The sequence below is a fragment of the Dipteris shenzhenensis genome, chromosome 20 (genome assembly GCF_047967505.1).
Source record: "Dipteris shenzhenensis isolate YYH24624 ecotype China chromosome 20, Dip_SZ_1.0, whole genome shotgun sequence".
NCBI lineage: Eukaryota > Viridiplantae > Streptophyta > Polypodiopsida > Gleicheniales > Dipteridaceae > Dipteris > Dipteris shenzhenensis.
In genome coordinates, this window is record NC_141615.1 from 29,906,616 (window position 1) to 29,978,704 (window position 72,089).

The following is a 72,089-nucleotide window of genomic DNA, read 5'->3' on the forward strand; positions in this document are numbered from 1 at the left end:
AGAAGAAGAAGAGAAGGGGGGGCACGGGATCTATTATAGTTTTGCAGAAGCTCAGAAAAACTGTCCGCGACCAAAACACGCAAGAGTCCAAAAAATCGTCGCCATCTGTTTACAATGCATGCGGGTATACACAGTAGACATGCGAATGTGCATGCAGGAACTCAAAGGGAGCACGAATGTTACAGTTCTACAGGGCAGAAGATTCGCTAGCTAAAATACACGTAGGAATCATGAGCAGAAAGCAGACAGACTAGAAGCGCAGAAGCAGGGAGGTTTTGCAACTGTACAGACACGGAAGACACACAATTTGGAGGTGCAAAAGTAGAGAACTACGTACGAAAGAGGCCGCAAGGCCACACCCAGTCATAGGAGTAACACATTTTATACCACTAGCCATTTAGATTTCGAATCCTAGTAGCCATACTATTTGTATTAGCTGGAAAAGAAATCAAGACAAGAGGCTAGAGGATAGGTATGGTGACGCTGGAGGGCCATACAGGAATAGGGAACGTGAGGAGAGGAGCGTTAACATGGGTGGGAAAAAGAGATTAAGAGGGGAGGGAAAGAAGAGGGAGACCATGGAACAAGGGGAGAGGGAGAGGAGAAAGAGGAGTATGTACATGGGTGGAGGAGGAATATAGAGATGGAGACATTCAGGACCATGCTTTATTTGAAAGGAAGGAAAGGGGAAAATCAAAGTACTAGCTAGGTGGCTTTAAAAGAATGAGCATGTCTCATCAAGGAATAAACCCCTCCTTTTATAGCCAAGAGAGAGGGTCTCTCCAATAAATGCATCCTCCCACATGCATGGTGTATGTGAAAGAGTCTCCCATGTGGGCTAGGTGGTTACGCACTCTCAATCGTGTGCGATAACGCTTGGGCACTTTATTTTACATATATCAACTCCCATATCCCAAGTCTATGATACTCCCTTAGTCTCTTCCCAATTCTATAATACATTCAAACATCTAGGAGAACAAGTGGAGGGTTGGCACAAGGAATCTTGCCACCTCATCCTACTTTTCCCATTATTTAACTTGCACTCTTGGACCTTCTATACCTCCCTCACATGGGCCTATCCAATATGGAGGAAATAACCCAATATAATATCCATCTGCACCTATTTAATATTACTTCTCCCATGGACTTTGGGCCATATCTCACTAAATGCAGGCATGGGACTGCCTAGGTGGAGGGGTGGCACATGGAGGAGCCATGCCACATTAACATTTTATAATATTACTACCATGGCTTATGTACAACACACCTTATGGGTCCTCTTACATGGAAGGGTGGCACATGGTCAGGCCCTGCCACCTCAACCCTGGGCCCTATGCACTCCATATTTTATTATACTATTGCCACATATACAAGCACACACTCATATTTATGCCTTTTTAGTTTGGTCAAATTTATCCATTACAGTGTGTGTGTGTGTGTGTGTTTAAGCATAGAAATTTAAAATTCAAGAGGCTAAGATCGGTTTAAAAACCGATCCTAGCCTTTCATTCTTTGTGGAGAGTGAAAGGCTAAGAATGACTTAAAAACCGATCTTAGCTTTGCATTCTTCACCGAGCATGAAATGCTAAGATCACCGGTCTTAGCATGTAAAGACGCTCTTAGCTTTTCATGCTCAATGGAGAGCATGAGAGACTAATATCGACTTTAAAACAATGCTGAGTCTCTTACCCAAGCAGTGAAGAGAAGCTATGATCAGTTTCAAAACCAACCTTTATCTCTCATACTCCATTAGGCTTGAACACCAGGATAAGATCGATTTCAAAACTGATAATCCTTTAGCAAGCTTGAAAAGCTAAGATCGGTTTTAAAACCGATACTACCCTCTTCTCTTGGGTGAAGGATGAGAGACTAAGATCGGTATAAACACCGATCTTAGCCTCTTCATCCTCCTCCAAGCATGAAATGCTAGCACTTAAGAAAGGAGCACTCTTGTCTCATCATAGGACTTCTAAGAGTCTTAAGCTTCTTGTCTACATAAAGGTTTGGTTGAAAGATATACACGATCTTAGCCTCTTGTCCTCCATGAAGCATTAAAAGTTTAAGAGACTAAGATCGGTTTTAAAACCATCTTAGCCTTTTGTACTCCATCAAACATAAGAGGCTCATATTCGTTTTAAAAGCAATCAACATTAGAGCCTTATGCTCAGTGGAGGACGAGACGCTAAGATCAGTTTTAAAGCCTATCTTAGCCTCTCATCTTCCACCTAGCATAAAATACTGAGATTGATTTTAAAACCAATCTTGGCATTCATGCTAGGAGGAAAAAAATCCTAAGATTAATATTAAAACCAATCTTAGCCTCTCATCCTCCATTTAGCATGACTGAAATCGGTTTAAAAAGAAATCTTAGCATGTCATGCTAAATGGAGGATGAGAGGCTAAGATCGGTTTTAAAACCCATCTTAAGATTTCATACTCCATCGAGCATTAGAGACGAAGATTGGTTTTACAACAAATGTTAGCTTTTCATGCTCGATGGGGCATGAGATGCTAAGATTTGATTTTGTAACCCTGCTTAGCCTGTCATGCTCCATCAAGTATGAGAAGAATAAGAGCCGTTATAAAATCAATCTTCCTCTCTTGTGCACTATCAAGCTTAAAAGTAAGATTAAGATCTCTTTTAAAACTGTATCTTAGTCTCTGATCCTTCATAGAAGAGATGAGTCGGTTAGATCGGAGAGACTAAGATCTATTTTAAAAATGATCTTAGCATCTCATCCTTCTACGACCATGCAATGCTAAGTTAGATCCTAGGTTCTCATCCTTTACGGAGCATGAAAGTCTAAGAGGCTAAGATCGGTTTTAAAACGGCTGTTATGGATAAATTTATCTAAGAAAAAAGGCATAAATATGTGTGTGTTGTATGTGTGGCAATAGTATAATAAAATATGGTTGCATAGGGCCCAGGGTTGAGGTGGCAGGGCATGACCATGTGACACCCTTCCGCGTAAGAGGACCCATAAACTGTGTTGTATATAATCCATGGTAGTAATATTATAAAATGTAAGGTGGCATGGTTCCTCTATGTGCCACCCCTCCATGCCTGCATTTAGTGAGATATGGCCTAAAGTCCATGAGAGAAGTAATATAAAATAGGTGGAGATAGATATTATATTGGATTATTCCCTCCATGTAGGATAGGCCCATGTAGGGGGGGTATAGATAGTCCAAGGATGCAAGTTAAATAATGGAAAAATAAGATGAGGTGGCAAGATTCCTTGTGCCAACCCTCCACTTATCCTCGTAGAGATTAGAACATGCTGTAAAATTGAAAAGAGACCAAGGAAGTATCATAGACTTGAGATATGGGGCTTGATTTATGTGGAAAAATAAGGCAAAGGGTTGTCGCACACAATTGAGAGTGCGTAACTGCCTAGCTCACATGGGAGACTTTTCCACACACACCATGCATGTGGAAGCACACAATTGAGAGTGCGTAACCGCCTAGCCCACATGGGAGACTTTTTCACACACACCATGCATGTGGGAGGATGCATTTATTGGGAGAAACCCCCTCTCTTGGCTATAAAAGGAGAGTGCTATTCCTTAATGGGACACTCATTCTTATAAAGCCACCTAGCTAGTACTTTGTTTTCCCTTCTCTTCCTTTCAAATAAAGCATGGCCCTCTTCCCTTGATGTCTCCATCTTTACATTCCTCCTCCCATCATATACATGCTTCTCTTTACCCTCTCTCTTTCCTCTTGTGCCATAGTCTCCCTCTTTATTCCCTCCCCTTCTAATCCCTTTTCCCCACCTATGACAACGTTTCGCCCTCACGTTCTCCTTTTCTCTATGGCCCTCGAGCGTCGCCATGCTTAGTGTCTAGCCTCCTGTCTTGATTTCTTTTCTAGATAACAGAAATGATGTGGCTGCTAGGATCGAAATCTCCATGGCTAGTGGTGTAAAATCGGTTACTCCTACGACTAGGTGCGGCTCTACAGTCTCTTCCGTGTGTAGTTCTCTACTTTTACACCTCTAAACTACGTGTCTTCCCTGTCTCTACAGCTGCAAAACCTACCTTCTTTTGTGCTTCCAGTTTGTCTGCTTACTGCTCACAATTCCTACATGTATTCTGACTGGTAAATCTTCTGCTCGTACCGATCACATCTACAAAACTGTAACATTCGTGCTCCCTATGAGTTTTTGCACCATGTCTACTATGTACACCCACATGCATCGCGAACAGATCACGATAATTTTCTAGGCTATTGCGTCTTCTAGTTGCGGACAGCTTTTCTAGACTTCTGCAAAAGTATAACAAATCCCACGTTCTCTCCTTCTGTTCTCTTCTTCTTCTCTTTCTCTTTCTCTTTCTCTTCTCCTCCTCTCCTCTCCTCTCCTCTCCTCTCCTCTCCTTTTATTAAAGAGTGGCATTTGAACCCAAGATACTTCCCCTTCACAAAAGGAAGACTTATCATTGGACCAACAGATAAAAAGTGATAAAAATATACTAATATCGCTTATATATTGAAATCCCATGAACTGTAACTCTCTAACCGTGGGGAGTTTTCACATGCTGTAAAAAGCAAAAGTACTCACTTCATGTGCTCTACTCATATCTCCTACTAGATTGCAGATTCTGAACTTTTTCAAGTTCACTTCACGGACACACGCTACATGAGGAGGGTGGATATTTATGTCACTTCTCAACGAGTTTAAGGATTTGGTGCTTGGTCCTCTGCATCTTACACTACCAATAAGCAAGATCTCTTTCTTGATCTTCATGTCGATCTTCAACAAGTGCTTGTACAGTGCATTGCTCAAGGAGACGACGGGTGGAATGATATACCGTGGATGGTTCAAGATGAAGAACTAGTGCTACGCTGGGAGGACTTTGATTCAATTCTACTCATTGTGCAATGATCGAGCTACTTGCTGCTTTGGAGGTAATTGAAAGGGTATTTTTCTTTGAAGGATGTGATGCTCCCAAAGCCTGGGGGGAGATTTGGTGCATCTGCTTATTAATTCTCGTGGATAAGCTCGTCTTGAATGATTTATTCTCAATCTCACTACAAAGGTTTCTAGGGCTCGGCTATGGTTGATAATGTTTCGACTAAGGAATCCCTTTGTACCTAATCAACCCTTTGTGCCTCATTTCGAGCTTCAAGTTGTAATTCTTTTTTGTCTAGAGATAAACTATCAACAAAGGATTGCAAGTTTATTTGGTGCTGAACGTAAAGTATTGAATTCTCCCCACCCTCTCCTTCTACCTATCTTAGACTAGCGAGAAACTTAGATGTCCGGATTTTAATCTTAGAGTGATGACATCTTGGCTCCTCCAATTTGACGACGCATACAAACCTTCGACCAAGGCTGCTGGTATGGATGTAAAGCTTACTTCACCAGAGGGTGAGGTGTATTATTATAGTAAGTCTGCACCAGCAAGTACTTGCAACCAAGCTGAGTACTTCGTACTCATTTTTGGGCTACAAAAGGCATAAGAACATCGCATCAAGCAACTTGAGGTGCAAGGAGATTCTCAACTCGTGTGTGAACAAGTTAGTGAAAGATGGAAGGTGCAGAGCGAAGGCTTGGTTCCACGACATCAACAAGCTTTGGAACTGTGCCAACAATTTGAAGAGGTAAAAATTTAGCATATCCCTCGACCTCAAAATATAGTTGTTGATTTCTTGGCACATGAAGCTTGTACTTCAATCATGCATGACGCGAGAGGAAGCACCACCCCAACAAAGCCGCAATCCACGAAGGAGGGTGACCATTTATAAGGAATGCAAAGATTGTGGTCATCATGAAACTAAGTACTGGGCATATTTAATACGAGTTTACCGACGGAAGATCATCAGAAAGGTCCTCAAGGACATTGCTCAAAAGAAGGATGCACACCCCTTGAAGAAATAGCAATGGCGATTACAAGAGCTGGAAGAAGCTGAAGGTGAGGTGTAAGGTCTCCAACTGTTGACATTTGTCATGGCATTCTTATTTGTCTTAATGAGCAACCTCATGCAGCACCGTGTCTCTAATCCTCGCTTGTAAAGATGGATGCGATATCATGAGGGTTGGTCCTTTTAAGATTATCTATGAGCTATTCTATGCTGAAGATTCTTCCCGTGTAGTATTTCACAATACACGAATCACACCCTACCCTACCTATGTGTACTTTGTGGATGTATCTTCACCTGATTTTCACTTCAAGCTATGTCTTTCCATTGTTTGCCCATAGATAAGCCTCATTTCATCTCTCTCTTTTTCATTTTCCGAGCATGACTAACATTTATGTGTTCTGTGGACGGGTTGAAGAAAATCCAAATGAGTATCTTGTGGCCTTCAAGCGCTGTTGTGTTTCTCTCAACTTTCTTACTAAGGATAGATGGCTGTTGCTTCTTCCTACATTTCTAGAGGCTTTGGCTCAAGTGTGGTATGAGAAGCAGGCCGACAACGTTCGCCAAAGCTGGCCAAGGTTAACAACAGCGATGATCGAGTATTTCAACAAAGAAGAGGAGCCGGAGAATATATTTCGACAAAAGGTAAGACGACGCGTCGATATGTGGATCAAGCGACCATGCTCCTGGTCCATTTAATTGCCACATAGGAAGATAATGCCGAAGTTCTATCTTATAGCAGGAGCAAGTCACGAATTCTGCCTTAAGCTTAAATGGGAGAATCCAGAAACTATGGTGCTAGCACATGAGATTGCTCAAAAGTTTGATAAAGTTTAGTCTGACCCCGCTTCAAAGAAGACGATTATCCATCCCCAACCCCTAACCCCCAACCCCCTGAATTCTTGCAACAACCTGGGGGGTCTAACTCAAGGGGATACTCCCACCCCTCATCAGGGATATATCCATCGCCTCCACCTCAAATATATGGCCCTCGCTTAGATGCTTACCCTCACCAAGGAGTATATCCTCAACCTCCGCTGGAAGATTTCCCCAGCCTCAGCCACGAGCCCTCCTCCTTCCTACTCCCCCAGCCCCTCTTGCTAAAGAACCCGGAGTCAATGACCTAGCCAAGGCCCTGAATGATCTTCGGCTTGAGATGGTGGGCATCAAAAATCAATCCAATCGCCCTCCAAGAGAACGTGCTAATGTTGTGTGCTACGAGTGCCATCAAAAGGGTCATTATCACACGGAATGTCCCAATATTCGAAGGGTGAATCTTCTAAGTGAATCAAGCACTGAGGATTCTGACGTAGAGATCCTTGACCTCGGGAAAAGAAGTCGTACTACCTCGGATCCCTCTCCAAACCGTGGATCGGGCCGCCCTAGGAAGAAGATGTTCTTCTCAAACCCCTCAGATGCTGAGATGGCAGACCCACCAACAGAGAAGACTAAAAGATTCCGCAGGAGTAAGTGATCGCCGTCGAATTTTTCCATCGGCTTTGAGGCAAGAGGACTATTCGATCGTTCAGGACCTTGCTCATTGGTCTTTGAGCATCACACTCCCTCAACTAATAGCATTAAGCCCTAGGGTGAGACGTGAGCTGCAGCAAGGGCTCTCAATAAGGAGAAGCAAGAAAAAAGGAAAGGTACAAGAGGTCTCTTCTATCTCTGAAGAAATTGATCGGCACCCACACATAGTAGATGTCATCATAGATAATTGCCGTGTCAAAAGTGCGTGTGTTGATGGGGGAGCTGCATGTAATATCATGGTGCCCCAAATCATGAAGAAATTGAATTTGAAATGCATAAGGCATTCCTCCACTCGAATCAAGGTAGCACATGGTCGACGACTTGCCACCCTAGAAGTCATTGAGGATTTACCCATCACTGTCAATGGATTGACCACAACTGTCAATTTCTATGTAGTGGACATCGAAGATACACGCAGGAGTTACCCAGCCATACTCGGGAGACCATGGTTGAGAAAGAGTGATGTAGTCAGCTATTAGAAGACAGGACACATTCTTTTGGTGCTTCTAAGGAGAAGATCCCAGTGCAGCGAGGTACCACGGAACCAGAAGAAGAAGAGGAGCAAGACAATGATTCTCTCTCATCCTCGGTGTCTGAATCAATGGAAGAATCGGACGGGAGGAGAAGTTCTCAGAGGAGGACGTTTACATGATGGGGGTGTCTCCGATCCCGCCATCTGCAGAAAAGATAACAACTAGTCCTCAATAGCTTGAATCTATGCTTTCCCCAGATCTCACTCCAAGTGAGAAAGACGAGTTCCTAGAAATGTTCAAAGATTTCCCCGACCTCTTCGCAACTAGCTACCGCCACCTTCGCCATGTGACTGCCATAGAGCACAAGATAGAGCTGAAGCCTGATGTGAAGCCTATGGCTCAGAAGTATCGGAGATTAGGACCCCTACAGACCGATGCTTTGCGCTCACACGTGCAGAAACTTGTAGAAGCTGGGTTTATTATTCCGGGTCACAATATTGAATGGGTTTCACCAGTGGTAGTCACCTCAAAGAAAAACAAGTGGCGGATCTGCATCGACTATAAGAAACTCAATGCAGACACCAATAGGGACCGTCATACCCTTTCAAGATCTCATTCTTGAGAAGGTAAGTGGTCATGAGATGTATACTTTCTGTGATGGTTACTCCAGGTTTTATCAACTCAAAATTGTCAAAGATGTGCTTAAAACCACATTTGCCACACCTTGGGGAACATTTGCATTCAAAGTCATGCCATTTAACCTCACCAATGCTCCTGCTACCTTTCAAAGATTTATGCAAATGGTGTTTACTCCTTATTTGAGAGATTTCTTGGAGGTGTTTTTTGATGATTTCTGTATATTCTCGTCACGTAAGGAGCATGTCATGAAGGTTAAGTTGCCCTTCCAAAGAGTCAATGATGCGAATGGCAGTCTCAACCCTGAGAAATGCACCATTGGAGCCACTCAAGGGAGGTTACCAGGACATATTGTCTCATCCGAAGATGTCAAGCCTGACCCCGTGAAGCTAAAAGCTATCCTCAAGCTCTCCCTTCCAACAACCACACGTCAGGTACGCTCATTGTCAATCTAGCAGGATATTATCGTCGCTTCATTGATCAATCCAGATTGGTCAAAGACTTTCTATATCAATCCTGGGTTTGGTGAGCACTCTTGTAGGTATTCTTCTCCAACAAGGGGACGATCGGTTCATGTATCCCGTTCGATTTGCTTCTCGACAATTGCTTGACACCGAACGACGCTACTCAGAGGCTAACAAGCATGCCTTGTCTTTGGTGTTCTGCATTGAGAAATTTAAGCATTATGTGGCTGCAAAGTCCTTCATTATACTCACTAGCATTGGTTTTGCAAAGCAAATTCTTCAATTACCAAATCCCATGGGCCGATTGGCCAAATGCTTGTCAGTTTTATAAGAATATGAATTTTCTTTCAAAATTGTAAAAGGGGGTTGTTCCAACTTGAAGAATGCTTTGATTGATTTAGAGGAATGCCTTGATGTAACCCTTGTAGCGGTCATAGAAGTTGGGGATCCATGGTATGGCGGTATCTACAGGTTTCTGACTGCTTTCTCCTTTCCTCCAAAAAGTACTAGCTATGAGACAAAGAAGATCCGCAAAGATAGTAGGCGCTACACCCTCTTTGATGGGGTGTTGTGCCGTCAAGGCATGAATGGGATACTAAGACAGGCCATTGATGCAGATGAAGTACCTAAGGTATTGAAGCATTATCATGATGGATTTTCTGGAGGCCACTATGCCAGTGACTATACAGCTAAGAAGACTTTACATGCTGGGTACTATTGCCGACATTGTTCAAGAATGTCACTATGCATTGCAAAACTTGTGAACCATGCCAATTCTTTGGTAGGAAGGATTTGTGTCCTAGGCAACATCACCCACTGATATCCATCCATCCGTTTCAGAAGTGGGGAATAGATTTTGTCGGACCCCTGCCCATGACAGCCTGTAAAAAGAAGTATCTTTTGGTAGCCACTTAGTATGTCACTAAGTGTGCTGAAGCTATCGCCCTCCCCGCAGCAAATGGTAAGGCAATTTCAAATTTCATATTTAAACGTATCTGCACAAGGTTTGGGACACCCATGGAAATAGTAGCTGACAATGGGAGTCCATTCTTAAATGAAGCAGTGGAGTTACTAATGGATCGCATGGGTATTGATCATCGCACTTCTAGCATCTATTATCCAGCATCCATGGATCAAACAGAGCAGACCAATGGCCTTCTTTATAAAACCATGGGAAAAATGGCTATAGGGAACAGAAGCCAGTGGGATCAGAAGGTCGCAGAAGCCGCATGGGCTTACAACATCACTCATAAAACGTCTAGGTCACACTCCTTTTGAGTTGGTGTACAGTATTGAGGCCGTTTTACCACTAGAGATAGAGATTCCGGCTTTAAGATTGACACAAGAACAGAGGATGACAGAAGATGAACATGTAGAGGCACGATTGGTGCAACTTGAGAAGCTAGATGAAACCTGACGCCTTGCCCTACATCAAACAGAGATTCAAAAGAATCGACAAAAGGCTCGCTTGAATAAGATTCACAAGGGATGGGAAAGACACTTTGCTGAGGAAGATGTTGTGCTATGCTTTGATAACAGATTGGACCACCAAATGGATAAGAAGTTCCTTCCATTGTGGGCCGGTCCATACAAAGTCATCAAGGAACGTAGCAATGGGTCTGTACAAGTTCATGAGCTGCATGAGCCATATGGCAAGAAGGTGATCAACAAGCGTTACCTCAAGCCTTTCTTTGTGCGTGATGGACCCAAGCATGGAAATATTGTGCATTCCTCGCATGGGGGGAAGAACTATTATGGATAAATTTATCTAAGGAAAAAGGCATAAATATGTGTACGTGGTGTTTATATGTATGGCAATAGTATAATAAAATATGGTGTCCATAGGGCCCAGGGTTGAGGTGGCAGGGCATGACAATGTGCCCCCCTTCCACGTAAGAGGACCCATGAACTGTGTTGTACATAATCCATGGTAGTAATATTAAAAAGTTTTAAGTCACAACTTACAAGTTGCAATCATGATTTTTTGCATGCTTTGGATTCCATTAGGCCAAATTTATATGTTGCCTGGTGTATAAAGGACATATGTAGAACTCGAACGGCTTTTTTGAAATGTTTAGAACCCCGAAAATCAAAGGTTTCAAGACAGTCCTGAACAACTCCCTCTCTAACACTTGGAACTCCCACTTTCACTACCCTCTTACCTTATTCTCAAATTTACCCAATCTCCCTCTCATCTTGACTTCTAGACTCTTAACTTGAAACCCCTCCCCTACACTTCTAAGCCTCTCCTCTTAGTGAGGACAATTTAGTGTACCTGACAATATATACTTGAACATCCCTCACCGATCCTTCCAAGGACTACCACCCCTGGGTACCCGTTCAAATGCACTCAAAATCTAGTAGAAAAAAGTGGACACTAGAAAAAGGTACCCATCAATATATACATAGTGCACTTTTAGAGGGTGGGAAATGATTTGACCTAGTTAAATCCTCCAAATATTACTTGGCACTGCTTAGGCCTTCACACAGACATTCATCTAGTTTTCTCTACAAGAGAGGGCAAAGAACAAAATTTGAAGATAAGGTTCAACAACTTCTCCAATATAGCCTGTTATACAAAGTTAACCCATCCCCTACTTTCTTTTTGCTCCACCTACACTCATGTCCCATGTGTTGCTTGCAACCTGTATATGGCTGAGGCTATTGTGCACAGAGTTTGTATTTCCCATTGCCCTTTGAAGAGCGTCCTTGCTGTTTGGTATATACCATGGGATGAAGGTGAGGCTCCCACATGCACTTGATCATTTGCATTCTCCCCCTCATCTCCAAGCAAAAGCTCACCACAGTTAAGTTAAAGATTTGGCACCCCGCCCCCCCTTCTACACGCACACAATCAAACTGCAAAAATATTAAGAGCAAACACCATTTTGGGGATGTATGACATCAAAAGTGTGCACCACTTTTGTAACTGAGAAAATGCTCTTCACAAAATACGATTGATCATGTCCTTATACAAAAACCAAAAAACATGGGTAGCCCCTTAACTTGACTCTTGAAGACAGTATCCATGCACGAAGAAAAAGCCAATGATAGACAAAAGAAAGTACGTCTAGAAACCCAAGACATACTCTCAAGAATTCCAATATAGAAACCAAAAAATCTGGGTACCCTTAATTCGACTCATGAAGATAGTAGACATGTACAACAAAAAAGCCAATGATAGACAAAATAAAGTACCTCTAGAAACCCAAGACATACTCTCAAGAGTTCCAATATTTCGGAACTATGCTCACAAGCCATCCAGAAAACTACTCTATTCTAGACACTCATTTTTAATGACACCCATCCATTAAAATTAGATACATGTAGCTGTAGATTGTGAGACAAGACATTCTACAACCATCCAGGAATTTAACAATGATCTAGACAAAAGGGTGCAGGCCATAGAACTAAAAGGTGAATATAAAGAAATGCACTGGAAGTTGAAGGTCGCTAGCAATAAAGCCAGACAAATCTGACTGTACAAAATGTGAACCTAAAACATTGGCGGACAAGAAAAACACCTTGACAAAGACTTCCACTAGACTCGAGAAAGTGAAATTAAGAATAAGGAAACACATTGTCCGGAATTAGGAGGTGGGGTATGATAAGCCTCTTCAATGCACCATTCTTAACTGCATCATGGCGCATACCAAACAAACAGAAAGAAATATATTTAATGTACTTAGGTGTTTATTTGGCATTTCATGTATATCAATGGTCATACCTGCTCATTCAACCTACCTGAAAGGGAAAATATCAGCCATCCTTTGGAGAGTTTCCCCAACACACAGCCACAACAATTCTAGAAGACGTTTCCATTTGCAGCAGTGAATAACTAGTGTGATAAGCCTCTTCAATGCACCATTCTTGACTGCATCATGCAGCATATCGAACACACAACAGGAAATATATTTAATGTACGTGAAGTGTTTCTTTGACATTTCATGTATATCAAGGGCACCAATACACTCGTACCTGCTCATTCAACTTGCCTGAAATGGAAAATATCGGCCAAGTTCCCCCAACACACATCCACAACAATCCATCAATTGCTCTATTCCAGAAGACGTTTCCATTTGCACCAGCCAATAACTAGAGTGTATATGAGAAAACAAGCCGCCGCAGATCCACCTATTGTCCACAAAAATTGACTGAAGTTCCCTGTGGGGGTAAACATGTCGATTTGAATATTCATGCCAAAAATTCCTGTGACCACAATAAATCCACTAAGAACAAGTGTAGCTGTGGTAAGCATGACTCCCATCTGGAGAAGATGATTTTGCTTGTCATCCAGCATGATGTTGATGTAATCCTCAGTATCATCAACATACTCGCGGAGCTGCATGTTTCACAAGAAACTCAGTTCTCTCTCTCTCTATATATGTGTGTGTGTGTGTGTGTGTGTGTGTGTGTGTGGTCTGCAATCTGGTGAGGCATCTGTCTTGAACGCATCAATTCTAGGATCCTCCACAAATTGGTTTGCTTTTGTGACAGAAAAAGTTAAGTCAAGTCAAAGTAAGCTTTGGAACTTCAAGTACCACCATGTACATTTATATATTTGAAACACACACTTTTTTTTAATAGTGAAACCCATGTAGCTTTATATTACAAAGAGCAGTCCCCAGATAGGGAACATGCAATTATAGCATCAGAAAATACCATTGCAAGACAAGTATGCAGGAGAATCTACCTGAGAAGCACACAGACCATCATAGATTGATTGCATCAATGACATCTAGATTCTAGAGAAAGTTGGGCCACCAAAGACACTATAATTTCTGTCTTGAATTTTTTTTTCAAGTGCAAGGGCTCCTGAGCTGCTGCTCCTCCCCGCCCCGCTGCCCTCCTCCTCAGCTGTACGGCTGTACGGCCCTCCTCTCACCTCTCCACCTATCCCCTCCTCTCTGCCCGCACTCCCTAGCCCCTCCGCCTACCCCTAGCCTCTCCACCCTCTCTACCTAGCCCCTCCGCCTCCCCCCTAGCCTCTCCGGCCTCTCTCCCTAGCCCTACCTCCCTCTCCGCCTACCCTCAACACCCTCTCTTCTCCCCGCCCTCACTCCCTAGCCCCTCCGCCTACCCCCTCCCCTCTCCGCCTACCCCCTCCCCTCTCCGCCTTCTCTCCCTAGCCCTACCCTCCTTCCCGCCTAGCCTCTACTCCCCCTTCCCCTCTCCCTCTCCCTCCCTGCTGCCCCCTTTCTCCCCTTAGCCCTCACCCTCCCCTCCCTCAGCCCCCCCCAATCTTCCTTCTTCCTCTTTCTATCCTCCTTCCTCCTCTTCCTAGCCCTTCCTAGCAGCATTTTTTGGTCAGACGGAGCCTTTTGTGTTCAACTCGTCCTTCACACCTTGATCGACAATGGCCCAACCTTCTCGCCTGCTTCCACCAGCCGTGAAAACCATCACTTTCTCAAAAGACGAGTTGCAACAGCTCAAAAAAGATATAGAGCAGGAGAGCTCGACATTGCTCTTTGCTCGCATCCATGGGTCCCACCCTTCCAGGTTATAGGCCAGGGACTGGATGCTCGCCACTCTACCTGGAGACCTCGAAGGGCACTTCACAGATGTTCGTCAGCTTGGGCGAGGCTTCTTCCAGATTGTTTTTGACTCCTCGAAGGTAGCACGTACAATGCTTCAGGCTAGCCTGTTAGCACTGAGCTCCAAGAAAATTGTTTTCACCCCTTTTTCATTGGGGTTTGATCTTGTCGAGGAGGACGACCAGATGACGTCACTCTTCATTAGATCCTCAGGTGTACCATCGACTTCTACATTCCATTGGAGCCGCCTTTGGAGTGGTTACTGAGATCCCCTCTCTCCCTGACATGCTGAGATCCCCCCTCTCCCTGAGATGCCTTCTTCAGTAGCAGAGGCAGTGAGGTCCGATGGGGTACCACGGGTTAGGGTCATTGTCTCTAACCCTAACATCTCGGATGACCACATTATGCTTTAGCATCCAGATGGCTCCTTCAACAAAGAGTCGAGATTGCAAGGAGACAAGATCAGTGTAGGATTTGCAAGACCCTTACGCACTTTGCCAGAGATTACCCAAGGAAAAATAAAAGCCTAAAAGATCCACGGGTGCGCCTCATAGCTTCACCCGACTTGGACCTTGCTCACGACCAGCTCCTACCGCTTCACGCACTGCTAGACCTTCGATTTCATAGCTAGGACCGTCAGCCTCTCGTCCTAGTACTTCTACAGCGCGGACAGGACAGTCAGCATGTCCTGTTTTCGTCGTCCCCCATTGGGTGCCTATCAGAGTTGGGGAGCTAGTTCCACCTCAGGCTACCACTGATGGGACTGTGGACGCGTTTCTTCAGGCAGGAGACATTCCTGTCCTAGTTTCATGTGCAGATGAGACTGCTCCTGCCCCTTCACGTGTTCATGTGCAGGAGCGCTCACCCAGGGAGATCCTTTCGGCAGAGACCCATGCCTTACTTGAGAATAATGCCAGAGTCTTGGCCGAGGTCATGCAGATTCACGCCGAGGTCATGCAGCTGCCAAGTTCTTGCAGCAACCACCCTCCCTCTCCTGCACGTCTGTCTACATCTGACAGATGTAAGGGGGTCATTGGTTCCACTCCTCCTTCCGCAGGGCTCCTTTGCACTCTTGCGCTAGAGGTACTTCGCAGAAATTCATTTTCAGTTCTGGCAGATTTGGTTGAGTTTGAGGTAGAGGAGGAGTTTGTACCATCTACGCTCGGGGAGCACATTTTTCAGGCATCCATAAATAGAGTTTCCCCCTAAGCAGGTGTGGGTGTGCTATCCCCAGTTGACTTTCCTCCTCTTCGAAAGATCATAGTGGTAGGGAGAGAAGCAAGCTAACACTAGGAATGGAAAGGAAAGATAAAATTTCTTTCCAATTTGAAAACATTCAAGGGGGAAAGGGCATCCCTTGACTTTGCCATCTATACATCCGAGAAGAAAATCCCATTGAGCGGGCTGCCAGTGGCCAAAAGCATGAGTAGTCAAATGTGAAAGCAAATTACGAATCATAGCAGCCCAAGGGTGGTCACCTTACATAAATTCCAGCATCATTTTTACTTTATATACTTTTATATACACATATACATACATGTATATATATATATATATGTATATATATATCTCAAAGAAAGGAACCTTCTATTAATGCTTGAAAGATTTCATACAAGACAGCCCTGAAGGTGCTGAGTATGGAAAAAACTGGAAAAGGCTGAAAGAAAAAACCAGCATGGGGCAAATCTTACAGACTAAAAAAATCGATCTTGGAGAGCTCCCGTCTGCTGCTGCCCGCCACCGCCCGTTGCCATCACCCAGCCCTTGGCAGCGCCCTGCCCCCTTGCCGCGCCCTGCTCCCTTGGCAGCGCCCTGCTCTGGTCGCCCCCCTTCAGACCTCTCGCGTCGTGCCCCCCTTCAGCCCACTCGGTCGCGCCTCCCCTTCAGCCCGTCTGGCTGCTGCAGGCCGTGCCCTGTTGGTCGGGCACCCCCTTCAGCCTGCTCGCCTTCAGCCCGACTGGCTGCTGCTGGTCGCGCCCTGCTGGTTGAGCTCCCCTTGCCCTTCAAGTCGCCCCTTCAGGCTGCCATCTAGGCCGCCCTTCAGGCCGCCAGTAGCTGTTGTCTGCCCCTCCCTTGCGCTTCAGGCTGGGCTGCTTCAGGGCCCTCTCCGGGGCTGTTCTGCTCGTGTTCCGGGGAGCTGAGTTCCTAGGCTGCATCCAGGCATTGGCGGAGCTTTCTGCTTCAGCTTTGAGAGGCCTGTTTTCATTCCACGCAGGCTGAAGTTTGGGGCATTCTTTAACCAGGGGTTTTTTGGGATTCTAGAGGTTGGTTGCGAGTTCTTGGTGGGTATTTTCAGCAAAGGTAGCTCCTCCCCTCAGGACAGCACAAGCTGAGACAATGGAGGACACTAATGCCACTCCCGTCGCCGAACTTGAGGAGATTGAAATCACAGTTTCTTGTCCTCCTTACATTGTGCGGATGATTGAGGTAGCAGAGGAGGGTTTTTGTTTGACGCACATCATTGGCTTTCTACCCGGTAGATGCCAACAGTTACGTGATTGGGTGTATGCCAGCATGGCCTCATTGGGTGTCTCAGTTACGGTTTTCCGATTGCTTGGCAGAGGGTACTTTTCTTTTGGCCTTCACTCTCCAGAGCAGGCTCAAAGAGTACTTATGAGCTCACCGATTCAGTTTCAGAACAGAGTCATCCATTTGTGGCCTTGGTGGAAGCACTTCAGTACTACTACCCCGGGACCGCGTCAGGTCTCTTTTTGGATGCTTTTCCTTGGACTTCCTGATGAGGTCAGCTCTTATCGCAGAGCTGTGGAGCATATGGCTAGTGTGGCAGGTACAGTCATCCCATCAGGTGCTAGACTTTCCTATGCTCAGTCACTTGCTCGTACAGGTGTTACGGGGGTCAGACTCACTTCAGAGTTCCCACCTCCTCGACCTTTGCCTACTTTGATTTCGTACTCCACGGGAGATGGGGTCCAGATGTAGCAGAGGGTTTTGTATGAGGGGCTTCCTGATCAGTGTATTTTCTATCGGAAGAGAGGTCACTTTATTAGGGATTGTCCCAGTCGTCGGCCTCGATCAGAGACTCCGGATCCTTCTCACCCTACGAGTGACCCAAAGCCTATAGTTCAGCCTCCAGGGGTCTCTGAGCCTGCTTCGACTCATTTAACAACACGAGAGAAGACTCCTCTGGGGGAGCCTCTAGTGGACTCAGAGGACCTGGAGGTGTCTCCAGTGGAACAGCTTTCACGGAGAGCTCAGAGGAGACGGAGACGGAGACAGAGGGAGAGCCAACAGTACGAGCAGCCCCATGTACGAGCTCACAGATGGCAAAGAGTTGAGACACATGTGCAGGAGACCCCGGAAAGGGGAGATGCAGAGGACCATCCGCAGGCAGGTCTTGACACTGTGTGGGAGACGGTAGCTTAGGGAGTCGAGTCACATGTGCAGGAGACCCCGGAAAGGGGAGATGCAGAGGACCATCCGCAGGCAGGTCTTACACTGTGCAGGAGACGGTAGCTCAGGGAGTCGAGACACATGTGCAGGAGACCCCGGAAAGGGGAGATGCGGAGGACCATCCACAGGCAGGTCTTCACACTGTGCAGGAGATAGTAGCTCAGGATTTAATGACTCTAGACACAACTACCCCGGAGATTCAAATATTGGTTACGGAGACAGTTATTCAGCAGGAGATTGCTCAAGCTGCAGTTACTGTGATGGATGCCTCTCCCCAGCAGTCCATTGAGAGAGTGGTATTTTACGACACAGGTCAGAGTCAGAGCCATCCCAGGATCTCATGCGCCTGTACGAGGTTCCCTCGAGACCCCTTTCACAGCCCCGTCGCAAGTACCTTCCTTTGTTGCTACACGGAGTGTCCTTTTAGACACCCCTCCCAATACAGCCTCGTCTTTGTAGCTTTTCACTCCTGGTTTATCTAGATCTTTTGCGAGTGCGGTCACAGATTTTGCTCAATACCTAGACAGGCGTGAGGATTGGGAGATCCTAGCAGACGAGATCGAGCGAGATTATCAATCACCCACGCCGACAGACACCTCGTCGCAGATTCTTCCTCTCCCCCTCACCTATTCCAGGAGCAAAGTCAGGACGGCTCAGCCCTTTTCAGCTCTTCTGACTCCTAGACCTGACCCCAGGATGGTTGACAGAGATCTACCCGTTGAGTTTTGGCCCTTTTTGGCTCGAGGGGTTATCACAGACTCCCTCACTCGATTGGAACTTCTACCGGTGTTTTGCCGACGGTCAGAGGAGGTAGAGGAGTACTTGGGATCTGTTACTCTCTCCAGAAAGGGGCACGTTCTTCGTTTCTCCGCAGGTAGCTTTTGATCTCGGGGGAGCGAAAGCTGGTCAGCTGAGTTACTTGACAGCGAGATTGCTAGACAACTCATGAGCATGACTCAGTTTTCATCGGTTCACAGTATTGTTGGCTCGCATATTCATTCTTGCCCTAGGACTCTTCGACCTGGCTAAGGTGCAAGGCCTTTCTGTTTCTATTCTTTGAGATTCAGAGAGACTTTGATTTGCCCAAGAGTGCTGGTTGGTTTGACTTTCAGCTTCTCAGTTCGCGCCAAAGTACTATTCCCTTGGATGGAGCCATTTTACATGAGTTGGGGCAGATTTGGAGTTTGATAAGAGATCAACTTTGGATTGCGCCGTCAAAGAGAGAGTTTTGTGCCGTTGCCACTGGCACCCCCTCCCTTCCATCCGATGTCTAGGTTGTCCATCATTTCTTAGAATGTGAGAGGATTGAACGGCCGTAGATTTACCTCAGACGCAGATGGTCGTAGATTGGGAGTTCCTAGATTGCAGTTGCTTAGGGACTCCCTTCGGTTTATTTCCTCAGGGTCCCCTCCAGACATTGTGCTTATCCAGGAGCATAAGCTCTCCCAGGATAGGATTGACAAATGCAGATCCTTACTCAGAGGACAGAGCTGGACATATTGGAGCCCAGCGGATGGCACGAGGGGAGGAGTTTGCATTTAGTTTCAGCTAGGTGGGCCTCAGAGATCACCCAAGAGGGTACACTAGTGGAGAGCAGAGCATGCTATGTTATTCTTCAGATTGAGAGCACAGCAATTGGTGTTCTCAATGTGTATGCTCCCACGGATCCAGCCCACAGACGTGCTTTTTGGAGATAGCTCAGAGAGTCCCTTCCTCAGGCAGACACCTGGATTGTTGGAGGAGATTTCAACATGGTTGAATTCTCTGAAGACAAGTCGGGTTAGACAGAGGGTGGCCTTTCTAATAGGGAGAGAGAGTGGAGTGGGATAGTTTTGTTTTGCATGCTGGACTTCATGATGCAGCCCGATTGGACGACTTTTGTCACTTGGCTGACAGTCTTCAGTTCTCTTGGTCCGGGGTTTTCCATGGCTCTCTTTCTTTGGTCAGACTTCACAGGTTTTATATTGGCCCAGGCCAAAGGATGACAGATTGGGATCCGCCCGGGTTATGTTTTATCTAACCATGCTCTAGTCCTAGTACAGATTCTTCCTACCTCTCGATTGGAGAGCACAGGCTCTGTGAGAGTTCCGGAGTTTGTTTTTCAGGACACAGAGTTCGTGGAACGGTTGAGAGAGGCTTGGTTGTCAGAGGACACTCCTGTGGATCAAGGCTGGTTGATGTGGGTAGAGGGGGCTTTGGCTAGAGTCAGCATGGCCTGCCAGTTGAGGGCAAAAGAGGAGAAGGAAAAGCTCAAAATCAGAGATCGGAACGCAAGAGCCGAGGTATCCAGACTTCAGAGATTGATTCAAAGTTTTCCTCATTCTCTTTTCATCAGAGGGCAACTTTCGGAGGCTCAGGAGAGACTAGAGGAGATTCAGGGCAGGAGGGCCCAGTTCAGGTTTTACTCCCAGCAGACTTTCTGGATTTAGAAGGGGGATAGATGCTCTAGAGAGTTCTTCAGGGCAGTGGGTCAGAGATACTCTTCAGACAATCTTCGTGGATCGACAGGAGCTCCTTTGGCAGAGAGTCAGGGCCATTGGTTGCCTGGGTAAGGAATTGGCCATAGATCCTTCCAGGTTGACCATTGCAAAGGATCCTAGATGGAGACTTTGGATTTTTCAGGGTTGACCTCTTGCGGAGCTCGACTGGGACCCAAGTGAGTGGGCGTGGCCTGCTCCGGTTGCAGACGTTCGTCCTCTTTCCTTTTTCTAGTACTCGACGAGGGCAGGTTAAAGGCTTCAGCAGAGAGACTCTCATCACCTACCATCTGCCTCACAGCATTGGCACACACAGGGACTTAATGCAGAGCTCTCGCTGAGCTACTGGACTCACTTTTGGGGCATCAGTAGAGCCAGGAAAGTCTCCTACTTTCTTTGGCTCACTATACATAGGGGTATACCTGTGGGTACTTGGCTTCAGCAAATGGGTAGACCCTCCTTGTGTATGCGTTGTCAGCTTGCAGAGGAATCTAGTAAGCATTGTTTATGGAGCTGCCCCAGCTCTAGAGTGGTATGGGCAGGTATCTTCAGGTTGTTCTCATATGTTACATCTGAGTCCTTTCTGATGACATGGGGCGCTGCCCTTTGGGGGAGAGGATATGGAGCCTTTGCTCTCTTTGAGTTAGAGCCAGGAGACCACGGTTTCTTCATGCAGCATCGCCAGAGATGGGGTCCCACAGAGGTCAGCATCATGGAGCCGCAGGATTTACTTTTGGTACCTGTACCAGCTCAGGATTCCATGCCTACTTCACCTGCAGGGTCAGCCTCGGAGGTGATTTCCAGCATTACCCTATGGCGGATATGTGTTCGTGATGTTCTTTTGTCCTTGGGGACCATTTATGCACGGAGGCTGACACTCTCGCTTCCATTTGGGCAGAGATTATCTTCACTCTCAGGAGTCAGTGGGAGCGGTGTACAGGCACCTCTTTGGCAGCTTATGGGAGACTTTTATCCTTCATGAGGACATGGGACTGCTCATTATTTTTTCATTTGACCCCTTTTGGGATGTCGTGGCATTTTAGACCACCACCATGGCTTTTTTGCCACATTGTTGAGGCTAGGGATAGAGTACTTTCTCTCCCACCTGTTGTATGATTCGTTTTGAATGGAATATATCACTTTTTCTTTCAAAAACCGGCATGTTCCAGAGAAACCCGGCTCACTGCCTAGGGGATCTCTGGTACTGGGGCTAACAACCAAGTGGGGGGACTATACAACCAGCGAATCCCTCACGGGGTGAAGATGTAGAAAACTCCTGCAAGCCAAGCCTTGCACAAATGAGCACGCCTCTCGATAGTCGCCTTGGAGCCTAGAGTCCCACTCCCAGGTGGATCGTAGTGTGTATATGATGTCCTACCAGATGGCGACTAGGATAGTTGAAGGTGGAACCAGGTGCTCACCCATCACAAGACTGCAACGAGCCACCCAAATGTTCCAAGCCGTGATGCTAACTACCACCTCCCAAACGCTGTCCTCCCTAGGAGGAGGAGGAGCTAGGCTGTCAGGAGGGACTGCCTCATGGAGTGCTATCCTTTGGATGCTCTGACCTTGTATCCGGTAGGCTAGGGAGATCTCATCAATCTGAAATGCATGTCCTCCCTTTTTCAACCAGGCCACCATCCCCCAGGTGTAGTCTCTCTGAAGACTTTGCATACATGTCATAATCCTGAGGGCTCCCATCCAAATCCTCGCTGCGCTACGACAACTCCACAGGCAGTGCGGGATAGTCTCCAGGAGACCATTAGGACTGTTGGAAAATGGAGTCAATTTGAGTGACTTTTAGTGCGTTCTAGAGTAGTACTATACTACTTTATATCCTAGAGTACCACGTGTCACTATGGGACTCATCCCATATACATTTGACACTTAAGAGTGTGTGTGCCTATCCCATAAAGGCATTGTACTTTCTCATGTCAAATGATCAAGCCTCAAGCCTTTCTTGATCATGTAAGTACTTTGCTTGGTTAGCATTCTTTCATTTCCATTATGTTTTCCTAGTCTTGCTTTTCTACTTTCCTTTCCATTCCATGTCTTGCATCATCATATGGTATCAGAGCTAGGCTATCTTGCAAGAGGTTGAGGTAAGAGATTGAGGACATTGAAGCCTCTCTCCCTCATTTCCCTTGAAGGAATGCCTTCTCCAATTCCATCCTGAGCTCCCTCTCTCTCTTCCACCTTCAGCCTCACCATTGGAGAGCTTCATCAACAAAAGATCGTGCTTCAGCTCATGCCTCAACTCGCCATTCAGCCCACGCTGCTGCTGTGCCATACAACAAAGCTGTACAAACAGCCCGTACCAGCCGTACAACTGTACGGACTGTTGTGCCGTACAACATGCCTGCAAACAGCCCGTACACCTGCTCCTGATCGGCCCACTCCTTTTCTCTGCCCGCTGCTATTCTGTCCGCCACCTACAGCTCTATTGTGCCCGCCATCTCTTCCTCTGCTCGCTTGTGCCCGCCACCTACTCATTCTATCTGCTCTTCCTCTTCTACATTCACTCTTCTCTTTCCTAGCTGCCAGCTTTATGGGTTCGATTTCCACCAACTCTCTTCTTGTGGAAAAATTCAAGGGGGACGGATTCCCCACATGGCAAACAAAAATGCAACTCCTTCTCATGAAGGAGAATGTTTGGGATGCCATCAAAGATGATAAAGTACTTGAGGCATCAACAGAGCCTCAAATACGCAAGATTTGGAAGCAACACAATTCGAGGGCCATTGCAATCATCGGGCTTTGTCTAGATGATTCATTGATTCATCACATCGACTTCAAGTCCAAGAAGGCAAAGGAGATTTGGGCAGCCTCGAGAATATATTTGGTAACAAGATCACCAACTCCAAGGTATTTCTGAAAATGCAATTTTATAAGTTGAAAATGGAAGAGTCCGATACATTGAGTGCACGTATAGCAAAAATTCAGTCTTGAGTTCAACAACTCTCCAACTTGAAGTGCTGCCCGGATGATGAGGACATAATGGCTGTCCTCATAACAAGTATGGAAGGGATTTCTCGCTTTGAGAATGCCCTTGAAGTACTTCGCATTGCATCAACTACCTTCGAAGATATGGTATCTCTTCTTCTTGAAAAGAATCGTCACAACAAAGAATCTCCATCCTACTCAGCGGAGACTACACAAGCTCTTGCCTCCACCAACAAATGGAGACCTAGGCCATCGACTCCACCAGCACGAGAAAAGGCATTCAAGCCATTCAAGTGCACATATTGTAACAAGCTCAGTCATACGGAGGACAGGTGCTACCAGAAGCTTGCTCAACAACAATTGAAGGATCATGCCAGTTGGGTGGCATCCGCCACTAGTGATGATGCAGACGAAGATGACCAGCCGACATAGGATCATGCTTTTACTGTCTGTCTCCAGCATTTAGAGGATGACGGAGATCATGATTTTGCTTTCTAAGCATGATATATTTAGGTACTCTGCCTTGGGGGTGTTTCCCAAAAATGAATGCAATAAATCATGTGTGTTGAGTCAATAAAGATACCCTGCCTTGGATAGTCCTCCTAAAATGATGTATTTCTTTTCTATTTTTGGTATGTGGCTCCATGTTCCTCATTAGTCTTTGGAGCCAGGAGGGGATGTACTGTGGGAGCCATATGTTTTGGCTTTAATAGGTCTATTTGTTGGTGCATTGGTCTCCTAGACCTCTGAGTTGATCATACATCCATGTGTGATAAGCCTCTAAGCCATGCTAGATGAGATTTCTATGTTATGCTCACTAGCCTCTGAGCCATGCTCACTTGCCTAAGAGATTGTGTGGGAACCATGTCTAGTTCTAGACCGGCATGCACAGTTTTTGATGACCGTCATGTTTTGTTCATGGTTCCATTCCAGTAGTCCCTCACCTTTCCTCCATGGGGGGGTGTTAGGAAATGGAGTCAATTTGAGTGACTTTTGGTGTGTTCTAGAGTAGTACTATACTACTTTATATCCTAGAGTGCCACATGTCACTATGGGACTTTACCCATATACATTTGACACTTAGAGTGTGTGTGCCTATCCTATAAAGGCATTGTACTTTCTCATGTCAAATTATCAAGCCTCAAGCCTTTCTTGATCATGTAAGTACTTTGCTTGGCTGTACATTTTTTTCTAGCATTCTTTCATTTCCATTATGTTTGCCTAGTCTTGCTTTTCTACTTTCCTTTCCATTCCATGTCTTGCATCTTCAAGGGCAACAATGGCATTGCCCCTCCACTCACATCTGCTCCCCAACCACGATCCGATGGGCAAGCCTCCGTGGACGGAAGAAGTATCTTCCTCAGCTGCAAACTAGACCATAGCCGTGTCCAAGACCTGGAACAAACATCCCAGGACACTCTCTAGTCACCCAACGCCTCTCCCTCAAGGCGGTCCACCTCGACGAGTCCATCTGAAGCCTCCTGCCAATCCATGTGGTGTAGGAAAAGAAGGGCACCTCATCCACCTGCTCGGCTAGGCCGCACTTGGAAGACCAAAACCACTCTCCCGGATCCCACTCGACCTCCCTCAAGGGTCTACCCTTCCACAACCAAAGGCGCCATCTAGGGGCATTCTGCTCTGAGATAATGGGAGGGCCAATGTGCCACTCCTTCCCCAAACATCCCACCACTCTGATCATCTGCTAGTGAATCCCATCAAGACTCCCATCCACCTCAGGGTCTCCCTCAGTGAGTGGCTGAAGCAGGCCTCCAGGTCCTACACGGAAGAAGCCCGAGTGCGTGCTACCTCACTGCATCAACATCTTCAAGGGGACACCAGTACCTACCCCAACCACCTGCTATCTCTCCATACGCGAAGCTCCTCCCACCAGGACTCGAGAATGGCTAAGTCAATCTCGCTCATCCACTGCCCTGTCCCTCGCATATGCGCTAGGGCATCAAGCCTCGACTCTGCCTCCATGGGTAATCTACTCCAACGGCCAAAGGACCCAACCGGACCATTGTCCCACTTTGCCCAATCAATGTGAGTCTGCTGTCCGAGCATACGCCCCTCCTGATCTCTGATCTTTGGGTGCCACATAAGGGGCTGACGCTCAAACTTCTCTCTGCATTTGAGCGGAGCATGAATGAGACTCCCTGCTAGTCTCTGCCAGACCCTGTGGAGGATCCTCATCAACGGAAGCCCTTCCCCGTAAGGGGGGCCTTTGAGAAGATTCATCTATGTGAAGGCTGCCACTCTGCCCCAGTGCGTGGAGTGTTCCTTAGAAGCCCTCGCATTAAAAGGAGCTTCCAAGGCTCTGCACCTGGGGTGAGGCCGCGAACAACCAACTTGACCAGTAGGGCTCGCCTCTGCATCTCCGAATCTATGATACCCAAGCCTCCCAGTGCCTACGGCATGAAAACCGTCTACCAAGCGACCCGGGCTCTAGTATTTCACGTGCCATCCGATCCTGCCCAAAGGAAGTTCCGAACCAACCGTCGGAGCTGCCCAATGCATCCTTTGTGAAAGCACCAGCAGGAGGCAATATACCAAGCTGTGGCAAGAAGGACTTGGTTTGCCACTAAGGCACGACCTCCGAGGGAGAGATTGGCCGAGCTCCAGTAGAGAAGCTTGCATCGAACACTCTCAAGGACCGAGGCAATCTGCTACTCTGCTGTAATGTCAATACCAGTCTAACATTCGAGGTATCTCGCTGTCTGGCCCCGTGGTATCCATCTGAAGCCAAAGTCACTCCCCCACTCACGAATCTGTTGCGTTTCCTCATAGCCCGTGAAGAAATCTATAGACTTTGTCCAATTGATCCACGCACCCAAGGCCACGTAGTAGATAGCCGGGGCTCCCCTGGCTCTCCAAACTCGTTGTGGTGCCATCAACATACAAGGCCGTGTCATCTGCAAACTTGGAGTCAAGCAGTTCCTCCTCTGTCTGATTAGGAGCCTCAACCCTATGAGACCCACCACCCGTGATCTCAAGTAGTAGCCCAAAGCCTCCGCCACGAACAAGAAGAGGAAGGGAGCGAGTGGGCCGCCCTGGGGGACCAAGCGAGAGAGAGGAAAGGCCTCGCCCGTGTGTCCTCCGATAAGCATCTGACTAGAGCTCCCTGCATAGAGCGCAGAAACTCCTCTAACCCATCTCCTGAGAAACCCAATCTCCGCATAGTACCCTCCAAGAAGGACCACTCCACCCTGTCGTAGGCCTTCTCAAAATCCAAGATAATGACGGCCAGTGACTGTGACTCCTCCCTGAACCAATCCACTGCCTCCCAGAACGTGAAGATGTTGTCCACGATGCTACGATCCTAAACAAACCCCGTCTGTGTGTCGTCGTGGATGATGTCAATAAGATGGGGCTATAACTACAAGCTCAAGACCTTGGCGAGGAGCTTGTATGCAGTATCAAGCAAAGTGATCAGTCTCCACTGACGGATGTCCAAGCTCTCTCTCCCTTTCGGGATCAAACAAATCCACCCCCTACTCAAGGACTGAGAGAGGGAGCCCGTGTCAAAAATCTCCTGGCATGCTAGTCGGAAAGGGGTGGAGATAATCTCCCAGAAGTTTCGGAAGAAGGACGAAGTCAAGCCATCCTCGCCAGGACACTTCTGGGTTAGGAGAGCCTTGAGGACTTCCTAGAGCTCCTCATCCATGAAAGGCTCCTCCAACCTGCTGCGTAAATCTTGTGAGACTACTGTCGGAACGTGATCCCAAACTACCTCTCGGGCCACAATACCAACTGGAGTCATCCTCTGTGTCTGAAAGAGCTAGCTGTAAGAACCTATGGTCAGGTCTAAGATCTCTTGCGAGTCAGTGTACATGATGCCCTACGGATCCCGGAGACGCTACAGCTGTGTGCCTATCGATTAGTCTGGAAAAACTGCTTCGTCATCCTGTCCCCCTACTATACCCACCGGGCCCGAGAAGAGTGATAAGAGAACTCAGTCCGCCGGATCTTTGTGTCTTGAAGCTCAAGGCGAGCGCTCTCGAGCCTGTTGCTAAGCCACTGAGAACCTGGGTCTTGCTCCCTGAGCCGCTCTATGGAGGCGAGGTCTCTCCTCAAAGCCCGCTCACGCTCCTGAAGAGTCCCCCCTAAGGGCGTGAGCCTGTAACTCCCCACTGCTCCTCTAGGTCGCATCGGCCACCCACAAAGCCTAGCCCTCGCATGATGTCATCTCTGACTGCTCCCAAATCCTTGCCATGACCTACTGGATCTCCTCGTCCTACAGGAGGTCCTTTGGAATGCGGACCCCTTCTGGGAAAGACCTCGGCAGGGCTGAGATCTAAGTGAAGTACTACCGGAGAGTGGTTTGACATCGTGGTACTTGCCAAAATCCCGATAGAGCTGCCTCTGTGCAGTGCCCAATCCCTAACGTAGAAACGGTCTAGTCTCTCAAGCAGTCCATCGTGTCTCCTCTATCCGAAAGAGGAGGAGGCTGCCAGATATCCTGCTGAAATCTGGCTCTCACCATGAGTCTCTGTCATTGATCATGAAAATGAATTGCTCCCAGGTGCTATGCTCTGCTGCTGGCATCTCAGAGAAGAAGGCGCCGCCCTGCTTGTTTTCCCCAAACTCCAGGTTGTTGAAGTCCCCTCCAACAATCCAGGAGTCTACATCCGGAAGACACTCTAATAGCCTCCTCCAAAAGGTCGCGCGGTGCTGTCTGCACGCTAGGGCATACACCTTCAAGATCCCAATCTTGGACTCTCCCATCCGAACTCCCATCCAAACTGCCTGTCCTGGGATGAGCTCAGCCTAATCGTAGACCTCTGGAGCCAACGTCTATGAGACGGAGATGCAAACCCCTCCGCTCCGTCCTACTGCGGGGGACCACTCCTCTGGACCTCTCCCTGGCAGAAGGTGGTGTCGTCGTCTAATGTCTAATGCTGAAAACATGTGCTTTTGAATCAAAAGGATGTCCACTGTCCGCCCTACCACTTCCCTCTGCAGCTACTGCCGGAATATTTGGTACTGCCAATGGCTACGAGCACGGTCGTGGAGTCCATGCACGTTCCAACTCACTATGGTCCAACTCATGAGAACGGGGGTGCCGAGAACAAGGCTCTCCTGTGGGTGGGTGCCTATTCCATAAAGACTTCCTTGAGTGATTTTACCGGGGGTTTGGAGGGCGAATAGTCTGTGTCTGTGTGGTGACGTACTAGGATGGATACCAGCTCAATACCAATCTTTCGTGCCTAGTTCATCATGAAGGAGACTTCCACCATGAACAACTCCACACACTTCTGCAGGGGCCAGTAGTATGCCTACTCCACCTTTGCCTCCAGCGGTAATCTAATAACTCCTACCGCCAAACCACACATCGGCTCCTCGCGCCTAAAGCTCAGCTGAAAGTTCACCTCCGCACCATAGGCGTGCCAAAGGTCCAGTCCTTGTGGCCCCATCCACTCGTCCATCATACGTGAAATCTGATCTCCCATAATGGCATCAAACACCTTTGGAGACCACTTCTCCAACCCTGTGGAGGCAAACTCGAATCTCGAAATGGGGCGTGTCTGAGAGCCCACTGCACTGATCAAACCCCTCTTTTGGGGCTGTAGGACCATGAGCCTTACCTCCAGTGGTAGAGGATACAAGTCCAGAATCTCCAAATAATTCCAAGGTCCTAACCTCCAGAAGTCCCGCGGTAAGGGTCGCCCAGCCTGGAGGTTAGGAGCCACTGGCCGGAAGAACGAGCCCCGTCCCTCTGGATCCCTCCTCAGATGGACCAGCTACTACGATGAGGAGACAAAAGGGAGTGTCGTCTTACCCTTACCTTTTACATCCATCTGATGTAAAGACCATCCCTTTGATGTAGCCATAGCAATGACTGCTCTTATGATTGCCATCCTTGCAACCAGACTGAATGTTTCTTCATAATCAATGCCATATGTCTGTGCATACACCTTGACAACTAATCTTGCCTTGTATCTGTTCACAGAACCATTTGCATTGTGCTTCACCTTATAAACCCACTTGCAACCAATTGCATTCTTGTCTTGAGGCAAAGGCACCAATTCCCATGTAGCATTTGCTTCCAAGGTATCAGGGGGAAGGGGAGGGGGAGGGGGAGGGGGAGGGATAGGGACGACCACAGGCTCCCCTTGTTGATCAGGCTCACCAGGGCTCTAAATCCCGTCCTCCGAAGTTGTTGTCGGGCTAGCGTCCGTGGCTTCCGCCATCGCTGCATCTTGAGCTCTTCGGGCTCACTGCTGATGCAAGGGTGAGTGCGGAGGCTGAACCTCCAAAACGGGAGGATCCTTTGGCTGGGCGGTGGCCCCTTCCACTAGGGAAGGTGGCTTCTACTGTTCCTCCTTAGGAGCCTCTCGATCAACCCTATCCCTCTCTCTGCGTTTGGCCCTCTGCTTGCGGTAGTTGCAGGCCTATTTGCTTGGTTTCTTTTTCTTTTTAACCTGGTTCCAGTCCCCTTCGAGGGGAGTAACCCAGGGGGTCTCAAACTCCTGCTGCTCGTGCCTGAGAGGGTGCTGGACTCGGGCCTACTGACTATGCTTGCTCTGCGGGAGTGGAGGGTGGGGACACTCGACCATGGCCATAGGGGCAATCTCTGGCTAAGTGACCCATCAGTATGCAACGGAGACACTGGCCTGGTAACGTGACGAAGTGTACCCCCTTCAAGGGTCTCTAGAAGAATCAACTCTGGGAGGGACTCTGGGCTCTCAACCACTAGTCTGATCCTGGGGACCCCATCATCTGCTACCATTGCTGTGGTCGAATTTGGCAGAGACTCGAGCACGGTGCCAAATGCCCGACCAATGGAGGGGAGGATGGGTCTGTACTCCTTTGGGAGCCTTGGGAAGCAAACCGTAACCGGGAAGTGGGGAACGTGGTGTGTCGTCTCCATGTCCTCCACTGTAAAGCCATGGTACCAAGGAAAGAGATACACCAAATGGGGGCCAAGGAGGATGGGGCTCTGCTCCACAAGTGTCAAGGGTGTATCGGGGGAGCTCAGCTGAATGAGGAAGATGCCTCTTCCATAGATGGTGACCTGCTGAATGTGGTCACCCTCTAATGCCAAGCTTGCTTGAATCCACTCTCGCACTTGTCTCCTTATAGGTGTGAGGCTCACAATTCTGCCCACGAGCGCCTTGTCTTGGAGGGATTAAATTGCTTGCTGTACCTGTTGCTTGTCAGATGGGAAAAGAAGAATCTTAACGGCTGTGGGATTCAAGGGTGCTGCCATAGAGTCCTCTGGCCAGACCAAGGGTCGCCACCAAGGTTTTTCTTTCGCCTTAATAAGCACAAATGCTCCCGCTACAGGGAGGAAAAAGAAATAAGGAGAAGGGTGAGGAAGGGCTTCCAACGGGGAGGCGGAGATGAGGCGGGGTGAACAAGGGAGCAAGGACGGAAGTGGAAGAAGGATGAGGGCAAGGAGGGCAAGGGGGGACGAGGGAAGGCGTAAGAGGAGGGGGGACGAGAATGCGAGGAGGGAGAGGAGGAGGAAGATAGAAGGAGAAAAGAAGGGAAAGAGAGGACAAGAGAGTGGAGAGGAGGCGAGGAAGGGGACTCGGTGGGGGAGAGGGGGAGGAAGACGGACGAGGCGGGGGAAGAGGGGGGCGGAGGTGGAGGCGACGGGAGGCAGAGCTAACAGAGGCAGTGGGAGACGGGGTGACGGGAGGCGCAGAGGCAGATCAAACTGGGCAGGCGGGGACGCAACAAGCGGAGGGTGAAGGCAACAGAGATGGAGAGTGGCGGAGAGGGTGAGGGGCTGCAGAGAGGGCAAAAGGAGTGGACAGGGCGAGGCAGCGGGACAACCAGGCGGGGACGCGACGGCGGCTTAGCAGATCACCAACCAATCGAAAGAGTATTGAGATACTACACACACACACACACACATACATATACATACATACATATACATATAGTTGTTTATGCTTGGACACTAATGACGAGATAAGTGTTGCTTTGCTTGAGTATGTCTTCCTTTTGTTTTTTAAAAAAGATAAGTGTTGCTTTGCTTGAGTATGTCTTCCTTTTGTTTTTTAAAAAAGTTTTTGTTACCTCTTTTTTCTTGTCTTTTGTTCTCTTTTATTTTGTGTAGATTTTCCGACTTAAGAACAATAAAAAATATGATTGGATATATTCTAGTCTTACAAAGGTATATATATACATATACATATATGTATATCTACACACACACACTTTTTTTTAGTGAAATCTTTATATTTCTGTGTGGGAAACCTCAAAAGAGGTGAAAACCCACCAATAAGTACAAGAAAAAAGTTTTTACGAGTAAAACCTCAGAGCAAAAGTCATGAGGTAGCCAAGTAAAAAGTGACATATCAAGCTGGAGGAGGATCAATTTTGAGGATTTTTTTTACACACAAGACACACACACACTTACTTTTTTTGTGAAACTAGTAACTATAAAATTAGCATGAAATCAATGTACATGACATTAGACTCCAAAGGAGAGCCTAATGAAAGAACTCAAAAACAATGAGAAAACACTTCAAGGCTAGTAGCATCTAAGTCCCTCGCAGCATAACTATCATATAAAGATTGCTTGAGGGACATTCTGAAGAAAGCATATGCCTGAGGAAACTGTTGTCCCATCCTAAAATGCAATCTCTGTGTCCAAATAGTCCATAGTACCCAAAAGCGAGCCCAGTGAAAGAAAAGGAGGAATGGAGACATCTGAGGTGAGAAGCATCCAAACATCCAGAAGAGTTTCCCAACTCTGATAGAGGGAAACCGGAGCCGTAGCAAATGAGAGACATGACTGATCAGTATTCGAGAGTGCAGGCAAGACCATAACAAATGGGGAACTGTCTCATGGTGATGAGAGCAACGGGGGCAGGAAGAGGAAGCAATACGACGTGCTTCCAATTTCACCCCAATGGAAAAAGCTCCCGCTATACATCTCCAAAGGAAGAGCCTCTGTTTCAATGGCAATTTAGCTTTCCAAATTTTCATGAGTTTTGATTCCCACCAAGATAAAGGCCTATCCAAATTCCAAAGAGTGTTGGCATGCTTATCAATCCATGGCGATGGAAGAAGAAATCTGTAGACCATCGAAGATGTCAAATTATGCAGTGAAAGTGAACAAGTAGCAGGAGACAAGGAAATCAGATTCCAGTCCAGTAATCTGTCCTGAACAAACAACGGAGGAACAGAATGGCTGCAACATAGTTGTAAGTATTCTCCAAATGGGCCTATGATGCAGACCCAAGGGGAATGTCCTGCAAGCTTGTGGAAATGACAGCACATAACCATGTTGATCCACCACATCTCCGACAAATCTTATGCCCAATTTCATAAGATTATATGCTTTAATTGGTGCCTGTAAAGCAAGAAGCGATTCAAACACCTTGCTCCAATGGATGCTTTCCAAACGAAGAGAGTTACCATGATGGGAGGAAGCACATGACCATTTAGCATAAAAGAGAATTCTCTTCCAGTCATGAATAAAAGCAGTAGAAATAGGACAGCCAGGAATTTTTCCCTGAAATGTGGTCATGACTGCTTCCCAATGATCTGTAATCCAATGCCCATATGCATGAGACTTCATGTTTCCACACATAGCTGCTAGCATAATAGCCCATGGCTGTTTTTGCTGAAAGAAATCGGCAATCATAGTGCTCTTTCTTGCGAACATATGAAACTGAAGATTGAGAATATTCAGTCCGCCATGAGTCTTAGGAGAACATACAGACTGCATGGGAAGTAGTAGCAAAGCCTTTTTGTGAGATTTGCTTTTCCAAAATATCTCCATAGCCTGGGACATATAGGAAGCCAAATGCTTAAAAGACCAGTGAAGAAGAGGCAAGTAAAATTGCACATATGCCATAATGATAGACTGGACTATCCGAAGTCGAACATGTAGAGGCCAAGTTGACAAGTGCCAATATTCCAGCTTCTTGTTAATCTTTTGAAGCACCCATTTAAGATGTTGTTGAGGGGTAATATTCCAGCCAATGGGATACCCTAAATGCCTCACAATGGTATGGGAAGAAATAATGTGGCCTGGCCAGAGAAGTGCATGCCATTCAGCTTCTTTCAATGCTAGAAGATTCGATTTCTAAAAGTTGATATGCAGTCCAGCAGCTATGCCAAAATCATTCAAAGTATGCATCAAATGAGAGAGGTCACTTTGAGAATTCCTGGGCATGAAATATGAATCATCAGCATATGCCTGTGCAAGAAGCGGCTGTGCCCTTGGAATATGCAAGCCATGAAGCTGTCCTGTATCTGCAAGATGGTCCATATGCAACAATAACGGATGAGTAGCAATGGCATACAGTAGGGAGCTAAGAGGGCATCCCTGTCTCACTGAACGGGTCATAGTCCATGTCCTTGACAACCCACTACCAAGCAGACACTGTGCAGTGGCATGAGAATACAACCAGTAAATAACATGAACGAGCCGAGGGCCAAATCCCAATTTATGCATTGTCTGAGAAATAAAATCCCAATGGACAGTATCAAATGCTTTCGCAATGTCCACTTGCAGAATGAGAACATCTTGTTTAGAATATTTGGCATACTCAATTGCAATCAAAGCATTGGAGATATTGTCAGTAATCTGCCTTCCCTAGGATGAAGTCCGGCTTGCAAGATAAATCGAACCCTAAGGACAATCATCTTGGCAATGAGTTTGTAGATAACTGGCATAAGAGATATGGGCCGCCAATCAGCCATTGTCTCACACAATCTTTTTTTGGGGATCAATTTGACAAGCCCATGTTTCCAAGAAGGGGGAAGAGATTGTTCTACCCAAGCATGATTGATCATAAGAAGAAGAGTGTGCTTGAGATCACCCCAAACACACACACACACACATACATATATCTAGGTATATGCTTATGTTGTATTAGCGACATGCAAATTTCACCTTCTGAAGTTTTCATCCATGTTGCGGCCTGCTGGTTTTCCAATAATATCTTAAGTGGTGCGTTGCCCTATCAGCTAGATTCAGATGCTTGTCTGGGAGAGAATAAAATAAAATCATTTAGTCCTCACAAGCAGTTGTAGCTTGAATGAAGAGATTTTGGACTACCTTTGATTAGCCTTCTCCTTTAGTGCTAGCCTTCGTCATGGCTGAGTCTACCCTTCACCTCCGGAGTGTCAACAGAAACTCTGTACGAAGACTTTGTATAAATGGATGCTCAAGTATGTGTGGATTTATATGTGTGAGAGCATATCTTTATACTATGGTCTACACCCACGGTTGGGCGCTGATGACGTCAGTGGGGATGTCATAGTAGCCAGTCCCTGCTATGCGTGATGGAGTTTATGGTTTTCAACCTTAACTGCACTATGTTGTGTTTTTAGAGGATGAGTTTGGGCATGTGCATGGACTCCTAGATTATGTCCTAGAAAAAAAAATCATATAGTCAGCCTTACATCATTTTAAGACTGTGAGTCTTTTGGTTTTGACAGGTGTACAGAGGCGATCGGGGGTATCGAGGTTCACCCTTCCCAGACTATGGCCAGTATTTGGACTGACACAGTACACACTCTGATGGCCATTTGGGCGAGCATGCAGGGATCCTCCAGAGCAGCCATTGCGAGGAGAGTTACTTTCTTCAGAGTTTGGAGGGGATCTCCTTTCTTCTATGAGTTTCCTTTAGGGTTGAGATGGCATTTTCAGCCTCCGCCTTGGTTCTTTACCAGCTCACTTTGAGCTGTTTTTTCCTCATGCATTGCATGATGTACTCTCGCATTTGAGCTTGCTCTCGCGGTTTTCATTCATACTTAATGAAGTGATTTTCTTGGGGGAAAAAAAAAAAGAACAGTCTTTATCGACCATAGTAAAGGTTATGCTATCCTTAAGTTTAATTCACGAGATTTACGTCTCAAGATTTTATGACAATCCTATAAGCTGAAAGGTACTAAGTTATGGATAGCCGAGGTACCCACAAAGGCTCAGCTGAAAGATAACCCAACGGAATTAGCCAAAGTTAGGTTTGCCAGGAAGGATGGTAAATGGGCAGTGTATCATGTAGGAATAGCAATCATTAAGGAGTTTAAGAGATACGCTTCTACACAGAGAGGTACAAGCAGCAAGCCTTGGGACATGCTGGTTTTCGAAGACAACATTTCACTCTTGATCATATCTTCACTCTGCAAGAAGTCATTGAGCGGCAAAATCGAGACCTAGAAAGTCTATGCCTGCTTTGTAGACTTTCAGAAGGCCTTCGACATAGTCCCACGATCATGCATGATTAGACGATTAGACGGCTTTAGAAGATGCAGATTCCAAGAGTCATGATTTGTGGGGTGAAGAGTCTGTATGAGTCAATCACAGGGAGAGTGCATGCGCTTGCGTGTCAGATTGGCGAGAGCACGATAGGAGTTTAGTAGGGATGCCCCCTCTCACCGACACTATTTCGGCTAGATATTGATGAGATTAGAACTTTCATTGGCTTCCTGAGAGGTGAGGGATCAGTGCTGGCCGATCTGATGATACAAATACTATTTTATGCAGTTGACATAGTCCTTCTATTCTCCTCAGCAGCAGGCTTACAGAAACACCTAGATGCTCTAGAGATGTTCTCCAGAAGAGACTTGACAATCAACCTTGGCAAAACAAGGTTACGATTTTTAACACCTCACTGGCAATAACTCATCGAACCAAATTCACTTATCGAGGAGAACTAGTGGAGATCGTACAGCCCTACACCTAGTTAGGGGCAGTCTTTGCGACACCAGTCTTCACGATGACCCACAAAGCTAGGGCACGACTTACACTAGGGAAAGGATCTCTAGCTCAACTATTTTCAGGAACCCCCGACAAAGAGGTGGCTATTTGACACATTGGTGAGGCCCGCAGCCATGTACTAGAGGGGTTGGAGTGACAGAGGGTCAGGATAGTGGGCCGCTTGGGCAGGACTTGGTACATAGACCCCACCATAGTCTTATCGACACTGGAGGGAGCAATATGGCGCATGTGGCTTTGGGAGGGCAGACCTCTCTGTGACATCCAGTGGGACTCGGGAGAATGGTTTTGGCCAACCCAAGTAGGGCAATCAAGTCGGGTGGAGCAGGTCTCCTTTTCTTATACGAGTCGCATTGGGCGCTGCCTACAGCTCGAGGCAACAACATGGACCCCCTCAAGGGTACGACACTAGATAGAGAAGGATGTCCCAAGGGAGGTTATCTTCCGCTTCTGGCCTGGTCTTTGGACTAGTCTACAGCCACGCAAGATCTCCTATTTCGTTGGTTGTTGGCTCATGGGGGTCTGACCATTTGGCCCTTGGCTAGATCAAATGCGGGTACATGGAAGATGTATTTCATGCACGGAAGGAGTTCTAGAGACAGTTCCCCACTGCCTTTAGGGATGCCTGGTCACACAGAGGATTTGGTTGGCCTCCCTTAGGATCGTGGCCAATACTGACATTGGTATCAGAGCCAGCAAGTACAAAAGTAAAGGGAGCTCTCACAATCGGAGATTTGAAGTTGAGTTTGTCACCTTGTATGAGCTTGGTCTTCCCGAGAGCCGAGACTGCAAAGAAATTCTAGAACAAAGCGCCTTCTCATAGCACCTTCTGCAGCGATGCCCCATCATGCTGCTGGACTGTTTAAGACAGCGAGACAGACTACATGCATAGGCCGCTGCATTACTTCATAGAATGCCTACCACCACCATAATTGCTGGCTGCGTTGGAGTTTGGCAGCGGATTATGGCATTGCTGTGACAGAATTCACTCTCAGCCTCCTTGAGTCCTGACAGCCTGCTGTCTACGTGTGTGGACTGCCTCTCAAGCACACCCGTCCCATCCATCTACAGCTGAGTCTGTGCAGAGTTTTGTTGGAGATAAGCTATAAATAATAGCAAGCTTCTTAATTGAAGCTCCAAACCCGTCGTGACTTCGCTTGGTGCCTAAAGCTTCAGCCTCCCCGATTCTGACAGCTTGGTGCCTAAAGCTTCAGCCTTCCCGATTCTAATAGCTTTAAAGTCGATTCCAAGGCATGGCTTGATAGAGGCTTTAAAGGCTTTCGACTCCCGGGGATATCTCCACAAATGTGCACATCGATTTATGTACACAGAGAAGCAAAGGAGGCAGCCGCCACATCATCCCAAGGTTTAAAAACCTTTGGAAAAAAAGCCATTTCATCACATACATTTCTACCCCTCTGAAATCCTAAGTCTAAAGGCCTTTTCTTTTTTCTTTTCCCCCCGCTTGCCTCTTTCTCTCCAAGGCACTCCAAGTCATTTTAACCTCTCCAAATTTAAAGACGAGGATCGAAGATCAAGTGGAGAAGTTCGAGGGCCGGATTGAAGAATTACAACTTACGTGGCGCAACGAGAGCTCCAGTTTCGCCCACGTTCCGATTGACCATAAATTACGGTGTTTGGCAGGTCATGCTGAAGTCTGTGCTACAGTCTTATGATCTGGCAGACTTCATTTTTGGTGGGAGTTGCAAGGCCTGATCCCCTTGCGTCCAACCTTGGCATCCTAGAGCAGCAGGAGGCCGAGACCATGTCTCAGCTCTGGGACCGTGTCAATGCAAGGGTAAGGTCATTTATCTATCTTAACCATACTCCTTATGTGATTAATCACGTGAAGCACATGATGGTGGCCAAGAGTATCTAGGAGCACTTGGCGTCCCTGTACAATCAATCCCATGGAGAGGGTTTCCCTGGAAGTCCAGATGAGATTGTTGGATCCCAATAAGTTTTCATCAGTGCAGGAGCACATCAACAAGTTACAAGAACTTCAACAGAAGATCCTCCAGCCAGGGAAGCAGATATCCTTTGAGGACATGGCCATAACTTTACTGTCCCAATTATCCTCTCAATATGGTGCCTTCTATTTGTCCTTGATAACCAGTGGAAGGATGAATGAGTTGACCTGGGAGGAACTGGTCCCAATGGTGTAGGAGAGATTTGTAGACCGTACCTATGAGAGTCAAGCTGAGGCTTTGGCAGCTAAGCAGAAAAGATGGAAGCAGTTGACAGATGAGGAACATGAAACACTCAAGGCATCACGAACACGTAACCAATGTGGCCAGAAATGTCACTACGGGCAGCAGTGTCCTCAAAGGAACGGTGAGGGGACTGGTAACCAGCAGGATGGTGTTACTGCTGCGAGAACGTTTACTCCAATCTTCTAGTAGTACACAGCAGGATGCGTTGCCAGCAGGCTTTCTGACTCCAGACGAAGGATTGCTTGCTTGTTTGTGGCAGCGGTACCTGCCAGTCAGGTGCAGTGGTCATGGAGGCAGGACCTTGAGCCACGAGGACTTATTCCCACTAACTCAGGTGGCAATATGTTATTGGTATGTAGTTTGTTTGGACTTTATGACCTGGCAGATCCAGAGGGAGTCTCCTAGTGTTCTGCTGCAGCTATTGTCTGATGAGCTACTGGAGATCCAGATGGGTTAGAAGATTGTCAGTGCGGGAATCCAGACACAGTTGATTGATTCTTGTGAGCTGTTTGAGCTGTTATATGCCCATTGTCACCGGAGCACTTAGGTTCATCGATCTGGCGTTAGTGAACCAATTTGAACCTGAGAGGGGGCTGTATAGCTCTGAGATGTAGGTGCCCATTTAGGGAAGCAGACCTTGCACCGAGGGCACTATCAGTTGAAGTATTGTATCAGTACCTTCTGTTTGAGTGACGTACCAGCAGCAACAGTTGGATTCTTGCACCAGATGACTTATTGTACCAGTACCGGACTAGAGGAGGGCATCTAGCCTTTGTAGCCTAGAAGCAACATTTCTGAGTTTCTAGTGATCGTGCTGAGGCGGTTCCTTCCAAGAGGGGGCTTCTTCAACAGTACTTGTGGTGGTCTTCAGCAATGGAGCATCACACGACGGATTCCTCTAGTTGTTCCATCAGCACACCCAGCTCCCTAGCACTTGTGTTCCATCCAAGAGCTGAGAGGGGGTGTTGGAGGTCAACATCTCCTGACGTCACTGAAGAGAGTAAGGTCCTTGCTTATGAGTGTGCCCGCCCAGAGAGAGGTTAGGTTAGGGTACAGAGAGAGAGTCTTCGCTTGTGGGTGAGCCCACCCCCGTGAGGGTAGTCTAGGGTAGGACAGGTATTGTGTTGCCATCTTGGGCCCTCTTGCTGGCCCACATGCTGTCCCATGGCAGTCCTTGTGTAGTCACATCTTGTTGCGCACTGGGGAAGCCTGGAGGTGGGCCAGTAGGGCTGTTTTGTCAGGCCTTACAGACCTTTACAGGCTGAGGGATGCCTGCTGGTCGGCCCATGGTAGGGCAGCAGGGTCGGCCCTAGTAGACAGGCAGTCAGGCCAGGAGGCAGGGCCTATAGCTCTCATATGGGGCTGTGCAGCAGCCCATGTGTAGGGCCTGAGGTACAGCCCTAGAGCCCTGCCAGTCGGGCTGCTGGAGCAGAGGTTCAGCCCACTCATAGGGCCTTGTGGAGCCCTAGATATAGGGCAGGGGTCGGCCCCCTAGGGGCCTACAGTTGGCCATCTAGAGCAGGTGGGTCGCGCCTGCTTAACTCATCCGACCCAGGAGTGTGAGGGGCTATTTATAGGCCCCCCCCTCATTCCATTTCAGTTATCTTAGTGTGGTGCCTCTTGAGCAGGCTTGTGCATCTATTGTGTGGAGCAGTTCATCCATCTATAGCAGAGGTTTTGCCCACCACTTTGGGGGTTTTTCCTGATATCAATTGCAGTTTGTCTCCTCTCTCTCTCTCTCTCTCTCTCTCTCTCCCCTTTCTTGTTTGGTGTGTGTGAGGTTGGCTCTCTCTCTCTCTCTCTCTCTCTCTCTCTCTCTCTCTCTCTTCACTTCCGTTTTAGTTTGCTGTACTTCTCACGGTCAATTCATCGAGTTCCTCTCAGAAAGATTTTTAAAAACGAAACATGAGGTAAAATGTTCCTCCCTCGCCATATTTTTTGCCCTTCATTTTTTTAACTATTATAACTCAAAACATGGTTTAAGTCCATTGAGATACTGACTCACTTCAGGTTCATACAACGAGCATGCCAAACCTGAGGAATTAAGCTCTTATTTGCTTCATTTTAATAACGATGACCAGCTGCTTGTTAAACAGAACACTTGCCAGAAGTCAAATGGCTAAGGCACACAAAAAGGTAGGAAGACCTCTGGAGCTTACCGCAGACAGCTTATTCAAGGTACCATCAATCTGTACAAAGTAGGCCTCCAAAAGCATTTCGAGCTCTTCAACATCAAGACGCTTGGAATCACCACTGCTGCTGCTGTTACTGCTGTTAGTGCTTCCACTATCTATGCCAGGACCGCTGGGAGTTGAACCATCCCGCCTTAAAGCATCATCGAAAACCCCTGAGGATGTGTCTTGCAAGTTATGTACTTGGTCTACAGGAACCCTGCACCCAAATAAAGCTTTGGTCAAGCAGCAAATTCATTTTTCTCATTGTTCAGCATAAGACGCTGTCATGGAAAAAAGACATAAAAAACCACCGTCCCACCATCTGTTGAAATAGGCCCAGCGGACAAGTATTCACATTTCAAATAACTTCCAGGGACTTGGTGGCAACTTCCATTGTTCTTGCTAGACGTAGAGCTACCAAATCAAAATGGAAAAAGTGACAGAACGAGATTCAAGTGGCAGCATCTAATATATTCTTTTTGCCAAATTATATATTCACATTAGCATGATTGATCAGACTGAAATCAAGGGGGCGATATTCTTGCAAGTTGTGCCATCTAGGTGCGAGTAATGAGGTGAATGATGATGAAATTGTTAGAATAGGTGGTGTTTGTAAGAGGACAGAGGGCAAGGAGTAGTAAAGGGAAAGGGATGATTTTCATTATCCCTGGCATGGACTATTGTGTAGGGCCTTTAATGAAACTCTGGACCCAGCACTTGTCATCGTCTATAGGCCATTTAGGATCCCCGCTCGAAGCTCAACCTGGTCAGGTCAGCCCCCCAGTTGACCAAGTAAGGGGATGTCTCTTCACCCCGTTCAAAGCCTTCCAATGGAAAGCACGAAGAGAAGAGAGCAGACCATCACACTTTTGCCTCAGCACCTGGCTGAAATTTGGGCAGCATGTAGGCAAAGTGGTAGATGGAATCCTAAACCCAGGGTCAACGTTGAGGTAGTTTCATCTTATGACAGCTCCCCCTCTCCTAGCTGTCCTAGACTAGACATCCTAGGATCCATGGACCTGTACTAGCTGTCTCCATCTTGTACTAGCTTTCAGCAGCCCTTCAGCCCTCTAGGGAGTAGGAGAAGAGGGGCAGTCTGCCCCTCTCCACTCCATCTTCAGTAAAGAGAGCCCAGCTTTACACTTAGTTCTAGAAGGAGCAGTCAGCACTTCTCAGTTGTACTCAGTTCAGCTTTTTGACCAATGAGCAGAAATAATCTACCAAGTATGCATTCACATATAAATACTCTCTATTCCAGTTAACAGTGACAATTGGTTAAGGTTTACAGTGGCTCAACTACCAACAAGATAGAAGGTCAAATTACACTGGTTACCACAGCCCAACTGCCCAAAGACAAAACAAAAGCTCAAATACGTTTGCAATGCATGGAGGAAGCTAAGGACCTGCCGCTATGTAATCCATGCACAGTAACCTCAATGGTCGACAAGTTTGTTACTAAAGACGATTTCTGCATTACTCACATGTCCCCATCAATGTCCGAGGACTCCTGATCAGGTTCAAGCTGACTTGCAAATTCATCTGCGCCATCCAAATACATTCGTGAAGAATGTCCATCCAAATGCTGGCCCAGTTTATCCGTCAAATACATCTCTGCCATATCCCCGTCATCATCAAGCAGCTGTTCAAGCTCATCCCTTACCTAACGCCATTAAAATTGCTTAATATAGTCAGGACTCATCTTTCTCCAGGGACATGAATTCAGAAAAAGACTTACAGCGTTACCAAAAAAACCATCTCCAAAGGATTGAGATGGCTAAGTCACATTTAGTAGAGTATTGAAATCCTAAGATGCATCACGAATAATTGGAGCGAGCGAGCTTTGCACCTTCTGTACTCTCCCAGAGATGATCACTAACCGACTTTTTATCTGTCGGACTCGTTCCAGATTCAAGGTGCTGATCTTTGATGTTAATTCATCTAACGCTGGATATGCCTCTTGCTCCAAATTTGTTGTCTGCACGATGGAGATCAGTGAAATGGTGAGAAGAATTCTACCTCACATGCCACATGCAATTTTGATCCTTGCTTTGCAAGAGTACCTCCGAATCAAGAGCGCCGCAAGCTGCTTCAAGGCAAACTTCCAACGCACGAAATTCAAATGGTAGAACCTCTGGGCCAATCCTGTTCTCAAGACCTTCCAGTCCATGCTTCACTTGCGTTTCATCCCACTGAGAAATTTTCCAACGACCCGATGTATCTTGAAGCAAGGGGTTTGTAGATCTGTTGCTCATGGTATTCCCTGGAGGAGAGAATTTATTCCCAGCCTCTCCGTCAAAATCACTGAGCCCACCGTCGCCACGACCGGGTTCCTTTGATTCAGCAGATAGAATTTTATCATTCAGTTCCCTATGTCTATACAAACATACAAAGATTTCAATGAGGAGGACAAACAACTCAAATTGTCAACATTTATAAACGCGTCAACTCGATTCAGGAAACACGGTTCTTCAAAGCATCCGGTGGTCAGTGATCAACCCGAGAAAGCCACACAAATACTTGCTAGGAGAAAATTTACCTTTAGAAGTCGGCGTTGTAAATCTGCCACAAAGGGAGCAACTAAAGGATCCTTAGAGTTCAACAAAAGGACTTCTTCCGCTGTAATAATGGCTTTGATATGCTCCAGATTGACGACGATAGCTCTTTCACGACCGAGAATCGTAGACGGGTAGGACAATACAGGATCAAGAATCCGCAGATCACGAGCTGGAAGGCCAGTTCGCCTCATAATGGCATGTTTACCCGCTTCAACAACGAGAGCAGCACCGGTGGAATCGATGAGCAACCACGCCCTCACGCCGGGGCCTTTCTTCCTCATGCCATTAAAGGTGCTGCGGACACCGTCGGGCCATTCCTTCTGCTCATCGGCAGCGTGAGCATTGTGTGGTGCTTTCAGAACCGGGCGAGACCTCATTCTGCTGCGGTTTTGGGGAGCTTGTAGCTCAAATCAGGAAAGGAACAACGCGAGTGATCAAAACCAATTCGGAAACCGCGCGCGCAGCATAAGCTTCGATGCTAAACTCAGACGATCTCTCATGTCGCTCCCACAACGCAACTGCTGAAGATCAAAGAGGAAGAGAATCTATTGATAGCTTGTTCCAAACGAAGGCATTCTCTCTTTGTACGTACACTATTTTGCATCTGTTTGTACTACGGACACTTTAAGGCCTGCCTTCTCGTCTCTCCTCTTCTGTTCTCTTCTCTTCTGTTCTCTTCTCTTCTGTTCTCTCTATTCTTCAAGGTGGAGTAATTCTGGAGGTTTGGAAAGCGAAGGACGGAGGTTGGCGATAGGTTAGTTTATAGAAGGGAGGTTCGGTAGGGAGGATACAGGAGATTTTGCCACGTGGTGATCATGGCCTAGAGTAAATGACTAGGGCGCGGCAATGCGGGCAGCCACACAATGCACACATGTGGCGGGATAGACTCGCAGACGTGCAGTAATGAGCAGACACGTGGCGGCTGGCACACATGTGGCGATTGGCAATTGACTCCCAGTCAACGCAACCTACGACTCGACGCACACTGTTCTCACTGCGGATCGCAGAGCAACTACACATGTACGGTGCTTGCGACACCATCTTATTCTTTTTTCTTTTTTTTTTTTTCTTTTTTTTTTTTGGGAAGTGCTTGCGACACCCTCCCAATACGGACCGTCAAAGACAGACACATCGCCACATGCAGTGTCAGTGGGCGATGTGCTGCGCACGATCAGAGCGTTATATTATTTCAAAACTAATATATTTTATTATATTATAGGGCTGCTGTGTCGCCCTCGATATATATATTTACATAAATATTTCTTATTTATTATTTATCTTTAAATATATATTATAATGTAATGTAATTGATATTATTATATTATGGGGCCGCTCCCTGCCACATGCCACGCTCAAACTATATAGAGTGAGAGAGAGAGAGAGAGACAAGAGAGAGAGAGAGAGAGAGAGCTGGAGAGAGAGAGATAAGAGAGAGAGGGAGAGAGAGTAGAGAGAATGAGAGAGAGAGAGAGAGAGCCGGAGATAAAAGAGAGAGCGAGAGAGAGTGGGGGGGGAAGCGAGCGTGATAGGAGCGAGAATGAGAGGGGGGGAAGCGAGCGAGACAGGAGCAAGAATGAGAGGGGGACGAGAGAGAGAGAGAGCCCTATATATATATATATATATATATATAGAGAGAGAGAGAGAGAGAGAGAGAGAGAGATTTTGGACTAGAGATAGAGAGTGGGCATAAATATAGATTTATATTTATATTTATTTAAACATATATAAATATATATATGTATGTATGTGTACATATATATATATATATACATACATACATATATGTATGTATATATACATACATACCATGTTCAAACGAGTATGCAATAAATAATCCATAAATGCCACAGCCAAACGAGTACTCAATAAGTTAGCCATTGTATTCAACACTAGCTTCACTTTCATAAGTTGGTCCATCCTATGAAAAGTTAGCCATTGTATTCAACACTAGCTTCACTTTCATAAGTTGGTCCATCCTATGAAAGAAAAGGACTTGTGAATGTTTTACGTTGTTAATATTCTAACATGTTTTCTTTCAATGTTTCTTTTCTATTTAGCTTTGATATCATTACTCCTTGGATACGTTATTTCACAAATGCAAAGGTACTTCTCACATGTTTTCTTATCATTTTCAAGGCACTCGTTTATTTCCAACGTGAGCTCATATGTTCTCTTTCATCACACTCAGTTGTTTCTCCAAGTACATGCAGGTTTGCACAGATGCCTAGATACAATCCAATAGACTAATTGCACATTCGATACCTACATGATGAGTACATCTACTTTGTTTTTCATACTCATCTATATTTACGAGTGCATGCAAGGTCTTGCTAGACCAACGATTTGTTCCTTCTTTGTCCATTGACTTACTTATGACTTATGGTATGTATTTACTTATTGGTTCAAGCAAGGCATACTTTTATTTCACCCTTTATGTGGTGAGGTATACTTATATGTCTTTCACGGTATGTATGTATATACATACACATATATATATATACATATCTATATACATACATATATGTATACACATATATAAATGTATAAATATATATATATTTATATATGTATACTGTGTATACATATATAAATATATATATATTTATACATTTATATATGTGTATACATATATGTATGTATATATGTGTATACATATATATATGTCCATACATATATACATACATATATGTATACACATATGTATATATATATATATGTATATATATGTATATATAAACATATATATATGTATATATATGTACATACATATATACATATATATATTTATATATGTTTACACATACATATATATTTTTTTATATTTTTATATATTTATATATGTATACACATATACACACACACACACACACGCACGCACGCACACACACACATATATGCATATATATAAATAATAATAATTTCACCCCTTAACGAGGGGGTCTTGAAACTTGGAATTTTAATTCTTTAAATTAAAGAATTTCTAAGATTGCACTTTGAGATCCAACGGAGCGGGTCTCAAGCCCCTCTCTAGCGCATCATAGACGGGCGAGGTTACTCGTGGTAGTAATGAAACTCATCTTCAAGAATTGAAATTATGATTTTTATTTTCCAAAAATTCTTTCTCCCATATTTGGACATATTCCACATCCAACTAGAGTAACTTCCACATAATCCCTAGTCTCTCTCTTTCCCCTAAAAATCCTCCTTTACTCTCTCTCTCTGTCTCTTTACTCTCTCTCTCTCTCTCTCTCTCTCTCTCTCTCTCAACTCTCCATCCTCTTTTCCATGCTCCACATCTAAGGGCGGCCTGATGAATGATTATGAGCATTCAACTTGTTGCATATCTTTCATCATGTGTGGCAGTACATGATTTTGTCAAAGGCAGGCATTGACCGAGAGTCAATCTTAGCCGTCGCATTGACACAAGTTTCCTTAGTGGCCTCTCGGAATCTCCAATCATGAGCTTTACACCTTTGGCCGGCTAATCAAACACCATGACCAAGACGTGCCGGACGGACTCATTCGCTCTGACAACTGACAGTACCTGCCGGCTGCAATAATTACAAGCCATCAGATCACATTTAAATCTCATGGCCAAGGATTTCCATGATTCTCTCGCCGTCAGATTCACATGATGATCCAACGATGCATGCATGGCAATACTCGGTGCCATCAGATTAAAAATTCCGATCCTACGCTGGATAATTGGTGCATTTCGTGAGCCCTTAGACCAATCTCCAAGTCCTTCAATGTGCGCCATTTGTCCCGATGCCTCCACTTGCCTTTGACGATCGAGAATCCGGCCCGTATAAAATGCCACTATAAAAATGAGAGGGCTAAAGATAGGAAGCCTCATAAATGTCAAACAATAAATCAGTACCATGTACATCAATGGCTTCGAGCCAAGTCTTGTGTGCCAAATAAGTCTATCTCTAGGTTTACATACAATTGATCACCTACATCATCCTCTATTGTGTGTCTACTTACATCGATTACCTACATCATCCTCTATTGATCACCTACATCATCATCTCCTATTGTATGTCTACCTAAGACTTGATCCTCTAGTTCACCATCTAATTCTCCCTCTTCTTCCCCAGCGTCGTGATCTGTCATTATTGTCACCTTCTTCCTGTCCCATATCATCATCTTTAGCCTCTTCCCTAACTCCATCGGTTTCCTTAGTTGGATCTATTGGCAGCATCTCCGTATCCACATCCCTATCTTAAAAAATATTGCTTTGAGAAGCAACTTGGATCAGGCACCACCATCTTGGATCCAAACAATCCATATGAAATACCACCTACATTGAAGATTTAAATTAAATGCCATCAATTACATTAATTTATTGTTTAAGTGTTTGTGTGTTTAGAATAAAAAGTCCCATCAATAATTGAGCCATACAATTAATTCCATCAATTGGATAAAAAGTTTAAAAAGGAAAAAATATTTGAGACATCTAAGTTGAAAAATGCAACTAGAATTTGTAAATTTTTTTATCAAATTAAGAATTTTTAATAATATTAAGTTTGACTAATATAATTTTGAAAAAAGATGTTGAATCCTTAGGTAGTCCAGGTTTTGAGGTCAGTGAACACTTACTTGCCACCATCCAAACAAACTAGGTGTTAGAACATCATAGTTTTGGGTAGATAGGTAATGCCTGTTTTCCCCGGCTTGTTATCGCTTTACCTAGGAATATAGACAACCATATGAATTCTTAGGTGATTAAAAAAAGCAATTTAGCCACAAGTGAATTTTAAGTCACAAGTGGAGTAAGGAGAGAATGAGTGCATGGGTTAAGAGGGGATTAGAGGAGGTATGGGACAATTAGTGGGCTTGGCAAAAAGAAAGTGTAAAGGGAAGATTTCACGAGGATGCATAAAAGAATAATTCATAGCTAGGGAAGTATACATGTGTGTGTGTGTGTGTGTGTGTGTGTGTGTTCATGTGTAAAGAAATAAGTGTCTGTGTGTGTGAGATACATTTACTAATCAAATTTATTGTGCGTGTGTGTGTGGCCCACCTCCAACCTAGAGGGTAAGACCACATGGTGGGGAGTAAGCCCACCATGTGGAACTCACTCCCCACCTACTGATAATAAGTGAATAAAAGTGGATCTATATGATAAGTGTCAAAATGAAAAAATAATGCCAATAGTAAACGCGTAAACCACTTCTATAAAATAAATATAAGAGTTAGTAAAAAATAAGATGGATCACAACATCATTAGGGATTATCCATGCTAAAGAATTATCCAATGGATGTGAATTAATTGTATGGCACTAGCCTGACCAAAGGCTAGTTGGGAAATCAAAGTGTGCGTTTAGAATAAAAAGTCCCATCAATAATTGAGCCATACAATTAATTCCTTCAATAGGATAAAAAGTTAAAAAAGAAAAACATACAAGGAAAAAATATTTAAGACATCTAAGTTGAAAAATGGAACTAGAGTTTGCAAAAATTTTGATCAAGTTAAGAATATTTAATAATATTAAGTTTGACAAACATAATATTGAAAAAAGATGTCGAATCCTCAGGCAGTCTAAGTTTCGAGGTCAAGGTCCACTTATCTGCCACCATCCAAACAAACTAGGTGCTAGAACATCATAGTTACATTTAGGTAGACTAGTAATGCCTATTTTCCCCGGCTTGTTATTGCTTTAGCTAGGAATAAAAACATCTTAGATAATTAAAAAAAGCAATTTAGCCACAAGTGAAGTTTAAGTCACAAGTGGAGTAAGGAGCGAATGAGTGCATGGGTTAAGAAGGGATTAGAGGAGGTATGGGACGATTAGTGGGCTTGGTATGTGGGGTGGTTAAAAAGAAAGTGTAAAGGGAAGATTTCACGAGGGTACATAAAAGAATAATGCATAGCTAAGGAAGTATACATGTGTGTGTGTGTGTGTGTGTGTGTGTGTGTGTGTAAAGAAATAAGTGTCTGTGTGTGTGAGATACATTTACTAATCAAATTTATTGTGTGTGTGTGTGTGTGTGCGCGCGCGTGTGTGTGTGTGTGGCCCACCCCCCACCCAGAGGGTAAGACCGCATCGTGGGGAGCAATGCCACCATGTAGAACTTACTCCCCACCTATTGATAATAAGTGAATAAAAGTGGATCTACATGATAAGTGTCAAAATGAAAAAATAATGCCAATAGTAAATGCGTAAACCACTTCTACCAAATAGATATAAAAGTTAGTAAAAAATAAGATGGATCACAACATAACTAGGGATTATCCATGCTAAAGAATTATCCAATGGATGTGAATTAATTTTATCAATTGGATAAAAGGTTAAAAAATGAAAACATATAAGTAAAAAATATTTGAGACATATAAGTTGAAAAATGCAACTAGAGTTTGCAAAAATTTTGAAATTTAAGAATTTTTAATAATATTAAGTTTGACAAATATAATATTGAAAAAAGATATCGAATCCTCAGGTAGCAGTCTAGGTTTCGAGGTCAGGGTCCACATACCTGCTACCATCCAAACAAATTAGGTGTTAGAACATCATAGTTACATTTGGGTAGACAGGTAATGCTTGTTTTCCCCGACTTGTTATCGCTTTACCTAGGAATATAGACAACCATATGGATTCTTAGATAATTAAAAAAGCAATTTAGCCACGAGTGAATTTCAAGTCACAAGTGGAGTAGGGAGAGAATGAGTGCATGGGTTAAGGAGGTATGGGACGATTAGTGGGCTTAGCATGTGGGGTGGTTAAAAAGAAAGTATAAAGGGAAGATTTCACGAGGGTACATAAAAGAATAATTCATAGCTAGGGAAGTATACATGTGTGTGTGTGTGTGTGTGTGTGTGTGTGTGTGTGTGTGTGTGTGTGTGTAAAGAAATAAGTGTCTATGTGTGTGAGATACATTTACTAATCAAATTTATTGTGTGTGTGTGTGTGTGGCCCACCCCCAATCCAGAGGGTAAGACCACATGGTGTGGAGTAAGCCCACCATGTGGAACTTACTCCCCACCTACTGATAATAAGTGAATAAAAGTGGATCTATATGATAAGTGTCAAAATGAAAAAATAATGCCAATAGTAAATGCGTAAACCACTTCTACAAAATAAATATAAACGTTAGTAAAAAATAAGATGGATCACAACATGACTAGGGATTATCCATGCTAAAGAATTATCCAATGGATGTGAATTAATTTTATGGCACTAGCCCCGACCAAAGGCTAGTTGGGAAATCAAAGTGTGTTTAGAATAAAAAGTCCCATCAATAATTGAGCCATACAATTGATTCCATCAATTGGATAAAAAGTTAAAAAATGAAAACATATAAGGAAAAAATATTTGAGACATATAAGTTGAAAAATAGAACTAGAGTTTGCAAAAATTTTGATAAAATTAAGAATTTTTAATAGTATTAAGTTTGACAAACATAATATTGAAAAAAGATATCGAATCCTCAGGCAGTCGAAGTTTCGAGGTCGAGGTCCACGTATGTGCCACCATCCAAACAAACTAGGTGTTAGAACATCATAGTTACGTTTGGGTAGACAGGTAATTCCTGTTTTTCCCGACTTGTTTTCGCTTTACCTAGGAATATAGACAACCATATGGATTCTTAGATAATTAAAAAAAGCAATTTAGCCACAAGTGAAGTTTAAGTCACAAGTGTAGTAAGGAGCGAATAAGAACAAAAGTATCACTTTCATCGGTCCAAAGTTTGGTGGAGTCAATGGCAAAGAAACCACTATTATCTCTCCTGACTGTAGCATTGGGACCATTGTAGATATTTCTAAACCATTCGACATCAGGGTGAAAAAAAAGGTAATATGGAATGCTTTTTCCACTATATAGCATGAAAATATTGCAAAATACATAGTACTTAGATGATGAAAAAACAAAAATGGTTGTTAAATTTTTCAATAAAATATAGAGAGTTTGTTGCATAATTACATGCACCACTACCAAGTAGCTGAGAGCTTGACGGGACGTTTCGGCTAGTTCTTTGATTCCAACTCCAAAATTATGTTCCCTCCTCGGTGTAGGTGATCGTGTTGGCAACCATTTGCACTCCTATCCTCCAAGTTGAAGAGCTTCAGTCTACTATATTCACCATATGTGCTATCATCTACCTATATTCACCGTTTGTGTTATCATCCAACAAAACTTCAGTTTCCCCATAGCTGCAGTCTACTAAGGATTCAAATAGGTATAATGCGATGAGTTTTGTTTGAAAGCATGAGCGGAGAAGTTGAGAACCAGTGCTTAAATTTGTTGCACACTTTCAAGCTTCATGAAATTTTTCGTGAAGTTCCCAAAAAAAATTCACACCTCAAAACACCCACTTTCCCACTCGCCTCCTCTATAGCGCTTTTAGAAACATGCATATCTCTAGGCATATGTATAAAGGTCCTAGATTTTTATGTATACGCATAAAGCTCTTAGGATAGTAGTCTCGGGTTCCCTCTCTCTCTCTCTCTCTCTCTCTCTCTCTCTCTCTCTCTCTCTCTCTCATTCAAATACTTAGGCATTGAAATTCCAGCCAATAACAAATGGAGCAGCTGTGTGCAACGGAGAATTGATGCAGGATGGGGAAAGTATTATCAATTTGAAAATGACTGCAGCAATACCAACACAAGAAGGTGGCAAGTACGAAACATGATTTTTGGGGCATATGTGGCACAAACAATGCTCTATGGGGTAGAGGTGTGGGGGGGGAGTATACCATCATCAAAATGGAATGATGTAGAAAAAATGCAGAAATCTTTCATTAGAAGACACCTTGGCATCAAGGCTACCACACCCTACTCTCTCCTACTCCTAGAGACAGGATGCATACCCATAGAGTTGCATGCCTTGAAGAGAGTACTCAGATACATCACAAAGGTCAAGCGCATGAATAATGAAAGGCTGCCAAAGAGGGCATGGGTAGAAAGTCAAAAGTCCCAAAAGACAAATAAGGGTAAGCTTTTGGCATCTGGATGGGCACTAGATTTAAAAAAATGGTTCCAAAAATGGGAGGTAGAGAGGTACTTGGACTACTCTCCAGAGGAGGTAGATGAGGATGCCTTTCATCATGACCTGCTGAATGCACTACACAAGAAATGGCAAACAGCTGAAAATAGAGATAAGTTTGAGTACTACCATACATTTATGAACCCCGAACATTGGGCTACTTATACAGGAAGAGAAATAGCCATGCAGAAGTACATTTGCACACCTATGGCAATACATGAGCGAAGAGCTTTGGCCTCACTTCGCACCCGATCACACCAGCTGCAGATTGAAATAGGAGGATGGAAAGATATGCCAAAAGAGAGCAGAATATGCCAATTATGTGACCAGGGAATGGCAAAAACTGAAGAACACATGGTAATGATATGCCCTTACTATACTCACATCCGGAAAGCATTTAGCTCTCTTCTCGAGGGACATAACAGACTGGCTGATATGCTACATAGTGGGTCACCCCCAACTTTAGAAACGTTTGTTTATAAGCTTTTCAAGCACAGGAACTCACCTAAGACATAAAGGTAGTTTCTCTTAATACCCTCCCCTCCAAGGGAGGAGTCTTTGTGTACGAGGATTTTGTATTGCTTAGGTCCCATAGGCCGATTTTTTGGTCTTCAGAGGACGATAAAATAATATTCTTCTTCTTCTTCTTCTTCTTCTTCTCTCTCTCTCTCTCTCTCTCTCTCTATATATATATATATATATATATATATGCCAATAAAGCTTTGTTGGTGAGGTCGCTGACGTTTTTTATTTTTGCGATTGTAGTGCCATGAACTGAGAAGCTCAATCTACACAGCAAATTTAAGCAATGCTGAGAATAGACTTTTAAAAGCTGCCCTTTTTTCCTTGAAAACGACTCATGAATTTAGAGTTGTGCAACATATATTGACTTTTAGTCTTTCTATCTTTGCAAAGATTATGGCAGCTAATGCAGCTCACAAAGCATCTAAGAAGATATCACAAGTGCAAGTCCTAGTACAAAAGAAAAATTTCCGGTATGCACAGGAGTTTAATGAGGAGTATGGGCTCAGTATGGTTGGAATAGATCCAAAGGAGATACGAACAGGTTTGAAAGACATCAGCCTTGCAGACTAGGAGTCTGAATTTGTGTGTCCCAAACCGGTTTCTGGGTAGAAGAAAATAAAGTTGTATCATGTACATGATGCGTTTATCGAGAAGCTTGTGCAGTGTCACTATGAAGTCTATCAAGAGGGGCCGCCCCATTACGAAATTGGGCTATTTTTTGCAAAATCTTTTGCCTTGGAGAACTGCAAGTTCGTGCAAAGAGCTAAGGACATGCATCCTTGCATGGGCTCCATTTGTAGAGAGTGCAATGGAACATGCCAAGGTTTGAGGGCAGAAGCGCAAGAGGTGGGAAGAGAATATGAGATATTTGCATGGTGTGTTCCCTTCACCCTCCATTGTAAAACCTATCATTTCCACAACACCAATGAAAAGCATGTTTGATATGAGCCTAGAATTATAGAAAAAATAGGAAGATGGCATTTTTGGAATGACAAGTGCAGCTGAGATTAGGTGTGGATGTTTGAAGTTGACACTTAATGAGGAATGCTAGGTTCTTGAGGTCACTAGCCGCGACTTGTATATAGAGCAGAATGCAAGCACACAGAGATGACAAGGATGGAAGCTGAACTATTCAGTCTTGGAGAGGATGCTGATCGAGAACCATTGCTACAAATGTTCCAAAAATGATGTACAAAAACTGCAAAAAAGCATTGATGATGCCAAGGTGAGTCTCCCAAACTATTCATTATTATTATTTATTTGTGCTATATAGCACTTAATCTAATCTCTCAGGCATTCTACATGAGCTATATACCTCATATAGTTTGCTATGTACAGTATCTCGGATATATAGCATGTAATCGATTATTTCGAGCATTCTTAATGAGCTATATCATATAGCTCATACTATGTGCTATACATTATTTCTGTCATTTATTGCTTTATTTAATCTTTCAAGCATACTGAATGAGCTATATTTGTGTGATATGTACTTTATCTCTGGTATATACACTCAATTTATTTTTTCAGCCTATTGAATATAGGTCATGCTATGTGCTATGTACATTATCCCTACTCTATAGCACTCAATCTGCTCTTCCAAGCATACTCTATGAGCTATATATAGTTCATATTGTGTGCTATGTTACATTATCTCTGCTATATAGCAAGTAGTCTATTCTTCCAAGTATACTGAATGAGCTATATAGCTCATGCTATGTGCTATGCACACTATCCCATGCTATATAGCATGCAATCAAGAGCTATATAGCTCATACTGTGTGCTATGTACATTATCTATGCTTTATAGCACTCAATCTATTCTTTCAAGCATACTAAATGAGCTATATAGCTCATGTGTTGGGAGGCTAGAAGGGTAGTGACTAGAAGAATGAAGGAGTAGTTACAGGTGGATGGAGGTGATGAGAGGAGTTGGCAAGCTCAAGAGGGTGGGCACTAGATGTCAAGGAGCCTAAGGAGGCTCTCGTTGACCACTGGATGTCACTAATGATGACATTAAATTATCTCACTTCACACAAAAAATTGCGATATAATAAAGATGTGCCATGCTTGGTGAATCATGATCCTCTCTTGTTTGACTTGTTTCAATAATATTTAAGGCAAGTTTTGTGTTGCCCAAAAATGCAATGTGCATGCAATTACTATGCACAATGCAAATGATTTGAATGATGATTCACATGCAAGAAAGGATCATGCTGTAGAAACAAAAAGGAAGGAAGGAAGCATACTGTTAAACGGGCTGGTGACCCAAACAATGATGAAGGAAAACCTAATGAAAAAAGGTCCTTCTAGGTTGACAAGGCACAAGAAGGGTCTGTTGATTATGTGGAAACTTTAGGGTAGGTTAACGAGTCAGGGGTAGGGTAGGTTGATGAGGCACAAGCAAGGTAGGCTCATGACAAATATGCAGAGCAAGTTGATGAAGAAAGAGTAAGACAAGATAGTAAAGTTGAAGAAGCATGTGATTAATTTATTTATGCATTAATTAACCTATGTTGTTTATTTTATTTTATTTATAGGCTATGTCTAAGAGGGGCTTCCCCAAACATTCAAGAAAAGATTCGAACCCAAAACCTTGTTTATCCAATGAGAGAACCCTACCACTAAGCTATAGATTATTATAAGTGCCCATCCCTTCCCCCTTTGGGATGTTGTTTGCTCTTTAATGCCCTTGCCCCTCCCTAATATCAAGTCCCACCCTGTTTAATGCCCCTCCCCTCCCCCCTTTATTTAATTCAAGCTTTCCCCCTCCCCCCTATATTTTGCCATATACCACTCCCTCCCACCACAGGAGACTAATTAATAACTTTTTTTAATTAACTAGGGGGCCCTATTAAGGAGAAGACAAATGAGCACTTTTGAAAATGGTAGACTTATAGCATGGTGATAAGAGAACTACATGCTCTTTTTACAACTGGCCAACTTGTAGGAGACTTGTGATATGGCAACAAGAAAGAAAATGTGTTCTGCATGCATGCATGGCAATAGCAGGACAATTCCCTTTTTTTGAATTGTGTTGCATCATGCTTGCAAAATTCTCAAATGCTATGCAATCCTTGAGACCCCTCCACCTTTGCATGACCCCATGTCTTGGTTCTATCCACTTCACCCAACTTGATCTCCCAAAACACTCTTTTGGATGGACCTTCCTTATGCTTGGAACTAGTAGATACAGAATTACTCAATGAAATTGTTAAAAATTGCACTACATCAACTGCCTACTTTAATACCACACCATCAGTCTTGATCTACTTATGTGTAAGGGCCCTTTTAATTACTGTACCTACACCATTGTGTTCTCCTTTGCCATGGCCTAATCCAAAGAAGTTCCAAATCATCTCAACATTGGTCAGTGCAAAGAATCTAGCAACAAAGCAAAAGGGTCTTGCTACCTTAAACTGGGATGTTGCTCCATTGGACCACACCTAGTGCCTTTTTAATTGTACCCCTTGTTCTTTAAGCCACTTGCAGTGAAAAAAAGGCAATGTTGTACAAAAAGAGTGTCGTGTGTTTTATCATCAAAAATGTAGAAATGAAAATCCTTGATAATTTGGTCATCCACAAAGTTGCGGCAACAAGTAATATAAACAAGGATTGTACACTATCTAAATGCCAGTGCATGGATTGAATTTCATTTTGGTCTTTGAAAGAGTAATTCTGTGCAAAATCTATAACAAACACAATGACATCTGAAGGGAATTTCTTCAAACACTCCCTAAATTGGTCTGCTTGTCATTTGTATATGAAGTTGTGTCTAATGAAAGTGGTTGTGTGTTTCTTTAACATGGGTAACATGCCATTGATTGGCATCTCCTTGACTGATAAAACTTTGTGCCATTTTCCCCCCCTTTTCTTGTTTAACCCAACGTCAACATCCTCAAACACCTGAACCATCACATTTTTTGGCTCATGTGCTACTTTATTTGGGCAGATTGCAAGCTTTTGCACACCACACCTTTTACATTTTCCCATGAGGCACTCATAATCATGGAATGTTGAGTCATTTCCCTTAGCACCAACACAAGGTTCCCACAATTGTGTGATCCCAATAAAGGCATGCTCCTTTGCATCACATTTGCCCCTTTGCATCACATTTGCCTATTCCTGCTGATGAAAGGCATATATTGCAAAGACAAGAGCATGATGCTCCATGCAGACCAAATGCAGCCGTGCGAGCTCGGTTAAGAGCTTCCTTCAAGTATATCATTTGTATGTAATATATGTAGCAACATGTGTTTCTATCCTTAAGCTTGCGAGCTAAGTAAGGTTTTAGCTTCTCAAAGGATCTCAGCTCTATACAAATACTTGGATATGCAACTTTGAATGCCTTGAAAAAGTCTATCTACATGGACAAGAAAAGAGCAAAAAATTGGATGTTCAAGCTATCCAAACTTAGCAAACTGCATATATTATGTGGCACACTATAACTATATAGCATACAATTTCAATACACAGAGATGGGACACAACATGTATGCACTATACAATATTATTTGTACTATACAAGGCTATACACCCCACAAAATTTGCTATGTAGCACACAATTTGAGTGCACACATAGATGTGGAGTTATGTATACTAAATAGCTCACTGTTTGTGCTATTCAAACCTATATAGTAGACAATTTCAATATACATAGACATGGCACACCATGTATGCTATATATGCCATTGACTCTTTGTAGCAGAGAGCAACTATTCTCAATGATAGAATGAGAAGGTCTGGGGATGATCTTTTCATTGAAGAAACTTTGGCATTATCTCCTCAGTGGTCGTTTTTTGTTCCATGTCAACCATTCTACACTTATATCTCATCAACCAACAAAATCTCATGGGAGGACTTGCAAGTTGGATGCTACTTCTTCAAGAATTTGACTTCAAAGTAGTACACAGGCCTAGCTCATAGCATGTAGTTGTAGAATATCTTTCTTGTTTAGAATCTGCTAAGCCCGCAACGGCCATCGACGATGAGTTTCTAGATGTAAAGCTTAGTGCAGTCTTCATGGCAGCTGATCTCACCCACCAACGCATCATATCGCGGCCCCAAAAATAGTTTCGTGATTGGCTACACCCAAGCAAATGTTGACCCATGGAAATTACGATGGAATGTACGAATCCACAACTGGAATCTACGATCTGATTAGAAGTCAAACTAGTGTTGAGCAAAGTGCATTACAATCATTTCGGACTATGCCAAGGTAGAGAACCTGTGCAAGTATAATATTCATGAAACTGAGCCACTTGATACCCAAGTAAAGAACTAAACACTTTTTATTTATATCCTCGGTATTATCACTGTCTAATCCTAACTCGGACTCGGAATACTTTGACTAAATGCTGTCAATCCACCACTCCCCATTATCCTTCTTCTCTACCTTCTTGTTGCTTGCAACATCTTCAGAGATCTTGCATCGTTCCGCTCAAAGAAGCATCATCAATATCGTTCCATCTTGCTCCATTTGATCTATGTCCACCTACACTTTGCTCTTGCCTTCATTGAAGTCGCTCCTACCTACATCATTCTTCTACCTCCATGAGCCACTACATTTAATTATGCTAAGAAGGCACCACTCAAGCTGGCTCAGACCACTGTTCTTGTGGTAGCTACTCATGGATTGTCACCCTGGGCGATAGGTTCAGATCTTGGCATTTTTGTACAAACATCAGCATTCAAACTCCTGCGGCTAGAGAGATGGAGCATGTAGGAGAGGGGGAAAGGGAATGTGGTGATTAGCATATTGCACATTAAGGAACCAACCCACTGATTTCTACCAAGGAGGACAAGGTGGCAATATAAGTGCAAAGGAGTGAGTTGTGTATTCCAGCCAAAAGCACAACTTTTGCATATTCTCCTTCAATTGGTTGATCTAGGCCGCCCGCACTTTGATTGTACAAGCTCTGACTTCTACCAATGAGTGATACCGCTCCACCTAGGACACTTTGGCTACATCCACTACCTGTTTGCCTTTATCCATAGCATCATGTTGCAATCCATTTGCAATCAAATTCAAAAAGTGGCTTGTCGTAGTCCCTATAGCATTGGTCTCCGTACCTGCACCAAAGAGTCTGCTTGCATTTGCATCCGGTTCTGGAGGTCGTTAAATCAAACTTCGACAAGTCTTTGGGACTAAGGCATATTGCTGGTACATGATCTGGGTGTCCCACTCCTACCGCATCTCATCCTGCAGGGTTGCCAGCACGTTGAAGAGCTGGTCTACATTCATTGCCGCAACCATTCTGAGAATTGTTGCAAAGAAATGTGCCAATGCATCCAAAGTTTGTTGGCTCTACAACTTCGCAATTGTGCTTTGGAGGCTTTCTTCATGTAGAGTGCGAGCGTTCTCTGCAACCTGCTTTGCCACTTTATACATGCTCTTGAAGAGCCTAGAGTTGGAATTCCAACTGCTGCATATGCTCCACTTGACTTTGAAGAGTGGCGTTCTAGGTTTGTAAGGCCTCATTTTTACTCTAAAACTCCTCCAATTTCTTTCTGATTCACTTGTGCCCCGGCCAGTGGCATGCCAATCCTAGCAAAAATCTGCCACAAGCTTCCAATTGGGGAGGCTATGACACATGCATCATGGGCCTTAAAAAAATGCTAGGTACGAAGCTCCTAGCTATAACCAAAAGTGTAGGAGTGGCAGGGAGGGCGCACACAGCCTAAGTAGATATCATGGAATTACCCTCCGCTGTCATGGTCACTGCAAATGTTGGAGTGCCAGTTGGGTTGCTCACTAGTGGTGTGCTTACCACCTTAGAAACTGGCTGGGCAATGGTAGAGGGGAAACAAGGAGCATCATGGCTACTATAGAAGGAAGCATGCTCAAACTGGAAGTCTTGAGCTGAGAAGTGCTTCCACCTTCATTGTTCCTCCTCCACCTCTTTGTTGGTGGAGGTAGCTCGACCCTCAGACCTTTAAGCACCAAGGCTGACATCTTCGCTCTATGATGTGTAAGGGGACCTCTGTAACATCTGTGATTAGGAAGAGGAGGTTTAGCACGTGACCCACGTTTGTATTGATTGCTAGCCCCTTTGCCACTCAACATGCTTCTATCTAGAGGCGTTCCTTCAAGATGACCGCCCATGTGATCGGCTGTGACTTTGCAAGAGCTATAACCCCTCATGTTCACATGGAGATTGTATATGTTTTGGCCTAGAAGAAAATAGACTATAGCATCCATTAGTATCCTTTGCAGAGCAGCACATTATTCTAATTATTGAGGCAATACTCACCTCGAATGGGCACCCCAAACTCAGACTCCACCGCTGCTACACCTAGAGTGGGAAAGTTCTGACTCTCACCATCCATTAGAAGGAACAAGCGATCATAAATTAGCATGACTGAAAGCATGCATTGTCCACTAAGTGTCATCCCCGATACCTTTTGCATAGCTAAATTGTCTCTGACAAAATATGAAGAGGGGAGAGGAGAAGAGTGGAGATGAGGAGAGAGGGCACAGCTAGAGAGCACACCACAAATGACTAACTGTACACTAGATTTAGTTGAAAAAATAGAATATATACAAACCCATTTAGGGTTAGGGTTAGGGGATCTAACCCTTTCCTTTATAGCACTTTATAAGGTTAGTGCTATGCACATATCATCACGTGATGGTGCTATGCACACATGATCACATGATGTTGAGCGTGAACTCTTAACACCTTCCCTCAAGATCAACATCATGAAGTAGGCCTTCCCTCAAGATGATGATTCTGGGGAATCGAAGAAGGACTGAGCATTACATTCCATCACACCCCTTTAATGGGAATGTCCTTCCTCTACGTTAAACCAAGAGCTAGCCGGTGTTTTTCGAATAGCTCTTTATCGAGTGGTTTGGTAAAGATGTCTACAACATTCTCTTTGCTATCACAATGCTGCAGTGTGATGTCACCAAGTAACACTCTTTCTCTGATGAAGTGCTCTTTGACATCAATGTGCTTTGTCCTCGAGTGATATACTAGATTTTTGGCCAATGCTTGAGCCGATTGATTATCACAGTATATTGTTGTTGGCTTTGACTCATCAAAGTAATCTGTTTCTGACAATAGTCTTTTGAGCCATATAGCCTCACATGCACCTGTAGTGAGTGCTCTATATTCTGCTTCAGTCGAAGACAAAGAAACAATTGGATGTTTGTTTGACAACCATGATATAGCACCTTGACCAAGGAAAAATGCATATCCCTATGTCGATCTCCTGGTCTCATGATCTCCAGCATAGTCACTATCACAGTATCCATGCAACCGTGGATAACTTCCTCTGTATTCTATCCCAAACTATCTTGTACCTCTGATGTATCTCAAGACTCTTTTGGCTGCATTCCAATGAGACTGTTTTGGATTTGCCATAAACTGTGCTAGTGAGCTTACTACATAACAAATATCTAGCCGAGTGATAGTCAGATATATAAGAGATTCGATGAGCTGCCTGTAGTATCTGTCATTGACTGAAGGCTTTTCTGAATCTTTAGTAAGTTTCAAACTCTGCTCCATGGGAATGGCTGCAATCTTGTAATCTGCCATATGAAACTTCTTCAGGAGACTGTCAACATACTTGAGCTGACTCATGAATGTGCTATCTAAATCTCTCCAGAACTCAATTCTAAGACAATAGTGCATAAGTCCAAGATCTTTCATGTCGAACTCTGCAGATAAGTCTTGTTTTAGTTTTTTGACGAAGCTATCCTTGCTTCCTGTTACAATCGGATCATCTATGTATAAAAGTGCAATAGTAATGTCTTCCCCTTAAACTTTGTAGTAGAGAGTATGATCTGCATTGGACTTCATGTATCCCAGATCAGTAAAATACTTGTCGATTTTGCTATACCAACTTCTCGGTGCTTGCTTTAAACCATAGAGACTTTTTTTTGAGATGGAAAACCTTATTCTCCTTTCTTGGTTCAACATAACTTGTTGGTTGTTGCATGTAGACTTCCTCGTCTAGATAACCATTGAGAAATGCATCTTGACATCGAGCTGATACACATTCCATTTGCTAAGTATCGCTAGTGATATCAAGAACCGTATGGAATCCATCTTTGCTACTGGAGCATAAGTCTCATCATAGTCTTGACCATATTGTTGTGCAAATCCTTTTGCAACTAGTCTGGCTTTGTATCTCTGAATACTGCCATCTGGATTGTACTTCACTTTGTATACCCATTTGTTTGCTATGGCCTTCTTTCCTGGTGGAAGGTCACATAATTCCCAAGTGTTATTTTTATACAAAGTATCCATTTCTTCATTCATAGTAGTTTGCCATTCTGGCTTGTCTACTGCATCTTTGAAGTACACTGGCTCTTCTGTAGCCATGATGGTAGTCATAAGAGCATAGTTGATGGTTTCCACCTGAATTGCTTTGCCTTTCTGAGCATATGTCAATCTGGCTAGTGGTCTACTTTTCTTGGTAGACTGTCTGAGCTGCTGTGGCTTTGCTTGGGGTGTTGCTAGCAATTCTTGCTCTTCTTCATCAACATGTTCTGTAGATGACTGTGAATCTATCTCCTTTGTAGGTGAGGTTTTCCATTGTGATTCCTCATCAAAGATTACATCTCTAGAGATAATGACCTTGCGGTTGATGGCATCATACAATTTGTATGCTTTGCTTTCTTCACTATAGCCAACCATGATGCATTTGCATGACTTTGCATCCAATTTCCTATGATGATCATCATGTATGTGGGCATATGCTATGCAACCAAATATGCGGAGATGCCCAATGTGTGGCTTGTGTCCAGTGAATGCTTCATAAGGAGTCATACCCTATATCAGTTCGGTAGGAAGCCGATTAAGCAAATAGTTTACAATGGCTATTGCTTTTGCCCAATACTGATTCGAAAGATGCTTTTTACTAAGCATTGCTCTAGCACTATTTGCTAAAGTCCCATTCTTCCTTTCAGCTCTTGCATTCTGCTGAGGAGTATTTGCACATGTGAATTGTCTTTGAATGCCGTGACTTCTGCAAAAGTTCATGAATGCTAAAGACATGTATTCACCTCCTCTATCTGATCTCATGACCTTGATTTTTCTGCCTGTCTGGTTCTCTACCATGGCTTTGAATTCTTGAAATTTGGAAAACACTTCAGATTTCTCTTTCAGAAAGTAGACCCAACAATATCTGCTATAGTCATCGATGAAAGTCAAGTAATAAAGTGAACCATTGATGCTGCGGGTGTGGGCATAACCCCATACATCTGTATGTATCAAATCAAGAATACCTTGTGCATGAGAGGTATTTCTAACAAAGTTGGTTCGCTTTTGTTTACCGAAGCAGCATGCTTCGCAAACCTTTCCAAGAAACTATACCTTCGGAATTCCAATTGCCATATTCTGATTCTTGAGATCTAACAAGTACTTAAAGTTGACATGACCATATCTCTTGTGCCATTTTGCAGGTAGTGGCATCTGTTGCGGTAGAGTAGACATGGCATGCTTATCTAGTATTGTAGCTAGCATCTTGTATAAGCATCCTTCCTTGACACCTTTTGCTTCTAGTTTACATCTTTTGGATTTATATCTGCTAGTGCATTCATCACGGTCAAAGATGACTCGATAATTGTGTTCCGTCATTTGACCTACTGACAAAAGGTTCTTGCTGAGCTTTGAAACATAGAGCACATCTTTCACCAATCCTTTCGTACTAGGGAAATTGTTCATAGGGATAACACATGTCCCTTGAACTAGATTCGGTGTATTGTCTGCTATGTAGATGACATTCTTGTGACCTTCTAATGGTTTCATTTCTGTGAACCATTCCTGATGATTTTGTCATGTGAGATGATGCACCGCTGTCGATGTACCAAGGATCCTGTTCCACTTGATCGACTTGATAGCTGTAATCCTCTTTGGGATTAAAATCAGTGTCTGAGTATACTACTGTATCAGTCTGATGCATTTCCTCACTTACAAGAAACATATAACCATTTCATTTACAAAATGAATGTGACTAGAATGTCCACCTCGATGATTTCCTTTGCCTCGGGACTTCCCTCAATTACTGCTGGATTGACGTCTTGGCCATACTGCTTCTTGTGGCAATCTCTTTCATAGTGTCCAAAGTTGTGACAGTAGTGGCACTGAATGTTTGACACGTTGGTGGATGCATTCCCTCGTCCTTGAATTCTTCCTCGATTGGAATGATTTCCTCGTTGCTAATTCTGATGTTGCTGAGGATGATGCTGATGCTGATGCTAACTTTGATTTTGTTGCTGATGATGATTACTTTTCTGATATGATCTACCTCTGCCTTTGCCTTTGCCTCTGCTTCTGTTTGAAGCTGTGAATGCCTGATCATTAGAATGACCTTTATGTGCTTGAATGGCCTGAGTCCTGAGTTCTTCACGAAGTAGGATTGACTGAAGTTCTTCCAGTGTCAGAATTTGCCATTGAGTGGCAATACTTTGGACTAGATTCTCGTATCCCTCTCCTAGTCCATTCAGAATGACTTGAACCATTTCTACAGAGTCCATAGTCTCTCCTACTACTGTAAGTTGATTGTTGTAGTCTTTTATGCAGGGTACATAAGCATGACCGGTTTCACTGCTGTTGCAAAAACTCTGGTTTATTTGGTTTCTCAAGGTGAGAATCTTGGATGTGTTCTTAGACTCGTAGAGAGCTACGAACATATCCCATGCTTCTTTCAATGTCTTGACTGTGTTGAGTTGTCCTAGCATGACATCTTGCACATTCTGCATGATCAGGTGATAGGCGTACTTGCCTTTCTTATCCCATTCTTCTTGAGCTCAGGCAATGGCAGGATCTACTATTGGTGTGGAAACTATTTGTGTAGCTGTAGATCCCGATGTAGATCTCGTTGCTGGTGTTGTGACAACAGATGGAGTAGAGCTACTGGTGGCTAGATTGTCCAATGGTCTAGGTGTAGACCCATCGACATACTCCCATTTGTCTTGAAGTACAAGAATGGTCTCCATTTGGTATTTCCATGTATCGTAATTGGAGTTGTCTAACTTAGCAGATGCCTCCAAATTGAGGTTGCTAGTCGTAGACATGGTGCAAGAAATGTACACAAAAGTGTCGTGGAAATCTCTGTATGAATCAACTGCAAAATACACTGACTATGCCAATTGAAATCTCTGTACCGTCGGTGAAGATAGAACTGCAATATATAAAATCTGATCTGTATTACAAGGCTTGTGGCAATGATGCTGGGAATAGCCAAGAGGCTTTACAAGGCTGAAATGATGTGCACGATGCCGTGAGATAGCCGAATAGGCTTTATAATGGTGGCATGTGTGTCTGAAATCAAGTGCTATCTTCCCACTAAAACAATCTGCAATGCCTATGTACTCTGTAAAGTTTGCTCACTGAACTATTGAACGTAAGGTTTTAGGTAATGTAATGATGTGAAACCGTATGTGAGTGTATGGACTGACTTTGAGTAGGTACTAGTCGGGAATTTCGAGCATGGCTTAGATTAGCAACTTGGGAAAATTCAAAGTATTTCCTCTATGGTGATCTAGTCTACTCTAATCTAGATCTATACCAACTGTCGATCGATGAAAGAACAACAAATAATTCCTTTTCTTTTGTTCTTTTTTAAGTGCTGGGTCAGATGCGTCGATGTAGAGGCAAATGTGCGTGAAGGAAGTGGTTTTGTCGGTGAGGCTCAAATGTGAGTGTAACTTGCGCTAAAATGTGCACATGATGTGACGAGCGCGTAGAGCATGAAAAAATGAGCGACTGTCCATTTTGGAGCGCCCTCAAATTCTTCTTAGATCAAGAGATACGACTTGATCTAGGTGGAGGAGCAAAAGGAGTGCAAATGGTGCTCAATGATGATGTGTCACTGTGGGTCACATGCAGTGATGATGTGGCATTATGCTTAGAAAGAGGTGTGCCAATGAAGCCTGTGCTGAGGTGGCACAGATGATGTCAACACATGACATGACAATGATGATGTGGCATTGATGACATGGTAATGATGATGTGGCATTGATGATGTGCCAATGGAGAGGTGGCACTGATGATGTGTCAGTGATGACATGGCAAATGATGTGGTTGTTGATGTGGCTGATGAGTTGGTAGGGTGACGAGGCCAGATGATGTGGCAGTGATGATGTGGCTACCACCGTGGTAAATGACATGTCACTATGGATAAGAAGATGACATGGTAGCCTCACGGGGTTGCTTACAGGGCATTTGTTGGTTGTGCCATGTGTCAATAGGTAAGACAACCTTATTTGCCATGTGGCAAATAAGGTGATGTGGCACACAGGCCACGTGTTGCCTTCTGGTAGACCGAGATCTACTGAAGATTCTGACATAATCTATGAAGATTTCATCTTCATTTCCATCGAGGTCGCGCATGATTAGCTTGTAGAATTGTGGCGATGGCGATGAAAAAGCAGGTGCCTAGCTCAGAGCTTGGAGGTGTCAAAGACCCGTATGACTATGTGAAGCTTGGTGCTACGCGGGCGGCTGTTGCGGGACCGTGTTTCTTGAGCTCTCATGTGCTGGCGTCATGTTTGATTGTGGGGAGGAGCGTATAAGATAAGGTAATGATGGAGAGACTTGAGTTGTAGTAGCTGCGATGCTCGTGGCTCAGTAGGAGAGCCCGTCAGCTACTACTGATGGCTAGAAGTGATCGTTAAAGGGAGCCTTGGCCACTGTGCGTCCACTGCAGAGGTGGAGAGCATCTGTCGATGCTCTTGGTGGCAGCTTGTTGACGGTGTAGCATTACGAGAGGCATTGGTGATGAAGCTAAGTGCTTCAAAACGCCATGAAGATCGTTTATATTAGCTAGGAGCCTCCCGTTGGAGCTATGTTGATTGGAGCAGGTCCTTCGGCCGTTGGAGCTTCTAGGCTAGTCGTCATTGCAGTCGTTAGGTCATTGCAGCATGAGCTATGCCTCAGGAGCCATGCCTTGTAGGAAGCCTTGTTGAAGGAGCTTTGAGGCTAGGAGATTGTTATCGTATGCTCGTTGTTGAGCTCGTGTTTGCTAGAGAGGTCGTAGATTTTATCACAGGATAGCTATAGGGTCACTGTAGATTGAGGCCTCAGAGCCTTTGTGCAGGCGTGGTGGCGAGCCTTAGAGTCATTGCAAAGCTACTGTAGAGGAGCGGGACCTAGAGAAGCGGCTGGAAGACAGCTGTTGAGTCATTGATCGAGCTGCTGCTTGCAAGAGGCTAGATGCAGACTCTAAACTCTCAAGACTCTCAAGACTTATAGATGGTCCTTTCTCTTTTTCTCTCAATGAACTCTCCCTATCTCTCTCTCTCTCAGAGTACAAGGAATGAAAGGAACTTTTAGACATGCAATTGATGAATTTCTCTCAACGGAAGAGAACAATACCAAAGAAGCATGCCATGTCAGCTCAACCGCAACAGATGCCACTGTCCACAAAATGGCACAAGAGATATGGTCATGTCAATTTCAAGAGCTTGCTAGATCTCAGGAATCAAAATATGGTAATCGGGATTCCTAAGCAATAGTTTCTTGGAAAAGTTTGCGAAGCACGCTGCTTCAGCAAACAAAAGTGAACCAACTTTGGTAGAAGCATCTCTCAAGCTTGAGGTGTTCTTGATTTGATACATACAGATGTATGGGGTTATGCCTAGACGCACAACATCAATGGTTCACTTTACTACTTGACTTTCATCAATGACTATAATAGATATTGTTGGGTCTACTTTCTGAAAGAGAAATTTGAAGCATTTTCCAGATTTCAAGAATTCAAAGTCATGGTAGAAAACCGAACGTGCAGAAAGATAAAAGTCATGAAATCAGATAGAGGAGGTGAATACATGTCTTCAACATTCATGAACTTTTGCACTGTGAGTGAACAATGGGAAGAATTGAATTGAGCTCCTGCAAGTGCCCAATAGTCGAGACATGCAAGGTGGCTGGCAATCAGGAAAACCTACACATAGATAAGGTTTAGTGAGAAAATTAATAATAAAACCATTGATGCCACTTGGGGTGTGAATTAGGACCACTTCCCCAACTAGAGTTAAAATCTTGGGCGTATCGTGCTTATTTTTTAAAGAGAAAATCTTTTCTTACTATGAACAGGATGTGAAGTGAATATACAATGTACACATAGAATTTTCCAATAGCAATTCAATTAAAAAAATTAGCAAAATGATTAAAATCTCCAAAATTATCCACAAACATTGTAGCTTTTATCAGCTTGTATTAGCAAATTGTACACCACTATGAACAATCCATCAATGAAACATTCTTGTATCTTTGAATTTGACATGTTCTTGTGACATGTCTTACCAAAACACTTTTTAAGTGGCCAAGCTCAAAATTAAGTTTGAGCATGCCTTCGTTGGTAATGCATATTGCTGAGCCTCGAGTAGATGAAAAAAATAATATGTGGGAAATGAAATTAGCAAATCCATATGGCCTATACGTGATATGATATCTAGTTGTTTTGTGAGCAAGGAGATTATATTGGTAGTTGAATAATCCATAACTTGAAGAAAGTTCCTATGTATTGGAATGTAAGGCTCTTATGTTGATTTCTCTAGACAAGAAATGATGTCACGCTTTGACAAAATGTCCTTCTCTAGAGAGGATTGCCTGTCCTACATACAAGAAAACCACTGCCTACAAGTGGGAATCATCACACCATATAACATAAAAAATAGGAGCCTGAGCTCAGTTTGATAGTTTTGAACAATAAAATATGTTGAAGTGAGGACAAGTTTGTTGAAGTCTGCTTGTGCCTTATATTCTGATCCTAGGTTGCCTCTTTGACCATCTAAAAAAGAGATAGTATGCTGCAAATGACTTTGTATTCCCCAAAAAAGTTGTTGTTTTGGCAGCCTGGAAGGCTGCAGCACTCTTCTTGTCCAAAAATAGTGTAGAGTACCTGGGAACAAATGCACAGTAGGTGTACCTGGGAATAGCTAAACATTAGCATATATACAGTAGGTGTTAGTAGAGGATCTCTAATCAGCAGGTTCTGTTTTGACTAAGAAGAGCGATGGTAGGACTTGAGCTTGCATATCCAGTCCTGAGTTAGAGGATCTCCCTGCCTTCTGTATGTGTCTTCCAGCTCTGCTTGGAGTTGAGATACCTAGTCATTATAATTGTGATATTCTTGGTCCAGTAAAAACTTGGCCTGGACCACAGCACATAGTGAAAGAATTCTCTTTGATAAGTCTTAAATATATATGCCGTATGGAAGAGAAATTATGTTGATGCTTTGGTTTTCTCACCCTCCAACCATTAGCTCACAAGTGCTCGGTTTGTGCTGCTCATGAACATAACCTAATTGTGTATGCTCGAGTGAAGATGCTTTCTCTTGCAATATTTAGGGAACTATTTATGTGTGTGCTCAGTTGCGTCAAACGTGGGTACCAATAAAATAACTCAGAGGTTGGGGTTACTGTTGAAGGGAAAACCGTAGGATGATAGGTGGATTGAGTTATTAACAGTTAACAGACAAAAGAGAGCAAAATAGACAATGGAAGCAAAAGCCACACTTGTATTAAAGAAAAGTCTGAGCCCTCTCAGCTTGAACTGTTTATTCTAGCAAACTCCTATCCTAGTAAGCCAAGTCAGAGAGAGAGAGAGAGAGAGAGAGAGAGAGAGAGAGAGAGAGAGAGAGAGAGAGAGAGAGAGAGTGAGTGAATTACACAACACTCGCTCCGCTCTCTCTCCCAATTACAATGCCTCTTCACTACTGCAGAATTGGCTTTCAAAACTGTTGCGCTGGATTCGGGGAACCGTTGCTCACGATTGGTAAGTGCCCTTTGATTGTGGTTTCTTAAGGTAGTCAAAAAACCAAGCCGCCAAAAGCGAGCTTGGCAAAAAGTCAAGCCTCCAGAAGCGATCCAAGATATGTATGAGCACATAAATGTAAGTTCTAAAGTCTTTTCATTATTCTCAAATTCTTCGTTTTAATTGTACTTCCTGCCAAATTCATTAACTTTATTGATTGAATCAGTAGCATGAGTGACTTAATAAATTACATTATTGAATTCATTGCTATATCATGAAATTTGATGACGTAACAAATTAGTTGAGTGACATAAGAAAATTTCACCATTGACTGTTCTTTTCCATAACATGGAATGTACAACCAAAACACTCAGTAGAGGAGAATAATGTGAGCCAAACAACTTCATCCAAAAGGACTATTTTAAATATTCATCAAATCAAAACTTTGTCCAATGTCCTTTGGAAATCAAAGCTATGGAGTTCTTTTGAAGAAGACCAAATGAGATCATTTTGCATGAGTGGAAGGTGATGCATGTGCTATATCTTTAAGCATTCATGATTGACAAACAAGCATTGAGCGATTATAATATAATCAACTTTTTCTTTGTCAAAAAAATTCATGGTGTTATCTCTTGGATTGCATCGCCCTTTTGGCAATCTACTTTTGTCAGGTTTGGTTTGGGGTTGTTAAATGACTATATACTCATGTACTATGAATTATAATTGTCAGAGGATGGGCCATGAGTTTTGTGCTTTCACATGGATCTTGAGGTACTTATTGAATGGTTCTCCTATGATAACTTATGGGAATAGTTTTAAATAGTCTTCGAGTTTCTCCTAAGCATATTTTCTCAAAGAAAGCAATGAATTCTTCAAGATTAGCTCTACCTAAGAACATGGGCATGTATGCAAGTGGATCATGTTTGATGCCAAGTTCGTATGGGATTGACTCTAATTATTTCATTGTATTGCTACTATACATGTCTATGTATTAAGGATAGTCCTCTAGAATTTGATCCCATAACAATTCCATGTTGAGCTTTTATAGTAGTCGTGTTTGTATATTGCGAGAGGTTTACAAAGTACAAGGGCTATAATTCAATACTAGTTGACCTTTGTTTCCTTGACCGACAGCCAGGGTAATCTTTCAAATGCTTGAAGTGTCAATTGAATGGTCAATTGGTCTACTAGAACTACTATTTTGTCTCACCAAATTAGCTGAATTAAACTTGAAATGATCTTATGGTATGTGCTAATTCCATGCTCTCATTTTGTCGTGATTTTGAAATTCTCCAATTAATGATGTCCTTGTTGAACAATTTCAATCTGTTGCTAAAGTGTTGCCCTTCGAGTATGCTTTGAGAAAATAGCCCAATAATCTTCACTATTGCTTTATAAATGTTGCCTTTTAAATTTCTTGATGGTCAATTGGTCTACTTAAACGATAATTAAGTACCACCAAATTAGTTGAACTGAACTTGCTCTCATTTTGTCGTGATTTTGCAATTCTCCAATTGATGATGTCCTTGTTGAACAATTTCAATCTATTGCTGAAGTGTTGCCCTTCGAGTATACTTTGAGAAAATAGCCCAATAATCTTCACTATTGCTTCATTAATGTTGCCTTTTAAATTTCTTGAGCTGTCAATTTAATGGTCAATTGGTCTACTTGAACTATTATTAAGTACCACCAAATTAGTTGAATTGAACTTGCCATGACCTCCTGGCATGTGGTGCTAATAAAGATTCCATGCTCTCATTTTGCCACGATTTTGAAATCCTCCAATTAATCATGTCCTTGTTGAACAATTTCAATTTATTGATGAAGTGTTGCCCTTCGAGTAGTACTTTGACAAAATTGCCCGATAATCTTCAGAATTGCTTCATAAATGTTGCCTTTGAATGGTTGAACCTGTTGGTGAAGACTACAGCAATCCAAATATGTTCCATCTCAAGTTATGATGAGTTTTATTTCATAAAGTGCTTGAAACTGGTGCGATTATTGGCCCAAAAAATGATGTCCAAAATTAGGTCAAATGATGGGCAATCTATGGAAAACATGATCTTTGGTGCTGTGAAAATTGGGTTAAGCAGGTCCAACTATGGCTAGTCAAATTTAGGATGGAAAGGCTTTCAAGGGTCTTTGGTCTTAAAGGATGGGTGTGAACATACCTTAACCTTTCAAAGACTAAATCTAATGTGGTTGACTAACTAATCATGGTTAGTTTAGTTAAGTTATGGTAACTATAGTTAGATTGATCTAACCTAAGGCTAGTTTTAACCTTACCCAAGGTTAGTTTCGTTAGGTTATACTAACTATAGTTAGATGGCTCCAACCTAGGGTTAGATCTAAGTTCTTATCAAGCACGTGTCAATGATGACTCTCTCTCTCTCTCTCTCTCTCTCTAGATCTATCTCTATGGCTCCAGTAGAGATTGCTACATCTTATACATACCTAGGGGTTTTCTTTTTACGTACGATCTTCACAATATGCCCAAGCCTGTCGAAGCAGGGGATATGCCGTACTAGCTAAACTCAAGCATTAGTGTTTCCACTGACATTTTAGGGATCCCAAAGCCAAGTCTATGCTCTTTGACTCATTGGTCTGCACAACGGGAATGTATGGTAGTCCCTTTTGGGGGATAGACTTATCAAAAACACATTGGTCCCGCATAGAGAGACTTCAGGTTTCGATCGGCTCAGTCATGCCGCATTGCACCACCCTTGGATCTAGTTATTGCCACCACCTCTTTCGATTAGCAAATCATTCCTCAACACAAGGATGCTTATGCATCAGTGCGATCCTACCCCCAGTGCAATAGACATAATCAAGTTTAGCGATGGTGCAACCAGGGGAGGCTTAGTGTTTCAGCAGGCACTTATGGCTGTCGTACAGTCCATACCTG

The 72,089-nt window shown here is 44.0% G+C and overlaps 1 protein-coding gene across 3 annotated transcripts; it reads right to left on the bottom strand.

Annotated features, from left to right (window-relative positions):
- Positions 1 to 11,711: 11,711 nt before the first annotated feature.
- On the bottom strand, positions 11,712 to 43,542 carry LOC147889513 (magnesium transporter MRS2-3-like). 3 transcript variants are annotated; one of them, XR_015542869.1, is made up of 7 exons: positions 42,943 to 43,542; positions 42,467 to 42,736; positions 42,253 to 42,381; positions 41,888 to 42,066; positions 40,392 to 40,623; positions 12,711 to 13,308; positions 11,712 to 11,803 (listed from the first exon to the last, which is right to left on the bottom strand). XR_015542869.1 is itself a non-coding variant. In XM_087391369.1 (6 exons), the coding sequence occupies exons 1-6, from the start codon at positions 43,336 to 43,338 to the stop codon at positions 13,024 to 13,026; spliced, it is 1,491 nt and encodes a 496-aa protein (XP_087247495.1). In that variant the 5' UTR covers positions 43,339 to 43,542; the 3' UTR covers positions 12,371 to 13,023. The 3 variants fall into 3 exon arrangements, 1 of the variants encoding a protein (XP_087247495.1); XR_015542868.1 differs by lacking the exon at positions 11,712 to 11,803 and having other exon boundaries at positions 12,372 to 12,840; positions 12,945 to 13,308; XM_087391369.1 differs by lacking the exon at positions 11,712 to 11,803 and having other exon boundaries at positions 12,371 to 13,308.
- Positions 43,543 to 72,089: the final 28,547 nt, after the last annotated feature.

Bases quoted from the DNA above. Each gene is read 5' to 3' on its own strand.
- LOC147889513 (XM_087391369.1), bottom strand. From the start codon at position 43,338: ATGAGGTCTCGCCCGGTTCTGAAAGCACCACACAATGCTCACGCTGCC. The intron at 42,737-42,942 runs GTAAATTTTCTC...GCTGAATCAAAG, and splicing joins TACAACGCCGACTTCTAAAG to GAACCCGGTCGTGGCGACGG. The intron at 40,624-41,887 runs GTGAGTAATGCA...ATTTGGGTGCAG, and splicing joins TCGGACATTGATGGGGACAT to GGTTCCTGTAGACCAAGTAC.